Source organism: Hemibagrus wyckioides, linkage group LG13 (assembly GCF_019097595.1).
Source record: "Hemibagrus wyckioides isolate EC202008001 linkage group LG13, SWU_Hwy_1.0, whole genome shotgun sequence".
Classification (NCBI taxonomy): domain Eukaryota; kingdom Metazoa; phylum Chordata; class Actinopteri; order Siluriformes; family Bagridae; genus Hemibagrus; species Hemibagrus wyckioides.
The window spans coordinates 7,118,169-7,190,257 of NC_080722.1; the positions used below are offsets into that span (position 1 = coordinate 7,118,169).

Genomic DNA, 72,089 nt, shown 5'->3' on the forward strand with positions numbered 1-72,089 from the left:
CCTATTTGGACTCATGTTATTTGATGAAATAGATTTTTTTTTTATTGTACTAAACATTACACACTTTGCTACAAACCGGTCAGTTTTATATGTATATTTTTTATGCTTCATATTTGAGGCAGACTGAACTATAAACTATTTAAACTGAAGCATAAATCTTTTTACTACCCCAGTGTTTTCAAACTGTCTTGAAATAATCATTGCACATTGGTGTTGCTAATGTAGTGAAGCTCAGCGCGGTGTCCTTGAAGGCCAAATAAGAAATGTGTCATCGTTAGCACCCAATAACAGAGACGTGTTTATGATTAGCCGCACGGACCCATCATAAGCACAGAGGAGTCTGTAAAACTATCACAAGCTTCAGTGAAATGGACAGATTTACCCTCCAACCTTGAACGAAAAGCCGCTCAGAGCGGCTAAATATAGTTATTTCACCTCTTTAAAATCTGTGTCCCACCGACGTGAAGTTCACATCCTAACGTAATGCTTCACATTCTCATTAGGCTGAGGGTGACAGGTTGAGTGATACGCACGCCCGTGTTGGAATAGTGAAAGGGAGAATAATAACAGAAACACATAGCACACATACAGGTGCAAGTCTGAAAACACACCTCACCGTACCTCACCTCGCCGTTACATCTGAATGGCAAACACCTGACAGGGATGCATCAGTGCCCCTCTAGTGTAACATCATTAAGTAATTAAATAAATAAAGGACGCAGTGCATGTGACACTGTAAATGCCACGACTTCAATTTAAATGTACAGCTGCTCCAAAGGAGAGAGTGCCATACACGAGAACATGTTTAATAACCTATTAAGTTAAAGCTTCAATTTCACTGTTTTATGAATATTTTCCTTTGGGAGCAGAGCCATCAGCAGAGAAAGATGGAAATTTAAAAAAGATAAATAGTGCCATTAATTCTAAACGTTTCTCTTCCATTATCCTTGAAAATGAGGAGTTATTATTATTTTTTCTCCGAGAACCACTGGTAATTAGCTCCTTGCACATGATCCACTAGCTAGAAAATGACCATGTATAGAAAATTAAAAAATTTGTCATTAAGTTGGATTTAACATAATATCATTTGTCTTCATATATTCCTCAGCTGTCACGCTGTAGTCTTAAACAGTGATGGGCTTTTGTGTTGAATGACATAGCAAAGGAAAAAATAATTACAATACTTCTTACGCTTTACAAGTGCCTCTTTATGTCTTTTTCCCCCATTTTGTTTTCTCTCAGGATGAGTGAAATTTATCTTTTTGTTTCTTTATAATTTGGCGAAAAAACCCATGAAAGCGGCTAATCTTTATTTTTATTTCAAAGCTTAAATTCCCTTCATTGTACTTAAAGGTATAAACATTTTTGTCTGTTATATACCGCGGCACAAAATACCCTCAACACAATACCGAGCTTGTCATTACAAAATGTACACGCATACAAATTTCCATCAAATTTTCAGATAGATAGAATCAGTATAGAGCATCAGTTCAGTTCCTTAATGCCCGGACCAGAGATTTCTGCCTTCGTTGCAAAAAATGGAGAGAGGTGTAGCCTTCATACGGCACCCAAAGATGTGCTGTGATTTAAAATCTAATGCCTGCATTAAGCCTCAGAGCAGAGAGTCATTAATCAACGAATGCCTCCAATCAGATAATATTTTTTAGTGCGGTTTTAAAAGCAGTGGCATAAATTTGTCTTTCGATATAATTAGTCAGTATCAGTGAAAGGCAGAGAGGGGAAATGGAGTGTGAAGCAAAGCTCAATGTTAGCGCTCACTGTCACTTATCGAGCTGACACAGTATTTGCAATCATATTTTGCTGAATCAGGCGAAAAACTTTCTGTTCCTCTCGCTTAAAGTAAAAAGGTAGCACAAACTGTGCCAGGATGTAGTGTATAACAAGCTAGAGCACTTTTTCAACTGAGCACAGTTTTCACTGGGAGAGCTGTGTAAGGCTGTATTCTGTTGTAAAATAATTGTGATGAAATCCAAATGGTGTACGAGCCAAAATGACATATCTGGCTTAATAACAGTGTTGAGAATTAAAATGAAAGAGTTCATCTGTGAGCGCATTGTCACTAAATTTAATTTATTAAAACTTCTTTCTTCAAATCATTAATAGTATAGATGTCGATCTGTAATGTCTTGTCTGTATGTAATTGCTTTACTGCAATCAGTGCTCTATAACAGACGTTATTTTACTCTGTCCTTAGTTTTTAATTATACAAATAATAAACCTTTTCCATCTATTTTTTTAACACATATTGATTTCTTACTATAATTCTAAAGGAGTGTTTGCATTTAAGTCACACTACATGTACACCTGTTCATTTCTATGGCTTACTATCGTGGACAGATATGTGACCCGAATCTGTTATAATTGCATTATTATAATACAAACATGTTATTCATTTCTATACCTCCATTTGCCCCCATTGCAAATCGATATTCCGACTGATCACCTTTATCCTCGGATGAAAAATATTCCAGTCCTGATGGCCAGAATTTGAGGAGGACAAAAAGGATGCTTCGGCCTTCGCACTTAACAGATCTCAACTCGGTTAAACACTTACTGCAGATTTTGTAGTAATGTGTTAGACAGCTCTCCTGAGCACCATCACAAAAACAACACCTGAGAGAAAATCTTTTGGGAGAACAGAACGATGTTTATCACCCCAGAACCGTTCCAAAGACTTGTAGAATCTGTCTCGATAAGCATTCAGGCTGTTTGTAGTAGTGTAACACCTAAGACACTTAACCTGCTGAAAAGTGTTGGTTCTTCCTTTATTGTGTCACTCACCCATAGTAGAAAATGCTTCCTCGAAGGAATTTCCATGCTGTTTTGGATTGAAAATTGATGCCATGAATTTAAAATCTAACCACAATCCGTAACCAAGACCATTATATATCTCAACATTATTCTTATTATTGTTATAATCAATAGAATCAGTTACACGTATCAAATGCATGATGTGTGTCGGATTTTTTTGCCTGCATGTTACAGAAATACAGGTGTACCCTGTCCTCAGACAAAACACAGCAGGTTGTCCATTACATTTTAATTGATCATCAGAAAGAATGGCGAGAGAAATGGAGTTTAAAATGACTGTGGAGCCATTCCCTACGACTCTCATTACTGAGTAACTGCATCCATATTCATTATTGCTCTCCTGTGAGTCAGAAAACAAAAAGACAAAGCGATGCAGACATCATTGGCCCGCTCACTTTTCAGTGACATCATGAGACAGACACTGACATGCACAATCCAACCTTCAGCACCAACAAAACCCCACACTGATCCTGAAATAATAATCAACCAACTGACACTACAAACCCATATTCATTTCGTTTCAAGAACACATTGAGAGCACAGGCTAATTTACCATATCAAAGACCATATCAAACTGCCCACCTAGTGGATAGATACAGTAGTGTTTTAGATGCTTTGATTATATTTCCCATATTGGAATGAACTTGCAGCTACATAGAGCACAAACTAATACATTAATCTGGTTTAATGGACATCAGCTCACCTCACCAAAAGCTCACCTGTCACAAGCAAGCTAGCAACTCTTAAGCAGGCAATAAAAACCAGTAGATTTCATCAAAATTTCATATCATTATGAAGAATTAGATTAAAGCACAAAGGCAAACTTCAGCCTTAACTTTAACCTTCATAACTTTTCATACTATTGCATGCAAACAATGATCTCCTGTCCAAACAACAGACTTTGTAAATTTAATGAACCTGGGCTACCCTAAATAAAATAACAATGATTTAATTTACGAATAAGCACAAAATAGAACTAACTCAAAGCATTCAGCGCAGAGATTTATTCATTCATGGCACATAGCAAATGTCTTATTGACTTATTGACTTATTGACTCTTTTCTAGACTCACTGTACTCCTAAAATTTGTTTTCATTTCAAATGATTTATTACAGCGCACATGTCTGACACCATTGGCCTTTATCCTAAACCTAAAATACATGAATCCAGTTCTCTTTGAACAGAATTATAACAGCCTACAGTGCTTATGAACTGCATGGTATGCTCAGCTGTACCCTTAAGGACAACATGTTTTCTATTAATAGTTGGTATTTATTAGAAAGTCTAAGCTATAACCATGAAAAAATAAATCCCATACCATTGTAGTTAAGAGGAAGAATTGATATGGGGTACATAAATGACAAGATTTACTTTTTTAGTCAAAATACAATACAATATGTCATTTATTCTGAATAGAGCCTCCACATGCTGAACAATACTGACCAATCAATCAAGCTGCATCTCTCTCTGTCTGTCTGTCTGTCTGTCTGTCTGTCTCTCTCTCTCACACACTCACTCACTCACTCACTCACACACACACACACACTGCTCCTTTGTCGCACACTAAAATATAGATAAATGTGTGTACTGTGCATCCAGAGATTGAAAGATCCATGTCAAATAGTGATCTGCATTTGACCTTGGCTCACAATAGGTTTTTCCGCCTCTATCTAAATTACTCTCTATGCAACAGTTACATAAACACCGAAGATCGCTCAGCATTTCCGTGCGATCTTTCACGTTCATATTTCATGAATGCAAATTAATCAGAAATTGACATGACTAGGAAAAGAAGGCATGTAATGTGGTTGGCTTTCACCATGACTTATATAAAGGTACGAGAACTAGTCTGTACCCTGCAGTGTGCCATATATACTTCCTTGCAACTTTGCCATTTACAGCTCTGAAAGTTTTTCTCAGTACATCTATTTAAAATTCATTTAAGAAGTAAACACTTCAGAGACTTTTGTTATAACCAGTGTTTTATTTCTTCAGCATTTACTTATTAATTCAATCTTGTTAATGACACATGAAAACCATTTACATTTCATATTAAATGTTAATGAATGAATCTTTCTAGCAAAACGTTTTTTTTTCTTCTCCATTCTTTTTCTATTTTTAAAAATTAAAAATAAAACAAAGTTAGAAATAGGACTGAAGTTAATGCTCTGTTAAGTTAGAGTTAATACAATGCACAGTATTAAGAAATATATTTTTCAGTAAAGTCAGTAAAATAATAACACGATTACATTCCTCTTTAATTACTGACCAAATGAAACAAGAGATTTAACATATAAACCCAGAAATACAGGACATAATAGCGCAATAGCAACCATTTCACCTACCAAGCAGTAATCATCATAATGTAGCGCTCTTACAGAAAACAACATACAACAAACAAACACACAAACATTCACATACATGACCTAGCATTAGACTTTCAATTCACTGCAATATCCTTACAAATAAAGGGACAACATCCACATCACACTTATATTAGCAATAGAAATATCCATGGTCCACTACAAATAGTGCCAATCCCAGCTCAGTTTAATAATTATCTTACAATCTGTGAACACTGCAAATGTATAGCAATTGATTTCATCCTTTCTAAGGAAAAAATTACAGCGTTAAAGATTAAAGTTAGTAGTGGTAAGGACTGACCGTTGCTTCAGAGATATTAAAAGGAAGGAAATCCAAAAATATCCAAATACAATCTCACTACTGTGCATTGGACACATACATTTATACATTTATATTTTCAGCAGAACTGATTCTCTGTAAAGGTTCAGTATATTTCAAGGTAATTAGCCTTAACTCACTAACTGATATTTCAATATTATCAGATAACATCACACTAATGGACTATACATTGTAGCATCTACATAATGAATAATTTTAATTCTTTTTTTTGCATCTTCTTCTCTTCCTATCTCACATAGCCTTGTATAGTGGATCCAGGCTTTGTGAAATGGAAAAATACAATGAAAAGTTTCACAATTGATAGTTTATAAACGTCATTATTATTTCCACCTATCAACATGTGACACAGTTCATCAATGTGTGTTCTTCTCTGGCTAATTTGCCCTTGATAAAACCCAAAATAAGTTTAAAATCACATAGATGTGTACAATGTCTATCTCCCCAGTTCCTGACAAGAGTTGTGGCATTTGATTTTAGGGGCTCCAGGCTGAATACTAAAGCTGATCCTGGCATCTTTCTGGTCTGAGAGAGAGAGAGAGACATCGATCTCACTTTAGAGGCACAGACACAACGCTGGATGTGAGGGATGTGGGTGCTGCTCGAGAGAGATGATGCCTATTCTTCAAATCCTGCTCACTTCACACACTCGAGCAGTTGTGAGTGCACACTGCTACTCTCTGTAGGCCTGGACAGAGTCCTGAGGAACTCTACATGCCGAAACTTTAAGCATATGCTGTTGGGGTTTTGTGTGCAAATGACTGCAAATAATTGTAATGGTTAGGGACAGGATTTAGTCTGAAATTATTATTGTTTAAAATTAAAATAGGAACCTGAATTTTTTCTGGTTTTTTCTTTGTACATTTCTGATAGCTCTATTTGGTTCTCTTAAACACACACACACACAATATTATATATCATAATGTACGAAATTGCAGAGAGTTTCTCTTTAAAATACCAAACACCCTCAAACTTCATCTTTAAACAGCCTAAGGAAAACAGTACTGCGGACAAGGTTGCCAGGTCATAACAAATTCAAACCAAAAGCCCTGCAGAGAGGTCAGAGGTAGGGCATCAGAAAAGGAAGATGCATTTTTCTACTTTGTCTTTGAAAGGGAAAGGTGTTCATTGTGTGTACATTTCAGTATCAACTCTCTTTAAAAAAAAAAATTATTTACTATTATGGACATGATCCAATCTTCACAATATATAAATATATATCTTGCACTTGAAATGGTTCTGTATCTTGTACATATGCTGTCTCTACTTCACTTTGCCTTTGTTTTTCCATGGCCTACGTGTGCAGAAATATATTCAAATTGATTTCGGTTACTTGCTTTAAAATAAGATTTTGCTAGCTGCAGAATATTTGTAAACCGATAGCGCAAAATACCCAATTCCTTTTTCTACCATCAAATGTTTTCCAGGAAAAGCCAAATTTGGTTTAAAAAACATAAACCAATGCATTGCTGTGTTTTTTGCAAAAGAAAATTAAAAAGTCAGACCACAGAGGATAGAGCAGGAATTAGAAAATCATTAGAACCATAAAAAGAAAGAAGTAGTTTGGAAAGAGAGCTTGGAATTGAATCAATAATAAAGAGATTGACAAAACTTATACTTAAAATTCAAAGTATTCATCCATCCATTGTCTATACCTGCTTTATTCCTAATTCGGGTCACAGGGATCTGCTGGAGCCTATCCCAGCACACATTGGGTGAAAGGCAGGGGTACACCCGGGGCAGGTCACCAGTCCATTACATATAGACAGACAACCACACACACTCCCTCCTATGGGCAATTTAGAATTACCAATCAACCTAATGTACATGTTTTTGGACTGTGGGAGGAAACTGGAGTACCTAGAGTAGACCCACACAGGTATAGGGAGAACATACAAACTCCACACAGAAAGGCCTCTGCCTGTTCAAACCCAGGATTCAAACCCAGGACGTTCTTGCTGTGAGGCAACAGTGCTAACCACTAAGCCACTGCGCTGCCCCTGAAGTATACACAGAAGATTAAATTCTACAACTAATGAGAAGAGTAGACAGATGTTAACACTATAAGGAAATTAACCAATAACAACACACCAGTGAAGACCAAAACAGATAAAACCATTAAAACTCATGGTGATGTTGATCCAGAATAGAGAGGTTTGCGAACATGCCAGTGTCTTTGGCTAAATCTTGCAAGAGCTAATATTTGGCATTAATCAGAAATGACAGGTTATAGTTTTGATATTTACACAAAAACAGAACAAAGTCATATGTAAAACATTTCAATTCCCTAAATAGAGGTTTTATGAAAATTAGGCCAAAACTGAAGCATCCAGGATTGCCAAGGAAAAGTTCCAGATAACAAATAAAAACATTTCTGGCTAGTTTCTAATACATGTTTAATCAATGCGGACTTTAACTTTGTAGGTAGTGCTATGTGTAATGTAGCTAGCTGCTGTAAATGTAAATGAATTTATAGAAAACAATTTTCAATTATGTTTTTAATGGCATCTTTCACTATCAAGTTTTAAAAAAAATAAAACACAAATAAAAAATGTATTAAAAATACCCCGAGATATCAATACACCAAAAGCTTTTGTCGGCTCTTTATTTTCTGCAGCCCAACAAATATATGCCTATTTTACCCAATGTTGCCTTTAGCTGGAGTCCTAATACCTTATTCCCATGAATACCCAGTTCAGCAGTGTCTTCATTACTGTAAAAAGAGTACAAGTGCAATGACTAAACAGCTCTGTTAAAGGTGCAGTGTGTAATTTTTAACAATGTTTTTACACTCATAATAATATTATGGATAATTTTAAATCTGGATAGTCATGCAGTGGCTTGAGCTAGTTCCTTTGTTTCAGGCTCCTGATTATATTTTTATGGGCTGAAAATTAGTTTTGGGAGAATGAGAAGGCTTGTTGATGTGTTTGTGGCAATTGCAATTCGCTTTATTAATCTGTGTTAATGTATTTGCTTGTTTCTATTGTGCTGTCATTACAAATATGCATCTAATAGAGTCTATATATATTGTATATTGGAAAAAAAATAAGAGACCACTGCAAAATAGTGAGTTTCTTATGTTTTTTTTCTTACAGGTTCATGTATTGGTGAGGTGAACAGTTTTGTTTCATTTTTTTGTGAACTGCTGACAATATTTTTCCTAAATTTAAAATATAACTATTGTTATTCAGAGTGTATATTTAAAGGAAATGACAACACATCAAAATAACCCAAGATCATGCAGTATTTGCAGAGCTTTAATAACTCAAATAAAACAAAATGCAAATCATTTGTAAACAAATTGTGTTAATGCTTTGGCTAAATAACATTAAGAAATCAGTATTTGGTGGAATAACCCCGATTTGCATGCGTTTTGGCTCCATGCTCTCCACCAGTTTCTCACATTGCTGTTGGGGAACTTCATACCACTCTTTTTGCAAAAAAGCAAACAGCTCAGCTTTGCCTGATGGTTTGTGATCATCCATCTTCCTCTTGATGACATTCCAGAGGTTTTCAATAGGGTTCAAATCTGGAGATTGGGCAGTGGTCTCTTATTTTTTCCAGAGCTGTATATATATATATATATATATATATATATATATATATATATATATATATATATATATATATATATATATATATATATATATATACAGAGAGAGAGAGAGAGAGACTTTGTTCACTGAGGCAATGTTTATTGATGTCATCTTCAAGCTTTTGGCCTAGTCTGTCTGCATCATTACTAATGCTTATAGTTTACTAATCAAGTGATTCACCTGTGATCACATGAAGCTGTGGCAACTGAGTACCAGGCACCAATACAGCAGATGTTTAGCACCAGGTCTAGACATGAAGCAGACTACATCATGATCTCTCAGAAAGTCCAGAGCAAAGTAAATGGCAGTGAAAGAACTTTTGTCCATGGCTACAGCAGACTAGCATCAGACAGCATCAGCAACACAGAACAATTCACACAACTAAATCTGTATGGACAGATGCATTAAGAATTAGGATTGTGGCTAAGGTATGAGTTTGTGAGGTTGTACCCTTTCTTAGAACTTTATTTTTTTTAAAAATCCTTATAAATTTGGATTAAAACCAAGAACCTTTTTTTAAAAAAATAAACAAATAAATAAATAAATAAATAAATAAATAAGACCTGTTTCATGTTAGTTGAATCCAGCCTTTGTGTGTGGCCACTTTGACTGGCAACATGTACACAACTTAGACAAAAATGTGTTGACTATACACAATTATTCTGATCACTGAGACAGAGAGCCACTTGTGAATTATGTATATGTTTGTCCAGTGAAAAGAAAAAAAAAAACTTGCCCGGTTTTGTCATCTGTGTCACTACATGGATGAAATCATTAAACGTTAAAGCAAATAGAAGAAACTCCTATTTTAAAAACACAATCCAATTAAAACTGTAGTAATGCAAAACCTTAGAATTAGGTGTATACCGCAGAAGATGACTGGTGTAATGACAACAATATGGTGGCCATTATATATATATATATATATATATATATATATATATATATATATATATATATATATATATATATATATATATATATATATATATATATATATGGGAGGGATTTATAGGGTTATTTAAGTGTCACAGATTCATTACAAGGTGAAGTTTGGGATTAGGGAGAACTTTCAAGGTCATATCTTTTCTAAATTCTAACTTTCAGCATTCAGTATATTTCAAAAGACATTAAGTAAGCCACTTCTGTTCATAATTACTGTTGAACACAAACTCGTTTATATTGTTATATAAATGTTCATACATTGTACTATTCCTATGTAATACTGTAATGTCTTAAAAAATTACAATTGTTAATTGCCTACAAATGCATAAAATTTGTAAAAAAAAAATTCTACAATTTCTAATTTTGACTATCTCTCCATCTGCAGCCTCTCTTTTATTTCTGTTAGATGATGATAGCACCATATGACACCATAATCTTTTGGTAATTAAACCATTGCTAATTTAAACATCAAAACCTGGCACCCACATACAAACTGGATATCATGTGAGTATCCTGGAGATTCTCAGCACCAATTTATATTTTCTATTTATAGATTTTTCTTCAAAGGAAAGAAAAATGTATATATAAATGTCAAGAAAACAAACTGTCCATGTAACAAAAGTACAATTACGTTGCTCAGAATAATAATAATAATAATAATAATAATAATAATAATAATAATAATAATAATAATAATAATAATAATAATATTAACCCAAGAAAACACTGTGATTCAGGATTGAGAGGTTTTGACACTTAAATCATCACATTTTTGATGTCTTCTGAGAGAGAGAGAGAGAGAGAGAGAGAGAGAGAGAGAGAGAGAGAGAGAGAGAGAGAGAAATAGCTCAGGCTTACAATGGTTTCCAAGAGATGAAGGTTACAGTTTCAGTGATCATTACAGCACTGAAAGTGACAGCAAACATTATCTAAGAAGGATCACAAGCTAGTAAAAGAAAACTACTTTATGGCTGTATGATGTTTCAACAATTTTCCTCTCTTACATTTCTTTGGGTCTCTGATACAGTATACACATAAACACAAAAAGATCCACCAATCAAACTCCGACATACATCAACAGAACCATCCCAATCATGAAAGACAGACCCTTTCACATTATCATCCCAGTTCACTCATATCAGTGCAGAGCTCTTTAAATGCTTACCCATACTCGCTATAGACAGCCCGTAGCCAGGAGGGATCTCATGAACAAGAGATCGAGACTCAAAAGGCTGATTTATGATCAGTCTATTAGCATAACTATAGGCAAACTAAGGTGGTCTGATATGCCAGAGGGCAAAACACAGCGAGAAAGCTGTACATCCAAATCAGAGGGAACAGGAGGCCCGATTCCCATATTGAGGCAATATGAAGGAAAGCTGTTTCCTGTCCAGGCACAGGTTTATTTCAGGGCACATGCTGACACAGACACACACATACATACTCACACAATATTGAACTTCATGTAGAACCTGTGAATGATGCCCTGGCTCACAACACTGGAACAGGACACAATTTAAAAGATTCAGAAAAAGAAAGTTTTGAAATATGAAGTATTAGGATGATCCTTTGAGGGTTTAACTCAAAACTCTTTCTGAAGGGAAACCCTTTGCTTATAATAATAATAATAATAATAATAATAATAATAATAATAATAATAATAATAATAATAATAATTATTATTATTATTATTATTGTTATTGTTATTATTATTATTATTATGGCAACTCTTTATCACCATCTTCATCATCATCTCTCTCTCTCTCTCTCTCTCTCTCTCTCTCTGTGTGTGTGTGTGTGTGTGTGTGTTTAAGGTGCTACCACATCGGCCCTAATTCAGTTCCAGCTGTCAGCTCTACTGTGAAACATGCTCGTTTAGATACTTATCCTAATTTACGTTTTTAGGATGTTCTGTTTTACGACTCTACTCAAAGAAGCAGATTTCTGCAGTATTAATTTTACTATCTGAAATATGAGCGCTGGAGTTATAACACTTAAACAATGAATATCATGTACGATGACATTTGATTTCCCCTAGAAAAAATACAGTAATTCTAAAGCTGCAGTAAGACAGGTTTTCCTTTATTTAGGGTCTTTAAAATGCACATATTAAACGATTAATAACCGCATAGTTAATGCTAGCAATTAGAGCAATTATGGTATTCTATGTTCAAACTCAGCACCAATGTTAAGTGAACACTGCCGGCTTTCTAGCCATTTTTTATTTTTTTATTTTTGTGCTAATTATTACACATCTAAATAAAAAAGCAAACCGATTCACCTTTTAAATTGGGCTCTTAATGGTAAGATCAATGGGAAGCAGTTGTAATGATCTAATTAATGATGTCGAAATGAAAAGCTCGCACAGGGCGGAAGGGAAACTCTCCATCTGTTCAGCCCTCCAACCATTTCGCACTCTTCCCATCCACACGCTTTCCCCCTACATACACAAACGCTCTTCAAAGACAGACTATTTATTCTGTATAAACAAGCTATAGCTATATCTTTATTAGGCGCACAAAATACTTTAAACTGGTGATGAAGAAAATCTATAACGTTGATTACTACCTTGAGTATTGTAGGCTAATTACCAAAAGTTGCTTAATCAATTTCGAATATAAACTGGTACTTATGGTCAGTAATAATAATAATAATAATAAGAAGAAGAAGAAGAAGAAGAATGGTTATTATTATTATTTATTATCATTATTACTATTATTATTATTGTTGTTGTTGTTGTTGTTGTTTTTGGTGGTGGTAGTTGGAAATACTAATTATTATATCATTAATGTAATATATTTCTTTTCACTCTCCGTGATACATATTTCTCACAAGTCTCTCCCTTACGAACAGCTGATCCTGATAGGCCTGTTATTCAGTTAGACATGGTCACTCACAAGCAATTAAACTTGAACAAACCCGATTTGGTGTAACGCTGTAGTGCTAATTTTACACTCTGTCATATGCTAAATACAACACAAAATACAATTAATGAGTGCAAAGAATAACATTGTGCTCAATAATATTATTATCATTTATTTATTTATTTAATTCGTACAGAAGTAAATCTAACTGTGGTATACTGTCTACTTAACATATGCGTAAATAGATAAGCACCATCAAAATTCCTTATGTCTAAAAGACGCATGCTGCAATAGTAGGCCTGTGTCCAAAAAGTGCGTCAAGAGGGGTTACTATAGTTACTAAAGTACAGCTCACTATTTTCTCACATCTATTTAGTACAGTAGTACGTGTGTTTTTGTCCATGTAGCTGATAACAGGGAAGCAGTGCGTGGAAACTGAAGAACATCCTTCCTCTTGAAATAAAACTTTTCTTCATGTGCATCATGAGGATGACAAGAAACCACCTCATCTGGTGGGATGTGGAACATGCTGTATAGTCAGATGCTGTACCCATGTGGTGCTCAGAGAGCTCTTGTTTTTTTTCTCTGCTCTTTCTTTCAATCCCTCCGAGGAAAGCGGCTGAGAGGAAAAGAGGCAGCGTGCGACTGAAGATGGATCACTTGCTGTCAGTCTGCGAGGCCCTTATGAAATTAGTTCTCACGTTTTACATCACGCACATTACATTTTGATTTTTTTTGCCCTGCCTTATTCATCTCCTTCCCGTTCAGTCATATTTGTTCGGTTGAAATGCTGGAAAAATCTGTCTGTTTCTTTATTTCCTTTCTCTTATTTTGCCAAATCAGAAACGAAAAACAAAACAAACACGCGTCCATTTAATCACATATTATCTTTAAGTTCTTGCTGCATAAAAATCACACAATGTAAATAAACAACTTGCATCTACTTATGAAATTCTCTGAGCGTATGCTAATATAAACAGTGCTTTAAGAGGACACGGGCCGGTGTAATTGCCTAATAACGGGGTTAAACGGCACAGCGCGAGGTTCACGCGCCGCCCCGTGCAGGCTGACCGGAGTAAACAAAGCGTTGATTCACTATATCTGTTTACAATCCGTTCGAGATTTTCTTCGCACAAAAACACCGACACTTCATTTTAGTACGGAAAGAGGAAAAAACGAGTAGAGCACAAGGGCAAGTGGGGAAAGACAGGAGAGGAGGAGGGGGGTCTCGGAGAAAAAAATGTAGCTGTGGGGTAAGTGTGCAGCGGAGGGTGAAATTGCAGCCCGTAGTGCTACATATTGTAGCAGAAAACGCCTCCAAAAGCGGTGCGAGCAAGAAAAATCATCCCCTAACCTAACTAGGAGGCCTGCACCTCCACCCCTTTAGCCCTGAGAGAGCTCTCTAAAAACACCCGAGTCTTGCGTCTGCTCCATACTAGTTCTCCCGACACTCCTTTTCGAGCTACATGAAATTACTTTATATTGTTTTACATATAAATAACAGTATAAGAATATCTTGCTGATGCCCTAGCCTTTTGGCCGACATGCTTTTAATGAATTAAATTTAACAAAATTACGGAGTGTTGTTAAAAATAGAACAGGTTTCTCTGCTCATTTTTTTTTTTTTTGAAAAACGTAATAATACATAAATGAATGAATGAATAAATAAATAAATAAATAACTTCACTTCCCCAAAAATGATATTAGACCAATTTAATCTGAGATACCTCTATAATATACCCTATGGTTATTCAACAATATATCTATATATTTGAAAACAATAACACTAACAACAGTTTTTGTCAACAAAATGGAAGAATTGCATCTAAAATGGTTCTCCATTATCTCGGATATTCATTTAAAGTCTTATTCGTTTAAGTTCGCTTAAGTGCGCATCAGTAACGTCAATGCCCTATCAATATTTAGTAGACCTCAGTGGAAGTTTTTTTATCCTTTTTTTTCCCTCAGCAGCATGAAAACGACAGAGCGCCATCTACAGCGGAAGTGGTGCGGCATCCTGCGTCCCATGCCGCAAAGCTGCGCAAATGAAAAATACACTGAGATAAATAGAAATAATAAACGAATGAAAGATAAATATTGAGAGTAATGCATTATATGCACAATTTGTTTTAATCCTTGGCATTAAAGAAGAAGGAGAAGAAGAAGAAAAAAAAGGAAGAAGAAAAAATTGAAACGTGGCCAAATTCAATTACGCAAAAATGACTAATTTCACGCGCATTATCATGTGGCGTGTACACCGGCATCGCGTCCTAGAGTTAATGCTGGATTTTATAATTAACATTTCATAGAAATCGTGTTCTGTGTTATAGCTACTAAACTGAATTCATTCAAAGAAATACCAAGGGAGAAAACGTAAATCACGTTCGATATAACAGAATTAGAATATTAGCTGCAGAAAATGTAAAGTGCGTCTAAATTCCCACTAAACTCTATTGCTATAGCAGAGCAGAGAGTTCAGGGCGCATCTCCCTCCCCCTTTTTGGAGTGACAGGCGGATGGCCCTCCTTATTTTAGCCGCTCGCTTTTTACGTTGGCGAATCACAAAGTGTTGGAATCTGCTGCCTTTGTCTGAGAAGTCATCCATATAAGCAAAGAGGGGATCTGCAGCTTTTAGACACCGACACTACCGGCCCGGGGCTTCAGTCCCGGCCCACGCATCTCTAGCCCACGCGCATCCCGTTAGTCCGTGGTGTAAAGGTGACCGAAGGAAACCCTTGTATAGCTTCCCGCATCTTGTACTCTTTATCCGAACTAGCCGAGGCCACCCCCGGGATTTAGGACACGACCAGGCTCGATGGGACCATCCATGCTGCTCGCGGTTTTCGTGCACGCGCGCTGAAAATACGCCTGCGTTCTGTAAACATCCGCTTCGGTTTTGGTTCTCGGTGTCAGTTTACCAAACAAGCTTGGGTCATGCTTGACACCTGACATATCCTTCGTCCTTTTTTCTTTAACGCTGAGCGGACAGTTTCTCAACAGGGAACTTTTTCCCCCTGAAGTTTTCCGGTCGGAACCCAAGGGGAATCGCAATCTTCTTCACAAACACACCTGCTTCTTTTTTGCTTCTCTCTTTTTTATATATTTTGATCTACAGAAGGAAAGCGAGACGGCGACTTCAGTTGATTACCTGTCTTTTCTTTGCTATCCAATGGATATTCACTGCAAAGCAGACCCATTCTCCGCCATGCACCGTAAGTTTCACACGTTTGAAACGCAAGGAAGTAATTATGACAATTTATTTATGAATATATTAAAAAAAACAGCTTAGCTTAATTCTACATAGGATATCCTGGAAATGTCGCTATCTCACACTGATTATTCACTATTAAAATAAGGTGAAAACAGTTTATTTGTTAACCACACCAATAATAATAATAATAATAATAATAATAATAATAATAATAATAATAATAATAATAATAATAATGTATAACGATATATCTCTGTAGTTAAATATTTTTATTAACACGTTTGCAGAATTAAAAACATTTTTTATTTAAATGTTCACTTTTCCTAAATGAGTCTTTTCTTACCCAACGATGATGTCATTCTACTATTTTCCAATTTAATTTCATTCAAAATCAGCACAGAATCTATTGCCATAAAAACAAAATACCTTAATAAATAAAAGTAAAAAAAAAAAGGTTACTATATCTCCATCCAAACAAAAACAACCAGCTTTTTCAACAACGTGACCTGCGGCCGCCGCCTTTCATTCAACATTATTAATTTAAGATAATGAAGACATTCTTTTTAGAGATGTGTAACAGGAGGAACTCTTAATTATTTATAAAAACGGAGTAAGGAATATGAATTAGCACGTAATGTAATAGCCCAGCAAAGAAGAACAAGCGCCACTGCTGGGTCCAGGAAGAAGAAAACAACATGGAACTGGATCAAATGAAATCACAAAGAAATACCATGTAATAATAAGACCAATAACAGGTACCTCTCAGTTTTTAAAAGAAAAATGCGCAACAGTATTATCTGCCATAAGTAATTGCAGCACTACAATAATAATAATAATAATAATAATAATAATAATAATAATAATAATAATAATACAAACAACAACAATAATAATAATAATAATAATCAAATAATGAATTTTAATCTCTCAATTATTTTTAAAACGTGCAACTTACACGTTATATTGTTACAAAGAGTTTATTATACGCATACAAATATAGTATGCCTGGTCCAATCTGATATTTTGGACGCATGAACGCAATATAAAAAATGAATTAATCAATAAAAGAATTACTTAAAGTTAAAGCTTTCTACGTACACATTATACAGCAGTTCAAGACACCGTGCAGTTCACAATTTCAGCTTCTACATACGACAACGCTGAAATGTTTGAATCAATACTCTACTTCTGTAATTCTGCTCTCTAATTAAAGCCTTAACTTGAAATAAATAAAAATAAAAACAAATAATAAATAATAAATGTGGCTCACTTTCTTAATTAAGATGCTTTAAAATTTATTAGAATGGAAGAAAAAAACTCTGGGAGAAATAGAACTATGTGTATTCTTCATGGTGTGTGTGTGTGTGTGTGTGTGTCTGTCCGTCTGTCTGTCTGTCTGTACAGGGCATGGCGGAGTTAACCAGCTGGGTGGTGTGTTCGTGAACGGCAGGCCGCTACCGGACGTCGTGCGCCAGAGAATCGTGGAGCTCGCGCACCAGGGAGTGAGACCGTGCGACATATCACGCCAACTGAGGGTCAGTCACGGATGCGTCAGCAAGATCCTGGGCAGGTGAGAGAGAGAGAGAGCGAGAGAGAGAGAGAGAGAGAGAGAGAGAGAGAGAGAGAGAGAGAGAGAGATAGAAATAATGTTCTCTATACGCTCATAATTAAATGCTAAATATTTGTTCTCAAAGTCATCTTTGTGCTTTCTGCATGGATGTGAGCAGAGGCCAGTTGGAAAGATCACAATTGACCTCGAGTCCAGAAAATTACTTCTGCAGAATTACTTCCACTTTCTCCTCCACTTTATTGTTTACTTTTAAAGGATCTTAAATACATCCATTTAATATCCAATAAATCATTAGCTATAAATAATATATCTAACAAAATAAAAACAGACAGCGTTAATCCACTTTCAGCTCCAATTAAAGATAGATTTGATTCTAGGCAAATTATTATTACATTTTAAAATATTGAGAATTTAGATTATGCTAAACACAACTGAGCTCTTTTGTCTAGTCGGTGAAGAGTCACAAATGATCTTAAGAAAATTGACAAATTTCGTAATTTTAAGATATCTGGCTAATTTTTAAAAAAAAAAATTTAAGTCTATTTTTTTTTTTGCTTTAAAAATGATAGTAAACATGTCCTAAACGTATACATTTCTTAATGTAACTGTTAACTTATTGAAGAATAAAAAAAATGTTATTTAGTGTTTGTGTTAATGAAATTAGACACAGTGTAAATTCGAAATGGTTTCTTCGTTATATGCTGTATTTTAAAGGCTGTATAAATTTGCACATGTGAGAAATTATTGTTGTGTATTATACTACTCTGTACTGAATTGCTGTAGGCCTGCGTGTACCATTGTTCCTTCTGGGTGCTCCAGGTACTATGAAACTGGCAGTATAAAGCCCGGGGTGATCGGTGGTTCCAAGCCGAAGGTGGCCACTCCGAAAGTTGTGGACAAAATAGCGGACTATAAGAGACACAACCCCACCATGTTCGCATGGGAGATCCGGGACCGGCTGCTGGCGGAGGGCATCTGCGACAACGACACCGTGCCCAGCGTCTCCTCCATCAACAGGTAAGCAGCACGGATATTCATTATTAAAGCACAGTCCATGAGTGCAGAGAGGGGGGTTGGCTTTAAATGTGACTTAGATGCCGCAGAAACTTTTTGAAAGTACTCCCGACATTAAATATATAGACGTCTGAAGGGCAAAATGTATATATCTAATATCTGATTTTACACAAAAATATATTCTTTTAAAATCCCAAATATTCCTACTCTGTTTATTGACAATTTCCAGTATATTTTTGATGGTGAAACTACTGCTTCTGAACAAGATTCGGTTCGGTTTGCGCATCCATGTTTATCTCCAGAGAGAAAATTGAGTCCCTTTAGTTCCACCATGGTTTGCAGTGCGTGCTGAATCTCGGACTGTAACCCAAACAGCACGCTATCATATTAAATAGCATGTCAGACTGATATGGCACCGGATTTAACGTGTTATTCAGGATGGCTTCCACAGCGCCACCATCACTCCGCGTGTAACACGATCACAGGCTAAATTCGTAGGAACCCTGACGCCGAAGTGAGATTGAGATGGATTTCCTACAACAGAAGCACAACTGCCAGATAACGCATTGCTAACTTTTAGATATGTGGCTGAACAAAATTTATGGAAAAGTTGTTAACAAATAAATAATGCAAAGCTGTATTAGGCTACAACATATACTTTGCTATATACATACTGTGGAATGGATGGATGGATGGATGGATGGATGAAAAGCAAAGCAAAGCAAAGCAAAAGGAAAAAAAAAAAAACTCCACACAGATTTGGTAGGAATTCTAAAGAGGGACAGAGGATTCCATATGTAGCCCTACACAATATGTTCAACCAAGCAATAAATAATCAAATCTGGAATTAGGCTCCATTGCAGAAGTCTGAAGTGAAAACGAGACGGTGGTTATTGATAAAGAGCAAAAGTGCACTGGAGTAAAAGCGGCAGGAGAGGAAAAGAAAGGCCTGTGAGCTTTGGTTAAGAGTCACTCTTCCATAAAACCAGCCTCGGCATTATATTTTAATGAGCCTGAATGCCAAAGAATAGACACGCCTCAGACAAGAAAAGGGGGAAAAATCATTTCATGCCTTGTGATTGCTTAAAAAACAGCTTTTGACACAAATGGATGAGAAATTCAAAATGTGGCCTGCGTAAATACAATTAATGGCATCTCTTTAAGCTTTTATGAATTTAAAATCAATTCCTGCTGGCTATTTAGAAAGGGAAAACTGAGTCTTTAGGACTAAAATTAAAATATAAATGTGAGGTTTCCATTAAAAAAAAAAGAAAGAAAGAATGAAATCAAGTATAGACCGTATTCCATAATCTTTTAGATATTTTTTTTTTAGATATAGTTAAAAGTTTTAGCTGTGACTACTTTTTTTAAAGAAATCTTTATAGAACTCTATATCAGTGTTTCCCTATCAGAGAGGGTCCAGAGTTGAACTCCCACTCATCCCATGAAAGAATCCTTGAAGAACCCCAAGAGTGTATAATCACACTCAGAATGATATAAAGAAATCTAAATCTGAGGATCACTTGAAAAAATATTGATGTGATGCAGGTTTATTTTACAACACATTTATTCAACATAAATTCGTTATGCAATAACAATCACAATAAATTATTTGTTTTTCTGTGTGTGTGTGTGTGTGTGTGTGTGTGTGTGTAAATGGATGTGAAATGCTGAGCTTGGGGCTGTTGACAATGAGAGGATGGTTCAGCTTTAAACACCTTTCTTTGGCATGCATTATTAACTCTTACAGAGTTCCTGTTGCATCGAGGTTTCTGCTCTTCTAGTCACTCACAACACTGACCACAAGATATCAAAACAGCCCTCAATGGCACTCAATATTATTGATTCCCGTGTAGGGCAATTTTAATATTTCTTCAGGGAATGTTCAGCTATGGGAATGGCATTAATTCATTCTCTCAAATTACTTGTTCAATAAGAACCCAAATAAAGTGTTCGGATTTATGGAGACCGCACAAGTGATGGGGTCAAATTACTGTTAGAGAGAGAGAGAGAGAGAGAGAGAGAGAAAGAGAGAGAGAGAGAGAACAAGAAGCAATAAATAATTATTGATATTTGATCACTGCTAAAGCTAAATCAGTTTCTTTAAAGCTGTGGCCTGAGGTCAGGAGTGTCTGAGGTGACATCAATGCATAATATCATGATATCAATGGCAGCACTGTCATTTTAATGGGTACATTTCTGACTTTTAAACAGGACCACCACAAGACAAATGTCACAACAGCCAAACTCATTTGTGATATAACAATTATTTTCTGTATTAATATTGCCTATAGATCATAGAATGAAACATAAAAGCTCATAAATGTTTAGTATTGCTATATGTGAAGTAAATTTATGTGACCAATACGGAAACAGTAAGAAAGTCTGTAAAATAATTAGAGCAAAAAAAAAACCCAACTTGTTTAGCCAGCAAACGTGCAATAAAATTTCCATACCAAGTTTTCTAAGCCAGATTTGACATATTTGAGCTAAAACATACACAGTGGCACTTATGATAAATGAAACTCAAGTTGTCCAAATGAGTGTGACAGCCTCCTCGATTCCTAAAGTGCCTCTCAGATTAAAGAAATCAGATGCTGGCGTAAGCTGGTGCAAAGGCACTAAGCAACTATTGCCTTCCTGTCACATGTAATTTATAGCCTTCTATTTGCATCTGTTTGCCCATGTGGCTAATCCCGAACTTTTTATTTCTGTGTTTGGATCAATAAAACCTCATCCACACCAGCGCTGGGGTTTTCCTCAGGAAGACATAGAGAACGAATGGGAGAGAGAAGGAAGAAATGAGCGCATGTGTTTGAGCAAAGAAAAGAAATGATTAGTGCAGGACAGGCAAGTCGATCATGGAGGTGAATTGATGTGATTTCATGGTTAGTTTGCAAGATCACTCAAAGCAAAAATGCAGCTAGAGCTTCTGTACTTTGTAACTTGGTTAAAAAATGGAGCGATCTTTATCTTTAGTCCCATCCTAGGGAACGTCAAGCTCATGCTTTCTCTCTCTTTATTAACTATAATCAACTTTTTATTTACGGTATAATAATCTGAGAAGCTCAGTGTAGCTTGATTACCATACATAAGCACTGTTTTCAAGTATCTGTACTTCACTAGAGTTCGTCTAGAAGTTTTAACAGACAGCTTTAACAGTTTAAATGAAGCCAATCAAGAAGATTAATAACCTTAACAAATCTATGATTGAAGGATATGGTCCATTATGGATTTATTTGTAAATGTATTGCTGTCATTGAATATAGCTGTAGAAAGTGCCAACATTTCTTGTTTCTTTCAAAGTTGCACTAATTACGAAAAATATAATATTGATACATTATATAATGATTGATTTGGGTACCAAAATTTTTAAGATGCCCGTTTCTTCTTTTTCCTTTATTTCTATTTCATTTTTTTTAGAGTTTTTATTCTTTCAAAAAAAAAAAAAAAAAAAAAAACCTTCTGATGCAATCTGATAGCAAGTCCTCAGTGTAATACTCTACAGGCGCTGAAGCTTTATGACCTGTATCATTTTCATTTCACAGGATTATTCGCACTAAAGTTCAGCAACAGTACCACCCCTCTCCCGATGGAACATCTCTCTCAACACCAGGACACACTATAGGTGAGATCCTCCTACCGCTTCATGTTTACTGTTGTTTGGATTTTTTTAAATCCGCTTAGGATTTAACATCCGATATTTCTACACCGATAAACATGTAAACGCTTAGTTTCACAGACTTAACACTGTGTCTGTGCCTCGACATAATTAAGTATAAAAATACTGGTAAATTGTTTATGAATTTTTGTAAATTGCCTATGGAGAGTTCATCTCCTCAAGAGACGTGTTTCTTAGCTTATCACTTTTCTCCTGTATCCCATTATAGTCCCCAGCACAGCGTCCCCTCCAGTATCAAGTGGATCCAGTGATCCTGTGGGTTCATACTCTATCAATGGCATCCTTGGGATCCCTCGCTCCAATGGAGAGAAGAGGAAAAGAGATGATGGTAAGCACATGGGCTTTCTATATGTTTTAACCTTTCCTGCTGGATGAAGTAGCGATAACTGTAAAGATCTGATTTTTATTTGTTTTTTCCCCCTTGGGATTAAAAATCAGATCGAAAGTCTTTTCAATTTAAAAAGAAATATTATTTATTAATTTTTTAATTTTATTTATATTTTTTAAACTAGCTTAACAGTCCTATTTTGCAGGTATTGTTTTTAAGAAATAAGTAGTTAAAAAAATGGATATACTATATTATTTACTGCTATTAGAAACATTTTTTTCCCCACATTTTTTTTTAATCCAAATACTTGACTTATTTTGCAAGACAAGTTGCATTGTTAACCACAGAGCTAATGTTTTTTGTCTTTTAAAGACTGCAGTAGCATTGCAAAAGTATTATGCTTTTTTGTTGTTTACACACTAGCATGCTAATGTCATGTTTTACTCTTGATCGCAGTTGTAGCCTGACCTTAAAGACTTACATTATTTCAGTTCTTTAGAGATTTGTTCATTTTTTAAACAATAAAGAACATGACCTTTGTCTGTCTGTCTGTCTGTACTCTGGCTGTGCTCTTGTTGGTCTAGAAGTATGACGAAGAGTGATTATGATATGAGTTTTGGTTGTGAGGCCGTGATCTCAGTTGATCTGCTGTGCTGTGATTAAAAGCTCTTCAGTAATTGCATGTCAGACCAACTCAATAAGAACAAGAGTGGTTAGTCTCAAGAATCCACTCAACACAAGGACCCCAAATAATATTCTCTGCATTTTTATGAGTCAATGCTCTTTACAGGCTATCTATAGATATCTCTGTAGATAGCTGTGAAGGATCTGGTGTGCATTGACACCCCGTCTATCCTGCACATCCAGTCCAAACAACCACAACAGATAACATAATAAATTGAATGACTAATTTGAATTTTGCAAAAAAGCAAATATGAGCACACTCAAGTGCTGTTATTTTCCTCCATGAGGTCACCATTTATGCAAGGTTTCAGTGCTGTTAGTGCAATCTGATGTTCCTATGTACAGGGGGTAAATGGCTTGCTGTATGTAGCCCGTAGCTGCTAAATCACCTCAAAGAAGAGTACAGCGCTCAGTGTGAAGCAGATACATACAACAGATGCATTTAGCGGGCGTATGGTACAGAGATCTGGGAAAGAGGTCATTCGCCTGCTTAGAGTATCAGTCACTATGGGATGCTTCCATTTGTTCTGTTTCGGTTGGGCACGGCAAGCGGCAAGGGCACAGCGCCACATTATAGCTGAACCACAGAAATGATGGGAGTTAGGAGACTGGATATGTGTGTGTGTGTGTGTGTGTCCCATGTGCTAGAAGATGACTGACTGTTTCAGGGGTTTTCCTCCTTCTGAAATGACCCTCCTGATGGGAGCCTATTTTCTTGATTTAAGTATCGGCAGTGAGGAAATGGGGAGAAAGAGTAATGGGAGGATAGAGAAGAGAAAGTGCGAGGTCTGTGGGGGTGGGGCTTTATATTCTTATGTTTTATGTACGTCTGCATGGATGGATGTGAACTACAAATAGATTAACACATACACACAACCGTATGAGCAAGTGTAGGAATATTTATTTTTTAATTAAAAACACAATATTCAAATACATTATAACAGAGGGATGAGTTTAAGGGGGGTGTTCGATTACATGCAGTAAGGAAAAGCATCCAGCCAATGTGCGACAGTTTTAGTCAATCACAATCCATTCGTGTATTTGTATGTCTAATCATTTCTACTGGTTATTAGATCAACACGATGGATTTAATACGCTTGCACACACATACACACTTAGGATTTCTAAACTACAAACTCAATGTTGAATCAGAGGTTTCCCAGCCTATTTCATAACAAGAGAACATCAGCATTTCCAAATAGAGGGAGAGGAGAAAAAAATAAAAAACCCACTGAGCTGTGCTCAGAGAAAACCCTGCTGAGGGTTAAGAGTCACCATGTCAGCTACAAGATAATAGATGGTGTTAGCGGTGGCGTCAGTTTGTTTTTAGCCTGCACCGTGGCACAGTGCCAGGCCAAGGCATCAGCTGTTGCTGTCCTTACAGTAGGGCTGAATTCAGCAGCAGACTCTAAGTCTAGCTCCTCTTACCCACGCAGTGATGAGATAATGCGCCATGACACGCGTTTATGTACACCACCGCTCTGCCAGGGATGGCCACAGGGACACAGGTGTCAGCTCGGCTATTAATCTGCCACTGCCACTGGATTACTGCAAATTAAAAGCAGTGAGATGGAGTGAGAGAGCGAGAGAGAGAGAGAGAGAGAGAGAGAGTGATCTGCTGTGCCTTCGCTCCTGTGGCTGTCCGAGCAGCGAGATGGAAGTGACATTTAAGGGAATTTGCAATTCCGCTGAGAAAAGTAATTACCTCACAAATTAACATCTACCATCCATACTGCTCCCCCAACCCCTCCACTAGTACCTCATATCACAGAAATTACTGTACTGCTGCCTCGTACACTCCGGCTATTAAGGAGATGAAAGATCACACCGGTCACTCTTACACACTGCTCAGCATGGGTTCACACACTCTGCTAAGGCAACCTTGCAACTCTGCTTCTGCCTGGATGTACTAGAGGTTGGTTTCATCTCCAGCATGAAAGTGTAAAAGTGCGCTGGTGTTTCCATCACACTACTTTATTAGAAGCTCGGTTTCAACTCCAGTACGAAGAGGTTTAATGTTACATGCAGGAAATCAGAACAGGATTCAGTGCGCTGCTGTGCGATTATGTTTTAACATGGCTTTAATCTATCACTTTCAATTCCATTATATTCTATAAAGATTTTAACAACGGACTTCGTCATAAGCGGTTTTATGGAAATCGAGATCGCTAATGAGCAAACGGGAGCGACACTGCCAATTAAAACTTCTAGTGATGACACTATGAGACAAACCAGACTCAAAAGATGGGTGGGGTGGGGGGGGGGGGCTTAAAAAGCTGCTTCTTCCTACAGATGAGTACTGAAATCATTACTGATTGAGGCCTGAAATGAACCCAGCACAGTCTTCATAACAAATCTTCTGCGGCTGATTTAATTTACAAATAAAATTCTCACAACGTTTGTGACCAAACTGTATAAAAATCATATACTGAAATGTACAGTTAGGGTTAGGAGTGGAGGAAGTGCTCAAACCGTTTCATACTGCTTCATTTATATAAAAAAAAGAAAATCCAACCACATTTTTCACTCTCACATTAAGATTAGGATCAGGTTTTAGGACTTGTATGTATTTAGGATTTTAGAGCAAGGAGTATAAGGAGAAGTAACTTTTTTTTTTTGAAACCCTGACCTTGAGTGTACAATATGTATGAGACAACAAATTATTCAGATTTATCAAATAAATTATGCATCACTCAATTTCAATACAAATGCTCATTTGTATATTTCAAAAGAAGCATTCGAAGACTCTCATTTTCATCACCAGTGTTAGAATGAATGCTGAGATCAATTTTCAACGTGGAGGACAACTGTAGGATATTGCAAACATGGTTTCATTGCTTGACTCCTATTGCGTCTATACTGTAAAATCATTTACACTATTAATTATGTGTACACATTCCATCCGGTAATAAAATTTAAAGCACTGGTATAATTTGAAAAAATATTTTCTCCCATCTATTCCCTAAAATAGTTCTCATATTCACGACATATTATCTCTCTCTAAAGTTTGCTTCTTTAGTTTTCCACCTGAGCTGTAACCTACAAATTAGATATTTTTTATAGCCACCAGATTATCTTGCCTAAATGACCGCACACTCACCACACACCACACAAGTTCTCAACTCAAACAGAATTGCTTTTGTGGTTTCGAACAGTGTATTAAAACAGAAGAAAGAAAAATGCATAGCTGAAGACATTTAGCAGCCACCTTGAAGCAGAAATTGTATGTGTGAGTTATAGAGACATAGACATGCTTGCTAGCATGTAATAGTGTAGATCACACTTGATTTGCATACTTATTTATTTGATATTGTTACAAGCTAGTTTTATCCAGACATGCTTCATGTATGATGGTAAAATGGTGTCTATAAGCATGCATTACTTTCTTAGCTACATTTGCCATGTTGATTATCTCCTTATAAAACTAAAGCATGAATGCGGCCACCTGATATGTCTTTGTTTTATTGCGGCTGGGAAATTTATGTACGAACGATAAATTTGAACCATCTTTTACGAGAATATATGATGATGTTCCAGGCATGTCCGGTCCCTTTCCGTCTCCTTCTGTCGCATTTTCCTATTACAATCTTTTCACCCCCTCTATTATCATCTCTCTTCCTCTTTTCTGTCCTCTCTCTCTCAGTCTTTCTCTCACTGAGAGGTCATGCCCTGTGGGTGTTGTGCATCCCGCAGCGTTTCAGAGCCGCTCCTGCGCTCTGATAGAGTGGCCTCCCTCGTTACCTCAGCTCTAATACTGCCTCACGTCAAAACGAATCCAGTGCTCACACTCGCAGATCAATACTCCAGCAGCAGGGCAGGAGAGAATGCGACTCGGGGCCGGAGGCTCAAAGCGCACAGCCAATCTGGCTCCAGGTGAAGGCTATTACATAAGCACTGATGGGGGAAAAAAAATGCAGACTCCATCTCTGACAAGCCAAGGTGTTCTGGTGTCTTGATCACTGCTTCATCAGATGCTTGATTACCTTCCAAATCCAGAATAAAGATGTTTAGTGTACAGAATACACAGCGGTTTATTGTTAACACTATGATACAGTCTCCACATTCACCCTATTTTCTGTATTTATTCATTTTAAAGCATGTTATTCAGCAGCTACAGTCCAACTAACAGAACAGGAAGTACAGATGGGTCCTTTTTCATCTTCGAGCACAGCTTTTGTGTTGGGTTTGCAGAGAGACGCTCTGCTGACGATGACATTTGATAACTGCAGTCAAAATGCCAAAGCCACATTAGCCCCAGCAGTAATTGGCTTGTGTGTGTTTGCATGTGTATATGTGGGTTTGTGTGTGGGAAGTTTGTGTCACTGGTGTGCATGACAAATGCACTTGTATTGATCAGGTTTGTGGTCCTGGCCCTGTAATGGAGGGTAATTAATGACTCCATTTGCCCCAGTGCACACTAGAGGAAACGATCCCCCTGCCATTAGGATCCACCAGAGCTGCATCAGAGATAGCCATGGAGAAAGGAAAGCATACAGACAGGAAAGAATTCACATGATAAAAGCTAATATCATGTCTCTCCAGAGTTACAGAATCAATTGAAATTCCTTTAAGTCAGTTTGAGGTCTAAGTCTTCTCAGTGCAATATGACATCCAGTCATCGAATTTGTCATGATTTCATGACCACGCCCACACACACATGCACACCAGGTGAATGATGGGCGAGGGGCTCGCGCCCGGGGTTATGTGGTGGGAAGAAGGTCACAGAGAGGAGCACAGAGGCAATAACCTGCTGAAATGGAACCAGCAGACAGACATGATTGATCAATTGAATTCAGCAGTGGAGAAAAGCGCTAGATTACGCTCAGCATTATAGGTGCGATGAGTCAGGCCATGATGTTCATCTCAGCTTCATTTCAAGCTTTGACTCCCCCCCCATTCCACACTCTCACCCTCCAATCACTCTCCCACCTCGCTCACACTTAAGCTCTCTCTCTCTCTCTCTCTCTCTCTCTCTCGCTCTCTCTCTCGCTCTGTCTCTCTTTTTTCTTTCATAGCTGGGAAATCGATAGTGCTTGTGCATATCATACATTATCAGGCTCATGAGCCAAGGAGACAACATAATCTGTGGCAAATTTAGACTGGCAGCTCCATAGGAGAGCAAAATACCATACCAATATATGTGTGTGTGTGTTTTTGTGTGTGGTGTGGGGGGTGTTTATGTGAGGCAAGGCAGATAAAAACACAATTGTAGTGAGAAAGGCAACAAAAGCAGACACCCCTCTTTACTCTAAGAGAATGGCTAATCAGGTCAGCAGGTTATGTAGAGGAATTGCTGCATTTGCAAATTGTTGTTTAACCAGTGTGGGGACTGAATAATCACTTTATACCTGGACAATAGCTTTATTTGACCTGTGTCAGCCTTATGACTAAAGCAAATTAATAAACCCTGGGAATACAAATCAGCGAGTAAGTGAAAGGAATGAATTTTTGATTGCATAGTATTTTAAAAGCACAACCATCCCAAATTCTACAATACTATATGGTCCCTTTTGGATGAAGTTAAATTTGCATGGAGCTTGTCAAATATACAACTTTAAAATTTAACTTCCACTCAGTTCACCAGAATGAGTAGTCCCCCCCCCTCACTCTCTCTCTCTCTCTCTCTCTCTCTCTCTCTCTCACACTCACTCTCTTTCCACTTTCCACTCTGAGGAAATTCCAGCCCAAATATCTACCATTTTTTAACAAATTCACACATGTTCTACAAAATCTCTAATTTTACAGGCAGATGTTGCTTTTCCACTTTAGGAAATGTTTTCTGCCCACTGCTTTACACCATATTTATTTTTTTTGTCTTTGCTTACCCATCCAGAGAATGTTTAATTACTTCAAGCAATCATGAAATGACAGACACTTTTGAAAAATCGTGCAAAACCGTGTAGTTTCAATGGATCATATCTCTTCATCAAAATATTCTTCACTGATAGCTCGTTAGAAAGAAAAAAGAAAATGAAGTCAATTAAAAAACAGGGCAAACCCACAGACTAATTAAATAATGTCAGCTACAGTTGTTTATAAAGTCTACCTTTTTTTCCTCAGTATGCCACAGTATGTTGATTCTAGCTTTCTATAATTAAAGGCATTATCAAATAATAATCAGAAGCCTCAGTTAGGCTCTGGTACAGTACATATGCTGGGAAAGTTCATACAGATGTTGATTTTAATCAAGTTAATATTTTTTTCCTTTTATTTTATTTCTCTGTAGATGGCTCAGAGGGTTCAGGGCAGAATAGTGACTCCCAGGGCAGTGTGGAGAGCCTGAGGAAACACCTACGTGCTGATGCCTTTACCCAACAACAGCTGGAGGCCTTGGACCGAGTGTTTGAGCGCCCAGCCTACCCTGACGTCTTCACCAGCACAGAACACATCAAACCCGAGCAGGTGAGCATCTTTGTCCCCTGTGTTTCTCTCTTCCTTTGTTGAAGACCAAAACAAAACAGTGGAGCTGGTTTGTTAAGCAGAACATAAGCAAGTTGAACGTGTATAAATTCTCCAGTTCTACTTAAATGTTATTTAAGTTATAGCATTCGCGTACCATGGTATAGCATGCATCTTCCATCTGATGACACTCATATATTTTCAGACCTGTTTTTTCCCCCCACACATTATGAAGCTTGTGATCATGTCTACACTGCTTCTGTTTTACATTCATTCAATTACATTAGAAGGCAAAATAAATAGGGCCTGAGGATCAGCTGTGTTGTTAAACAGCAATTTATCATCCTTCTAAAGGAACATGATAAAATCTTACACTTTATTGATCTTGTGAGGGAGAAAATATTTGTAAAAAATCTGCTCTATTCTTCAGCTTTGTAATGTTGCTCATGCATTTTTGTACGAATAAAAATCGTTTCAAACGAACACATGAATGCATTTCAAGTCCATCTGATTTGCAGTTAGATCCATTTAATAATTAAGAATAAAAAAACCATCCAAAATAGTCTAGCTGGTCTAGCTACCTGCCTATTTATTTGTAGAGTCTCAAATCAGGGACTCGTGCTGCTATTAAAGCAACGAGACTTAATGTAGAATTTCTACCTTAGTGCTCACTGTACATTGTCAGGTTTATTGAAATGGATAACCTTTATTTACTTTCAGTAGACTATTAAAAATAAGTGACTATTAATTTTCCCTTGAAAGCAGAAGTCTGAGCCATAAGGGGAACGACCTAATTGAGTTCATTTTAATTTGGGGGTGATCGCGTGGCATTACTTCAGCGATTAATCAGGCCGACAGCACTCACCTCCAGAAGAAGGCCTAATTTGCAGCTAATTACAAAACTGATTTTCACTGCAAGATCAATACCAAAACGAATTGGAAATGACTCGCTATCACAAAGACAGTCAGAGAGGGTGTTAAATGTGTGGGGGAGGTACAGAAGGAAAGCAGCGAGGGGAGTGAAAATGGAAAATATGGCCAGATAATGTTCCAGAAAAATCAGCTTTAATTTGTGGCAGTATTAATCAGAGTATTTTCTTATTTGTAGCTCCCCCATAGCCCAGGACTCATTATGCTTAGTCTCTCTCTCTCTCTCTCTCTCTCTCTCTCTCTCTCTCTCTCTCTCTCTGGTGTATGTAAATGTAGGGTTATTAGTTAGGTGTCTGAGTGCTGTTGAGGGCATTAAAAAGCCATTTTGGAGTTTCTAAGCCCGATGGCCTCTTCCCTCCCACGCTTCTGCCGGCCATGTGCTCATCCTTTTCATATCTTTCTCTTCCCCAAGACCACGGCATCTGCATGAGAATACCGCTGTTCCACACAGAGGCCTCTTAGGAAAAGAGAGGAACATCGGCTGGGGCCACGCCGAACAGTTGTAGCAGACAATTAGAGTTTATCTGTGATAGAGACAGACATGGCTGGGGTCAGGGGCCTCCCCTGTGACACACACACACACACACACTCAACACACAAAGATCTGGGCAAACATTATCAATGTGTAGACGCCGGAAGTCTCATTTTATTAAATAACAAAAAAAAGAGGGGGCTTTTTTTCTCAACACATCTGTTGATACGGTCTGAAGAGTTTGTATGGTAAAAAGGAAGCCACTCATATTGAGAGCATCCATAAAATGATAAGCAAAGAAGAAGATAAGCAAATAGATGCAGTTTTATGACCCCAAAGACCAAGGACAGGTTTTTACATGGGTACTTGAACATAACTCATCAGTGGTGTGTGTTGCCCAGATTATTCCATCTGCAAATATGATCTTAAACAGTAAATTAAAAAAAAAAAAGGAAAGAAAACAGGAAGTGTAGACAAATGTTTTCTCATCAGCGCCTCATCCTTTAAGCCACATACAAACAGCGACCTATTATATTGTTCCATTTTCTGTTTATTTATTTGGCAGAAGGGTTTTTTTTTTATCTAAAGCTGCTTATAGAGACAGGATATAATTCAAGCGGGGATAAAGGATTGCTTAAGTGACTTTCTGACAGTGCCGGGATTTTAACCATCAACCTTTCAGGCTCTGACTCTTAAACACATGAAAGAAAAAAAAAATCCACAGCACGCTTATTAACCGTTATTATTTCTATGTGCTTGCAGGCTAGCGAGTATGCCCTTCCTGCACTGAACCCAGGACTGGATGAGGTTAAACCCAGTCTGTCCTCCAGCAGCTCCTCAGACCTGGGTGCCAGCGTGTCCCAAAGCTACCCTGTAGGTAAGATCAACTGGACTCTAACTAACATCCTACACAAGCCACATGTTTGGCACGATGTCACATACAAACCACATTTATAAATTTCACACAATTGACATATTTTTTTTATTAGTAACCGATTACACTAAAAACAAAAAGTAGCAAAACTTTCTAAGTATGTTCGATAAGCAAGCAAAAGTGCCTGGCTTTGTCAGGCAACAGAGACTAGATTGTGAAGATTTGGAAGCATGCAATGTATAATATACAGCAAAACAGATAATAAATAATATAAATAAATAAATAATATAAATATTATAAATAAATAATATTTAGTTGAGGAAATGACATAAAAGCTGATCTTCACACCGAAGAGATAATTTTGCCTTTTTAGAAGTACAGCTCACACTAGGCTGCGTTTGAGCCTTTTTTAATTTATTGCTGTCCATTCTCAAAGGTAAAGAGGAAATGAGAATGCATAGTTGACTTGTGTTTTAGCATGTGTGTCTTTATATCCCCCACGGTAACTACTAATACTAATAGGATGCGTGTAGAATGTAATAATCAGGTGTACGGTTTGTGCCCAAGTTAATGGCAGAGCTACGGTTTACACTCGAGTGATAAACAGCTGAGGGAAACTCAAGCCTCCATTTAGAGGTGGCTGAATGATCTCTCGCATTTAGGCCCAAATCCAATTTACAAATGAATAGTTCCTTTACAAGGGGAAAGGAGCACAGATTATACTCATCCTCAAAATGTTTTCCAGCACCAATTAAAATGTCCACAGTTATTGATCATGTTGATTTTAGGCAGGGGGGGGAAATTTGCATAATCTATTAAAAATGAATTATTCATGAAGTAACGGGTGCCAAAAGAGACAGGGATTGTTGGCGAAGTGTGAATACTTTTCAGATACAGATCTTTTGTGTCCTTCGCTCATGGCATAAAGATTTTGCATTACCTGCTGCATTACCAGATGAGGGAGATTTACATTTCATTTTGCTTGCAATTAAAATTCAGAGACATTTTATTTGAGACATATTATTTATTATTCTGCAGTAAATAAAGAGCCTGATATGAGATGGTTATATACACATTATGTAAATCATTCCTTCATTAGAGCCTGGATCAGCTGTTCCTTACTAGAAATGTTAAATGCTGCAAAATAATTTGGCTCTGATTTAGCGTGGAAAAAAAAGTTAACGAGGAAATTATAACAGGTCCGATGCTACTAACCTGTGAGGAGAGTGTGAGAAAAGTTCCTGTAGCTTCCAACCCTTACTTTTTTTTCCTTAACAAAGCACCTGTCATTGTCCTGACCAGAGGCCCTCACGCTCTCAGGCTCAAAAATTAATGCTTAGTTCCTTTCCACAAAAGCAAACTAACCTTTGAGCACACATTTGATAATGGACGACTTTCACTGTGCAACTAGGGAATTAAAGCAATTTGACTTTCCAAACATCCTTTGCTTAGTCGTAATTAATTAGGGTGCAGGGGCTTTTGCCCGGTGATAAATTGCTCCATCCCGAATATAGAAAATGGAGGTCAGAAGATCCCTGTGCCATGTTGTTGCAAACACGAAGGTGTCCCCTTCATAGGAAAATGCTACAGATTGACCCACTGCCCTAAAATAATCCTTTTCTCCTCCTCCTCCTCCTCCTCCTCCTCATCTTTCTTCTTCTTCTTCTTCTTCTTCTTCTCACTCTTGTTGCAGACACAAAGGTATCCTTTTCATAGAAAAATGCTCCAGCTTGACCTACTGCTACTACTATTACCAGTACAACTACTACTAATAATAAATTGCAGTTTTTAGGATCAATATATAAAAAAGTAATTCTCAGTAAATGAGGATAACTGGATTTAAGGTATAGATGTAGGTCTTGTGTGTCTATTATCTTAACAACAGGATAAAATGCCTGAGTGGTAATGTTGAGCTGATGATTAAGAAAAGCTTTCTCCAAGATTTTGCAGCTTTATGAAACAGGATTAAAGCTCATGAAGAAACAGGATTATGTCTGTTGATTGTTCTCACCCTGACATAGACTCAGACCTTCCTATGTGTGGATTTAATATGAGAATGTTCATTAGACTCTCGCTCATGGCTTGAACCTGAAGTTTGTTTTATTTTACTTGACAGAAACTCTGAAATACTGTAGTAGCCTAGCATTTTTCATTGGCATATTTAAATGGAGCCATATCTGGACTGGAAAACAAAACTTTTGTGATACTGCTTGGTGAAAAGCTGTCACGTCAAATATAAATTGTCGTCAAAATTCAGTGTAATGTGTTGACATGGCTAAACAATGTTAAATTTGCAGTGCTAAAGCTTAGGTTTCAGCGGATGTAAATGGAGGTAATATATTCAAACTAATAAAGCTTTAATTGCTGACTCATTTGGTACTCAAGAAAGTCCCATAAACATAAACTGCCTAAATTTACAATAAAGAGACTCTTTTTTTGCGGCTCTTTTACCTTGGATATTTCAGTGACGCTCATTGTTTCCTACAGCAGCCTAAACTAGTAAGCAGTAAACTGGGATAAAATATTTTGAAATAATTAGACAGAAGCAGAGCCAGAAGCAGAATGATTCACTGATCACTTTTTATTAAAAGAGAGTCTGTTTGCATATAAAGGATTTTTGGAAGTTGGATAAACTTTATATTAAACTATATTTGAGAAAGGAAGTACTGCAGCAATGGCAAAAGCTGTTTCTTCCTGGTACTCTCTGTGGAACAGACTCGATGGTCTGTGATTGCCGTAATGGTTGCTGGCCTGCTCATTAAAGTTGCACTGGTGACCGACTTTCCCCTCGTCCCCTGCCACCTCTCCCTCTTCCTCCCTCTCCCAATTTTTCACTCTCTCCAACAATGTCGTTAAGGGGCCCCTGACTGGCTGCTTCGGCTGGCTCGGGGCTACACGTGGCTGCCTAGGACAGCTAAGCGTCAGCCCCAATTACTGCTCTGAATGCAGAGCTTTTCTGTGGGTCTATAGAAGGAATGACTGTCCGGAAGGGTCAGTATTGGTTATTATGACTCATGCTTGCAGTTGTGTTCATCTCTGAGTCATGTATGGGGTGAGGTCCAGTATTTAGAAGTGTCTGGTTCTAAGCAACATTAGGAAGTTGCACTAATGGGTCAAAGTTGATTTGTAGACTATTCCTTGGGTCATTTTTGTATTTATCCTTGTACCATTGCAGCAAGGGCAATCATTTACAGTGAGATTTATTTTCTCCATACAATGAGCTACAATGCAAATAATTGAAAATACAGTTATGACCCTTAGAGAGAAGTCATATAGCTGACACATATTGCTTATAGCTGACACTAATGAAATGTGTTGTATGTTGTCTGGGTGTAGGCAGAGATATGGCCAACACAACCTTACCTGGCTATCCACCTCACGTCCCCCCTACAGGACAAGGCAGCTACCCAACATCCACACTGGCGGGAATGGTTCCTGGTGAGTAATATCCTTGAATGTTTTACACACATCTTAATTAATAAACGTCCAACTGTCTAGCCAAGAAAGCTTCAAAAATTTGATTGATTCCATAATATTCCTCTCTTTGTGAAACACTAAATTTTCCTATATGGTCACTCCGTCTTCTTTTGAATCACATAGACAAGGTTCTAAAATGTAGTCAGTTCCATGGCTAGGTCTTTCCCTTTCTCCCGGTCCTTCCAGAAAGAGATTTAGTGATGGGTCCCAAAACACTGTTAAAGTCAAGAAGGCCATTCTTCACCTTCTTCATTTAAAGCCTGCTCTTTATAGTGTCATAAAAATGAGAGGGTGTTATACCAACAAAACAGCTCAGTGCCACTGTCTGAATTCCTACACAATGAAATTCCATAGCACAAGAAGAAAGAAACTTGGGGAAGTAAAAGAGAGAGAGAAAAAAAGAGAAAAGTGCACAAGAGCAAGTTGTCACCAGGGAACCTACAGTCAGGGAGGGAAAGAAAGAGAATGAGATGGGAAGAGAGAGCAGAGCGAAACACCAACATGAACAAGAGAGGAGCACCACATTGATTTTAACATGAGATTACTGTTCACAAGAGACCAGCAAAATGAGGGCAAATTTTCAGGCAGCAGAATAAAAAAGGCTATTGGTCCTCTCTGTGACTCCCTTGCTGATTCTGAATGTACTGCATTTCTCTGATAAAGTACAAGCACTTTTTTAATGGCCTTATATGTCTTGCTGCAGGGAGCGAATTTTCAGGGAATCCCTACAGTCACCCACAGTATACAGCATACAACGAGGCATGGCGTTTCAGCAACCCAGCCTTACTGAGTGAGTATTACCGCAATTGGAGAAAAGACATTCTAATGTTTTAACATTTGCATCTACTACTGTCATAACATAACATTAACATGTTTGAACCTTTATCAATTTTTTTTACTGCACCCAATTACTCAGTTTGTATGAAAAGGTTGTTTTGATTTAGGTTTAGGAATAATAAAATCACATCTCTCTTCAATTCAGATTTGACTTCCAGTGTGAATTCTCGTTTGTATTTCATCTGGGAAATAGTCCAGAACCAGAAACTACAATTAAATCCAAAATCCAAAATAAATAGGGATAGAGATCAATTTTAAACTTTGTATAATTGTTTACAGATTTTCTATGTTCCTGTGAATCTGCTTTGTGAGGATGGAAAAAAAAAAATCATAGAAATGAAATGAAATTGAATTGAAAATAAATAAAATGTATAATATATACAATTTAGTGTAATTGTAAAAAAAAAAAAACATGTAGAAGCAATAATGATGTAAATTAATCAGGTAAAAATTAATTCAATAAATTACAAAAAAATAGGTGGATAAATCTAGTTGAAACCCTTTTAATTATAAATAAAACAAAAACACTTTAGCAAGCTAAAACATTTCACTTACAGTTCACAAGCAGCCATTTTACTTCTAAGATGGAAAAGAATCTTGCTGCTAGTTTTAACCTTTTCGCATAAATTATGTGAACTCTTCTAAATTTCATTTGATTGATTTATTTTTTTTATTATATAAATGTTCAGTTTATATACTGCCTTTCTAACACCTTTATTTACAAAGTATGTAACAACAAATAACACAAATCCAACCTTTAATGAGGAGAAAAAATTGTAGGGTACATTAAAGGATCTGTTGAGGAAAGAAGCTCTGAAGTACTAATATAAAAATGGTTGATAGTGATTAAAGGAAGAGACAAATAACCAGTGTAAATGATAGAAGAGCTACTGAGTGTGTGTTTTTACAGAGTTTTAAATATTTGTAAATACAAATACAAAGTAATTTATTATTATGCTCATATGATTCTGACTGTATATTTTAGGTCTGGAGTTTGTCAGTGCCTTATTGAAATGGTGCGTCCCTCTTTTGTTAACTTCCAGGTTCCCCTTATTATTATAGTGCATCCCGAGCCTCTGCACCACCAGCTGCTGCCGCTGCATACGACCGCCACTAGACACCATGCACACCAAACCCAACACCGCCTCGGACTTCCTGTCATGCCAGTGTGAACGCTGGAACAGATTGGACAAGGGTCGCTTTGAACATGTCACATGATGACGAACAAGCCAATCAGGACACCAGATCAGGCTCACCCACATTCAGCCATCCAAATCCAAGCGGCCAACACTTATAGTGGGTATCCACATCTCAAAGACTAATGAGAAACCTTGGGAGAAATGATAGAAATGTGGAAATTGACACAATGAGGCAATTTGAATCAACAGATTTTGCTTTTCTTTTACATTCAGATTTTTTTATTGTTGTGAATGAAAACGTTCTTTTCTATGACTGACACATGGCAGCACATCATTTCTCTGCTCATATCATGCTGCTCTCTCTCTCTCTCTCTCTCTCTCAGCTTTGCAATGCAGTATTATTTATCTGGACTCATCTGGTGCTTCTTTACATATTCATACACACACACACATACATACAGCAGAACATACCTAAACTCAGCATGTCAGCTCCTTCGTCTTCAGTTCAAAGCCGTGAATCGAGGATTAACACGTCGCCTCCTTGAAAAACAATGTGACGAGAGAGGAGAAACAAACAGTTCTATCTACAAGAAAAGGACAAGCCTACTGTATACCCTCATTTCCATCCACCCAGACTGGGAAATTAGTAAATATATATTCCTAACTTAATTTCTTTTTTGCATTTTCCTTTCTTTCTTTTTTTTTTTTTTAATATAAACTTGCAGGCTTAATCCTAAATGACAATGCAGTATGCATGATTTATTTTTGTTAATTGTGTACATTTTTCCGGATATGGCAATACCAGGTGTTATCATTTTCTCTTAATTTTGCACTACACATCGTTCTTACTTCAAATGTACACCGGAATCTGATATTCAATATCTAACCAATTTGTGATTACGCTTAAAAAAAAGGGATGTAGTGAAGGACTCTAGTGTAAACCACACTGTAAATTATTATGTAAAACCCTGGCAGCTTGTGTTACATGATTTATTCCTTGTCCGATCCTCAAAACTCAGACAGCTTATACTATATTTATTGTAGCTTTGACTGAAGGTTCGAAAGGCACATTATGAAGAAATATATGACACATACTACTGATCCAACGTGGCATCTAATGCTCTGAAGGTGTTTACAAAACATTTCTCCTGCTTCATGCGTTCGAAATGTCTTCAAATTAATCGTTATAGCTGACACCACAGCCGGATAACTATTTCTTAGTTACTCAAAATTGACTCAAAGTTAAACTTCTAAATAAAAAAGAATCCTGTGCTTTAGGATGATCCAACTTTCTTTAAAAAAAAGGGGGGGGCAAGTTATTTCATCCAACACTTTAAGTGCAATTGCTTGTCATTCAGACCTTTGTCTACACAATCCCTTCCACATCAAATCACCCTGCGCTCAAAGGATGAGAATTTCACGGAGCACAAATTAACGACAGTGAATAAATGATAATATATCAGAACTAACATTACACTTGCCAAAGACTTTTGTTTAATGTTTTTATTTGCAGTCTAATGTATTGTGATAACAGTATTATGGTAAAAACCATTTTAAAATATGTACCTATGCAGAGGAGAAAAAAAAAATGCTGTCATATGCATATAAAACTACTGAAATGATTTTTAGTCTGTTTATTTTCCATTATTTATATGAATTATTTTGTTCATTTGTTAATTATGCTTTATGATTTACTATGTACCATTTTACCCTCTGTAAATAGTCATTTAAAAAAATATTGCATATTGCTCTGAAGCAGTATCATGCATATTGGTCTTAACTGTCAACTTTAATAATATGATATGAAGCAGAAAGATCAATATAGGACAACTGCCCTGTTGAACAGAGTTCTTAAAAAAATAATGGCCTCAGTTTGCTGTTGGGTGCAAATAAATAATATTCATTCATTTTCACTGATAAATTCCTTTGACCTGGAAATTGCTATGCATATGTAAAAGGAATATTTCTTTAAAACATAAGAATTATTCACTGAAATTAAGATCGTACCATATAATATTTTTTAGCGAAATATTCTTTCCATGCCACAAAAATGATGAGCACTCGAAGGACCAGCTGCACACCGACTCCTTCATTTGAACAGAGCGTTGTCTGAAACCCTAAACGTTTCATACCGATACCAATCAGATGAAAATCTTTCAACGAATATATTATTTTCTGCACACAGTGATGCAACCTGTATTCAAGTCACTCAGAACACCTAACATATATTGAGCACGGAAGAACTGAAGGATTTTTTGAAGGACGTTCTTCCTTGTGTCATCTTTGAATTTCTCTGGAAATCTGACCACAAACTTTCAGTGTTCCTGAATGAACCCATGACACTTAAAGTCACATGAGACGATCACACGTTACCGAAAGCTGTCTTGACTGTGACGCGATGTGGATGATTAATGACAAAGCCGTATTACTTCAATCATTGTTTAAATATAAGTCTGAATTTTTGTGCATATGAAAAATAAATTTTATATGTCAAATCAACGACCTCAGTATGTGATGTTTGTTTCTGAAAGCTATAAGCCATTTATACAAGCACATTTGGAACATTTCTATCTATCTATCTATCTATCTATCTATCTATCTATCTATCTATCTATCTATCTATCTATCTATCTATCTATCTAAAATAATTCATACATATGCATTAGTATACTATGGAATAACACATGACAGGTCACATGACAAGGAAAATAATAATCAGGGACAGTTGATTTGATGTCCACAGGGGTTTCGAATGATTCTTTATTTTATACGAAACATTAAACATGTTAATTTTTATCGACACTGTATTTAAACCCGCTTTAACAGTTTTGTCTGTCCTGAAGACAAAAGAAAACTGTTGCAAAGAGCTGACAGTGGAGACTCCTTTAAATAACCTAAAAACCTTGTTGTTGATCCTTCGGCTGCTCCCTGTGTGTGAGGGGTCGCCACAGCAGACCAACAGGTCCGCACAACAACTGGGCACAGGTCTTACTTCCTGACACAACCCTCCCATTTTATCCAGGCTTGGGACCAGCACTGCATCCAGTGTCTGGGGTTTGGGAATTGGCTGGGAATCAAACCCGGGCCTTCCACATGGTAGGCAAGAAACCGACCACTGAGCCACCAACACCTTAAAATATCCTAAAAATATTCTTTCAAAAACTTTTTTGATTGATTAACCTAATTAATTATTTTAATTCAAATCACATCCATTATACTAGTCCCTGTGAAGGGGGTGTTACTATAGTAAAGATAAAGTACTAGAACAACCATGTTAATACGAACCAAATAGCTGTCAGGACTGTCAAGCTGATCTTATAGAAAATTAACACGTTTTGACTAATAAGATTCAAGAATTGTGGTTTTATGTAACATAATCTATTCATATTAGCGTAGTCAAACATTCAGACTAAGTTTTTACTCAGAGAAACCATTTCAAGCACTGGACTGAAGCCTTCACCTGGAGCTTTATAAACAGCTTAGTGCTTTTTGAAAAGGGAAATTCTTCTCACCCAATCCAAAATGTAATTAGGAAATTTAAAGCTACGTGAATGAACTTCTTTACGGTAGGAAGAGAGTGAGAGGCATTTATAAAGAGGGCAGAAGTAATGTTTTCTTCATGTTTTGGATCACTGAGCACATAAAGTGTTTAACCTCTCTATGCATTGGAAAGCAGAAATATTATTTCGAAAATGGAGCAGAATTCAATTAGCGTAACTGAACAAAAAAGAGAGAGAGGTATTAATGCAGGAAATCTCACACAAGAAGCCATTTCTGCCCTTTTGAAATGTCTCTTAATCCTTCCAGCTTCTTGGAGAATTCTTTTCTATGTGGTTATCGATCATGAATAGGTGGAGGATGGGTAGATTAACATTGTAAGATTGCTCATGGATTTCCTTTGTACAGAGGGAGTGATGCAAGACATCCTCCTGGCCTCCCTGACTAAACGAGTTCACTTAACCTGCTGGAGACTATTTCAGTGAGTGTAAACTGACCGTCATGTAATTTCCAGAAGTAAAACTAAAGAACAGAATGGCACTTCACTTATCATGAAAGTAGCACTGAAGATCCTACTGAAGATCATTAAGAATAAATTATTGCAATAGTAAGAAAACCCAAATCATTGTTTTAAATAATTGGCACTAGAATCTGGGGATAAAATAAATAATAATTTTTTTAATAAACAGGTAACAAATTCACTGACATTTGAATCAGAGTAAATGAACACCAAGTCCTTCTGACTGGTCTGCAATGAGAAAACATTTCTATTCTAATAGGCGTGGTTTCTTCCTGAATAACTCCACCCACCGTTCACACTGCACAAGGGCTCAACAAACAGTTTTTATTAAAATGATGCAAAAATGATGTAAATCATATCATATGGCCTTCACATGCACCATATCTTAACCCAGCTGAACACCTAAGGGAGTTTTTAGACTATTATTATTAGACTAATAGTGTTTATGTCTAGGACCAATGCCAAAACACATTTTAAAGAAAATTTGTCTCTTAAACAGATTAAATAAATAATTTATTAATGTTTATTTATTATAAAAAATTATAGTGTGCAGTTTAAACATATTATATATATTTAAATACTAAATGTAGTATAATTAAAGGACATTCCAGTAAGTTAATTTAATAAAGCCTAGTAAAATATTTTCTGTTAAACAGCAGACTGAACAGCGAATGGAGGTTTTAAGCTTTCAGTAATTTAATATTCTGCCAAATTGAAGTGAAATGAGTTGCTGTAACATACACAAAAAATGCATTTTTCCTGCAAGGTTTGCTATTTATTTGATGAAACTAAAAATAAACTTGAGCCTGTTTGGACTTTATGGACATTTGGTAATGTTGGTAACTGATGGACATTTGGTAATGTTGCATGTAACTTTACCAAATGGCCTACACTTGCATCATTTAAACTCACACTTGCATCATTTGACACTTATGTAGTGTACATTATTAATGTCATTTCAAAGTGGTGGTGTTTAATGAAGCATGATGTGAACGCAAGTGCCTGTAAGGTTTTTTTTTATTATTTATTTTTTATTTTATGCATCAGATACACTAGTGCTTTCTGTGTAATCTCACGATGTTCGCAGTGTTCAGTGTAGAAAATCTCTAGTAGAATAATAATAATAATAATAATAATAATAATAATAATAATAATAATAATAATAATAATAATAAAAAGAATAAATCAGACTAGCTTTCATCTCTGTGTGTTTATGGACATATTAATGTTTTGCACACAAAGGGATTGAAATGAGAAATTTGAGGTTTGAGATTAATATTTGGTAGATAAATGCCAAGAAAAAAGACATTTTTTATACCATTTTTATCAATAAAAATGTACTTTGTATTTATTGAAATTTGAGCATTTTTGCATGTATATAAAATGTTATTTTATTTATATTTTTTTGTTAATTCATGAGAAATTTGTGTCATCATACTATGAAAAATATTCCTTTTAAAATTTAGACCATGCCTGAGCCAAATATGGTCTAAATCATTTCATTTATTAAAATGTCTTTGATTGTGTACTATTAAATAATTTAATAAATATATCTTCTTTGTGAGTGTCTCTCCTGAAGCTGATGTCTGAAATCTGTTGTGTCTTTAGGCTCTATAAAGTTAACAGATATATTGAAAACAAATCCTCATCTCTGCTTCATGTGACTCGGCAAACCTTAAACAAAATAACCAAATTATTTTTTTTGGAATGCGGGATATAAACAAGCAAAGCAAAAACAAACAAAAAACAAACAAACAAATAAATAAATAAAATAAAATAAAATAAAATTGAGGTGCTTTTTGATGCTGATGACGTCAATACATTTTCTCACAGACAGTAGAAAACCGTTTCATGCCTGGGGCAAATAAAAAACCACTCTGGTTTCTGTCTATTGTGAATAAAAACTAAGAAATAATATCAAGTATAAAAAATGTGTCCTGTTGTTAATGATGAAGGTCATATTCCTGAGGCAAATGAGTTTAGATACCAAAAAGATCATAGAAATTCCCATAAAATGCATTTTTATGGTTCTAGGGGTTAATGCGAAAGTTTTTTGTAATAAAATTATAAGAAAGTACATGTCCAAATACATAACTTTATTTAATTATTTTTCTAATCATTATTTTATAGTTATTTTAAAAATGAGAAAGATCCTCACAGCATAATATACACCAATCTAGTGACATGTAGATATGTTATGCATTAGATTCGTATGTTGAAACCTTTTCTTTTCCTGATGGTGTCATGAGCAGTTTCATCCATTCTCACTTTCTCTCTCTCTCTCTGCCTGTTTGTTTCACTGCTCCCCTGTGAAGCTTCACGGCCGGATGTTCCGTCAGCTCCGAACTGTCGTCTGTGTTTGTCATTCAGGCCTTGTTAGTGAGAGGGGGAGAAAACCCACCTGATTTCTTCCATCCCTCTGCTGAGAATTCCCTGTGGTAAAATTATTCCATTTAGAGGCAAAGTTTTTTTTTTCGTCACTCCACTGTCTAAATTGGCATATCTGGCTCTTTCACAGAAACCAGTAAACTGTGAACCTGGATGCAGCTGCCAATCAAGCGCAGTGTCTCTTCAGCATGCCAGATGACATCCGGAGCAGAGAAGAAAAAAAGAAAAAAGACAGACGCAGATTGAGATGGGATAAACGGAATGGCTTTCATCAGAGGCATATTACAGAAAAGGCACCTGTCACTGTCAGGGCTCCTCAATATTATAAATATACACATACATTAAAAAACGAAGACATACAGTACACCGAGTGTGTGCATTCACAACATGTTAAGTCTGGAAAACTGTGGATTATGAAAACTTACTCAAACACGTCTTTACTAAAACATGGTAATGTTTTAATTTTTGAACTTGAACCGATGGGAAATTATATGTTATATGTTCAAAAAACATCCATCAGAAACTAAAATCCAGCATGCACACACACACACACACACACACACACGCAAGAAAGAGACAAAAATATCCATTGTGCCTAAATTGATATCATTATGCAGTATTCACGGAAGACTAAGTCTGTATAGTATTACATCGGCTTTATTTTAGAAGTTATTTTTAGTTTAGCTGAACCATCTCAACATTTGCATTCCATCTTATAGCATGATGATTTGAAATTGCTCTTCATTTTTCAGTAACTAACCAAGAACTAACAAGAAAGCCATGCAATTATGAAGAATTGTCTGACAAAGTTAGCCGCTCCAGTTGCTCACTTTAATTTTATTTCACTTTGTAATGCTGGGAATTACTATTCTATCTCTGATTAACAAACATAAGCACAATATGTGGTTTTATTTCCATTTCACCCTTTAATTTATGAGAATGACTGAGAACTTACCCTTGTACCGAACTGAAAGTGCAGTCATGCAACTTGGGTCATGTAAATTTCCAAGGATGTGAATCTGTAAGCATGAGGCCGTGTTGAATCTGACTCACTGTTAAATCTGACTCCAGTCTCCAACAATGTCTAATGTTTTTAATAACAAAATCTTTAAAGTTGAAGGCTTTAAGGTCCAAATTCCTGTTTATGTGAGTAACTGTTTCTTTATTTCCACTGCAATCTGTAAATATCTGATTAATTGTGACAGAATTATTACTTCATTTCCATCACTTTCAGGTTGCATTGTACTGTAGGGATGTGTTCAATGGATGTGTACAGACCTGGATTCAGTGGGCTGGTATGTGCTACAAAATTTCAGAGAAAGAGAAAAAAATAAGAGAAAGAGGAAGTACTCATTCTTCCAGTATTAATGTTAATATCCATATGAGGGGCACTGGTGGCTCAGTGATAGGTTTCTCGCCTGCCATGCAGAAGACCCAGGTTCAAACCCCAGCCACTGGATGCAGTGCCGGTTCCAAGCCCAGATCAAAAAAATGGGAGGGTTGCATCAGGAAGGGCATCCTGTGCTAAGTTGTTGTGTGGACCAGTTGGTCTGCTGTGGTGACCCCTCACACAGGCCGGAAGCAGCTGAAAGATCATCAACACGCAATATTTATATGATAAGTGTGCTATCTGAAGTACACTAAACACGCAAAAAAATCGAAGCTATATTTATACCCTGACAGAAAACATAAATCTGTTTATCTGTGTGAATTTATTTATTTTTGCCATGTTGCTATCTTGAACTCATCACTAGATTCCTCATTAGTAAGCTCAACTCTTTCAGTCTACATAAAATTCCTTGACTGTGACTTAAAATACATAGTCCTTGTGTCCAGAGACACAAAGTTGTGGTAGTTTCCGGAATGCTGTAGCAAAAATCCTGCTATGATAGGTGTCAGCACATTTATTGCATTGTATCACCTCTCACTACACGTGAGAGAAAAAGTAGTAAAGAGTTGGGGTTCTTGGGGGTCATAAATGCTTCTATTTAAAACACATTTTGATGAGGTAAATGCTCCAGCAGGAAAACAGAACACCCAAAGGTTCATGATTTAACCTTAACATCTTTCCTTTTCTAAGTGAATTAATGCGATTTAATTAAATCACTTTATTAAATTGCGAAAACAAGTGAAAGGAAATAATAGTCTGCAGTCTGTATACAATTTGTTAAATGAATGAAATAGATTTGCCTGCTTGTTTTGCAAACCTTAAATGAAAGTGGCAGAGCAGTGGAGCAACAGGCCTGGTGCAACACAACTGTCGTTCCTTCAACACTAAAAACCCCATCATACTACAAACCCATCTGATTTTCACAGCCCGATGCACAAACGAATAAATGTTTAACAGCCTCCTATCTGTGACTTGTTTAAAACAAGGCCGTGTTACGCCACGGCTTCAGTTTGTCTTATCAGTTCATCTTCGCCACTAATCCCCGGGACGATCTCATTTGCCATGGCATCGTGCTGGAAATGGAGAAATCAGATGCGCATTTCACGTCTTCATATCAGGAAGAGCCCTGTGACATTACCCAACAGCAAATCTATCTGCTGCTTTATGTTCTGCATCTAATTGGATTTGGCAATAAATTATGGCAGTCCCGGGGATCCATCATGTCCTACCTCAGCCCTGCGAGGCAGCCGAGCAGCCCAGCTTGTTATGTTTCCTGAGCAGCAATTATGGGTGATTTTTGACCAGAGCCAACAGGGCTGTGCAAGAGACTCTGTGTGCACAATCCTAATATCCCAACACTGATGCACGGAACATAAATACACTCCTAGAGTGGAGGAGAGTGTGCAAGAAAAGAGATTTATTACTCAACTGAAATGTGATGTGAACCTTTTACGTTAAAACTGTGACCATTTTTTTATCTTAAGGGTCACTTATTGGAATATATTTAAATGCATATTTAGCCATTTGTTAATAAGATTTCCAGAATCAACAGAACCAAAAGGAGATCATGACCTTAGTGACCACAGTGGAGCTGGTCACTAAGGAACTCCTAGCTATCCTTATCATCATCAAGCGGTCAGTTGCAGTTCGTCTTTGTGCAGAAGTACAGCAAGTATCACTGTGAAGCATATTTAGAAAAAGAGTTCCTTAAGGATTTTCTGGATGGCTAAAATGTATTGCTTTCTGTGAAACTATTAAAAATCTTCTGCCATGGCATTGTGCTGGAAATAGATTAATCCAGCTCTATCGCAAAGTGCAAAATGCTAAAACCGATTCATTTTCTAACAGATATGCAATACAATATATTAGTAATGGTTTAGTCAGTGGTCAGTGACAGAGCGGGTCCTCTTTCTAATGGGCTTTTTTCTGTTTTGGAATACAAAAAACAGAATATATGGTGTTAAATTTAAACTTTTTTTTTTAGAAATATTGTACAATATTGTGCAATTCACGCAAAATAAAATAAGCTAGATAATAAAGGACATAGAGAGAGAGAGAGAGAGAGAGAGAGAGAGAGAGAGAGTGAGAGAGAGAGAGAAAAATTGAACAGGCTGTGCCAATGTTCTGGCCAGTCATGTCAGAGCCAAACCTCATTCTCCATCACTGTTAGCTAATCACCTCTAATGGCTATTGTGTGATACATGATGCAATTAAAGGCTAATGCTTAGTGCAAATGTGATTATATTGGGCAATCTGATTGGCATTTGGGGATTCGCGTTTCAGCACCACGTTGCTTTAACAGTCCAATCAAATGCCTGTCCACTCTCTATCAGAGGAGCTTGGGCTGCTTCCAAAAAGTGTCAGGACAAAATCCTGTGTGCATTACACTGATCATGGTAAAATATGAAAAGATAGAGAGAGAGAAAGAGAGAGAGAGAGAGAGAGAGAGAGAAAGTAGTCTTCTATACCCCTCTTTACTTGGCCTGTCTCTCCTCTCAACCCTCCCCCCCTCCTGCCCCGTCACTGTCAGGCTAAACTCATGATGAATTGCCCTGTCAACAGAATTCATTCAGGGACCAATTAATCCAGCAGAAATGAACTAGAGCCATCAGATGCTGGAAAACTCTGAAAGAGGAGAAACAGTGCTTTATATTCAACAGAGGAAAAGAAGCACGGTGGAAGCAAGAATAGAATTAAGAAAAAGATGGAAATGGGAGGGGAAAAGTATCAAAAAGGTAGTTTTTTTGTGTGGAGTTAAAATGATATGAACACTGAAAAAGTTATGTCCAGCAGTTTCTGCTAGCTAGCTATGGCTTCGATGGCTAGTGTGTGAGAAGACTTTTTTTTATTTGGTTTGGTATTCCGATAAAAACATTAGAATTAGGAGAGCTATCTCTGAATTCATAGCTTATATCAAATAGAGGAAAAAATAGGAGGAAAAAGTGAAGGTCAGTGTTTTATCTTTAGATTTGAACTTTTTATTTATTTATATACAGTACTGTGCCAACACATATTTATGCAGGAATATATTTTTTAAGCCCGTTAAACACTGTGCTCAGATGAATGCCGCATGTTTTCCACTTCACTATGTACAATCACGGCATTGGGTATTACAAAATGTCATTGTTGAATCTACAAACTCAGGTAAACCCCTGAATAAAGTACAAACTGAGATTCAGAAACTGAAAATAAGTGTAGTAGGAGCAACAAAAGACAACACTGCCTTGCAAAAAATTGGCATATTCCAATTATTGTTTGGCAATACTGTACATGCATACAGTCAGGTCAATAAAGCTTGTTGAATTGAATTATTCAAAACTATTTCAATGATTATTTCAAAGTACACTGCGAAGTACAGTTTATTCAAAAATGTTGGAAATGGGCAAGAGTTCAAAAAGCAAGCACACAAAATAAGGAGGCATAAATAGCTCCTTATAGGAGACAGGGGAGTGGGTAGTATAAAGTAAGTAGTGTGTGTGTGTGTGTGTATGTGAAGAAGTGGTGAGAGAGCTAGAAATTGTGAAAACAAAAGTGCTTTGGAGAAGTGCCTGTGTCTAGGGACTGCAGTGAAAGTTAGCCTGACAGGACTTGGTCATTTAATGCTTTAGTGCTCTGAAGACAGGTCCTGTCATAGCGGCCAGTGCTACAGAAATCCCATGGTAGTCCGTTTATTAATTATACTGAAGAGTGAGGGGGCATCCCACTGTCTCGTTCCAGTCCCTGTCAACCCCATCAGCTGTCATTCGGCCCTCTATAAACACTTCCTTTAGCATCACTCAGCAGTTAACACAATAGAACCGAGACGTCCAATGCAAATAAATGCACAGCTTTTTTTTCCCCCCTGAAAGCTGCCATGCCTTTTCATCTAAAGAGCTTCATGAGCCTCAAGAGACTAGAGTGTTATATCTGACCTCATACATACTGTAGTGTGACAGGTGATAGATGATGCAGCAAGATTTGAATGAAATGAAAGACTGAATTTCTCTTAAAGCTGCAGTTCAGCTAGAAATGAGCTTTTTGTATTTCTTTGTCAGATAGGTGTGGCTAGGTTACAACCAAAAGATGACCAAAGAAAATTAACTCCCAGTAAATTTATTCTGATTTCTCAGTAGAAATTAGCAGAAAACATATTGAGAGTTTCTTGGCGATATATGCTTGCCAGCATGTCCGTTCTTTTACCGAACAAGCCAACAAACAGAAAAAACCCCATAAAGTTAAATAAGTTATGCGGTCTAATCCAGTCAAGTAATGCATTCACAGAGCTTAAATTAGTGCTACCATATGACGAACTACCCCTGAGATGGCATAGTTGATTTAAAGAGAAAACATCACTTAGGCGCTATACATATTTTTAACAATTTCTTTATTCTCACAGCTGACAAGAAAGTGACAAGAACCCAAAAATGTAATTTTACTCAGAATAATCTAGTGTGATGTGGCCTTTAGGGTCTTAAGTCAGTCTTATATCCTGCAGTAAAAAAAAATCTTGTCATCTTAAAACTGTCCCAGTGTTTCAGGCTGTAAAGTAAGGCATTTGGATATAATCAGTGATTATATTCATTACAAATCAACCAACAGCAGACAGGAATTGTGCTGAAACCTGCTGAGTAAAAAGCTCTGTAGAACTTTTTCAATACAGTTCAATAGCAACAATTAAATTCAAGTAGGCAATCTTGACAACACAAAAGCGGTTCACTATTGCAGAGAGAGAGAGAGAGAGAGAGAGAGAGAGAGAGAGAGAGAGAGAGAGAGAGTGTGTGTGTGTGTGTGTGTGTGGAGTCACATGTCTAAATACTAAAGCTAATTAGGAACAGGCAAATTAGTTATCTAAGCTAGTGGGTTAACAGGCCAGAGAGATAAGAAGGCTGGCCAGCCTGAGACCTGAGATGCAAAATCAAGTATCCCTTACCGTGGGGCTGATATAAAACTTTTCAATCTTATCCACCAGTGTCCAGTGTGGCTGCAGGCTTTGTGCCAACCGAGCAGGAGCAACAACTGATTCTACTAGTTTAATCAGTTTGTCTTAGTCTTCAATCATCTATCAAGTGTGTCTATATATTGGAAAAACAATTAAAACCTGCATCTATGCTGGTCCTTTGTGGTAAAGACCAAAGATATCTGTTATAAAACAAGCTTCTTAGATTTGATAGTTTTTTTCTAAATGTTGTTTAAGAGGGTTCGTCATTCTGTGACGTTTGTGTTTCACTAATCAGCATGGTAAACATCACTATTCTACTGTCAGTATGACTATTATTGACTTCTCCTCATAACTAAGAAGTCAGTACTGCCTCCATAACACAAGTGACTGCCTGCTGAACAAATGGGGCAATCACAAGCAGTTGCATTTACCCTCAGTAGTGAGCACAAAAAGCATCAAGCAATTTCCTTAGTGTTGTGCATACATTCTATAAAATCATATGTAGCAACAGCATAGCAAAATACACCAATCAGCCATAACATTAAAAGCATTAAAATGTATAATGATCCAAATGTAAGGATCTGGGCAGCTTTGACAAAATTGTGATGGCTAAATGACTGGGTCAGAGCATCTTCAAATCAGCATGTCTTGTACAGTGTTCCTGGTATGCAGTGGTTGACTAGTCCAACAAAGGGCACTTGGTGTCAGGGTCATGGGCACCCAAGGCTCATTGTTGCACATGGGGAGTGAAGGCTAGCCTTTCTGATCCAATCCAACAAAAGAGCTTCTGTAGCACAAATGCCTGAAAATGTTTATGTTGGATATGATAGAACTGTGTCCTGGAGTACACTTGTGAGGAACTTTGTCTGATGCTTCTCAATGATTTCTATGGCAAGTTAAGTCTGTTTGTGTTGACTTGATCCCTCCTCCATCCAAGGGGTCATCTAGAAAAACTTCTCTTATGATGATTAGCACTGAGGACTCCCCAAGGGGAAAATGGCACATTGACGTTTTAAAAAAAACGAGGCAGTACAACATGTATTAAAATTCTTTTCGTTTTATTAAAGTTCTTGGAATTATGGCTCTGGAGCTGGTTCTGTTGGCCGAAGATGTTGCCAGAGATCCTGACTCACTTGAAACAGTGTTAAGTTCCTGAACTGTTTCCTATAGTGAACAAATGCACTTGGAATGTACTGGCAAAGAGTACATCTCACAAAAAGGGGGAAATTAAACTCCTCTGCTTTGCATCATGTATTCCGATTATTCCTCAATTAGTTTAAATCATATTTGGCCTTGAGCAGGATCATGGCCTCAGAGCACTAACCAGGTCACAGTGGTGTGTGTGTACACATTCCATATGGCCCGTGTCAACATGTAGGACACACAATACAGCTGCACGGCACAATGCTGCCAAAAGTTACTCTAGATCGAGCCCATTGTGCCACAGTTGATCAGAAGGTGAATATTTCATAGGCTCTTTTCTCTGCATGTGAATTGACACTGCAGGTAGAGCAGAGGCCCGGCAGCTGCGAGGCAAAGGATACAGGCAGGTATTCCCTTACCTGGAGTAGAGGATGTGGCCACACACACCTACACACACACACACATGCACACACACACACCTTATTCAGTTTATAAAGCATAGAGAGCATGTTAATGTGCACATATATTACAATTTGCTCAACAGATCATTTTCAGATCAAAATTATTTTTCTCATTCTCTTCACTCAGCCCTTAAACAACATCCGTGTTACCCTTACACGTTATCATAATATAGCTTTCTTTTTCAGTTTATGTAGTCATTTTGAGCAAATGAAATGGGTTTGCAAAGAAACCAAAATTACCCAGACTTGCTGCAAATTCTACTTGGTGTATATCCACAGCACAGTGCTGGCCTTTAATTTTATGAAACAGAGAATTATGTGGTACAAAGTAAGACAGATCCTCTCAGGATAAGAAGAAAGAAGAGCCCAAATACTCTAAGGATGTTGTGCTGGTGAATATAATTAATTAAACAAGTCTAATTAGGAATGAGAGAGCAGGTGCAGCCTGTGGTGTGACGATGCTGACAGGGAGACAGTGATGAGAGAGAGAGAGAGAGAGAGAGAGAGAGAGAGAGAAACCATCCGACTAAAGACCTACTGCATGACATGAGGAGGAACGAAAAGACAAACCATCTTTCTGCATTTTGTGATGTGAACCCTCAGAGGAATACAGAGGGAGACGAAGGAGACCAAAGCACAGTAGGGGTCACTCCTCTCCTCCTCAGAACACACACACACATACACACACACACACATTCCTGTTAAATCAAATGCAGAGTTTATATCAGTGAAGCGAGAAGCCCCTGTTCTCCCCAATCCTCATTTTGTTCTCATTTATGATCAATGCTAAGACAAAACAACAAAAAAAGAAACATAAGAGCTCTAATTTGATTTCCTTTTGCTGTGCTATCCAAAATTCTTTGACGAAACGTGTAATAATAATCTCAATCATTTTTCTAGAGTTTCAAATCTGATGAAAAATTAAAATAATTAAAGTTTTAATGTATTTGGATGCAAAGGCTATGCTTTTTATCTGTACTACTAACTTTGTTACTACTTTAACAAGCAAAGAAACAAACTAATTAATTGGTTGGTTATTTCATTAATTAATTAACTAATTAATTAATCAATATAGGAACCTTCATCCTTTTACAGTATTGTGAAATACTACCACTACTACTACTAATAATAATAATAAAGATTCAAGATCCATTCATAATATAAACCTAAGGGCAACTGTAGAACTGTTTAAACATTAACTTAAAACAATACCCTTAAACAATACTCTTAAATTTTAACTTTCAATTTTACATTTCATTTGTTTTTACCATGGGAAAGATACTGGAAAAGTTTTTAGAAAAGAAAAGTTTAAATGATGCCTTTCTTATATGGAGCAATAGAGTAAAAAGTAAATCAGATTACTGGAATATTTTCAGGTATCCTAGCACTTCAGTCATTTGAGCTACGCTGAACACATACATAATGTAAAACCACAAAGTCGTCTCTTGATTTCCCTTGAACCTCGTACTGACAAATTCATCAAGTGTTTACATATCAGTTTTAATAATTATATATGTGTATTAGCAGCAGAAGTTTAGCTGCAATGGGGACCTTCCTTACATAAAAAGAACTGTGATGTTCGTAGAACATGTAGAAAATCCTTTATATTGCGTTTTTTTTCTCAACGTGTGTCTATACCAGAGTCGAACATGACCTTTCGGTATATGGAACAAATCACAGAGTGATGGAATCAGCCATTGCCCAAGAATCATAGCAGAGTCAAGACTTGCGGCAGCAAACAGTTTCTCACCATGCACAATACACTGAACACATGCTAACCTTGATGTCAAGGAGGAAATGGGTTATGCATTATGTGTAAGGAGCCAGAAACACTAAAAAAAAGAGGTGATCATCTTAAATAGGAACACTTGGCACGTGCGACTGTGTGTAGCAGAGTCCACATTGTTTAAGTGCACTCAGAAGAGGGACGATCGGCCCATTTTATCACAATTTGCTCCTTAACAGGTTACAAATGTGGCATGTGATGACAATAACGAGGCTTGATGTCACTTAGTCTGCAAGAGGTGTGTGTGTGGAATAGTAAATCAGTGTGTGGAGAGAGTGAGAGAGGGGGGAAGGCGATTCTGTTGCTGTCCTCAAGCTTTCCACCTGCAAGGTGACAGGCTCCTTGGTCTCAGAAAGCTCTGAGCACCCAAAATCATAATAAATTACAGTACATCCAATTTGTGTCAAAAGGAAATGCGAAGCAAGAGCGAGGAAAATCCAGCAGGGACTTTATTATCCCTTTTATTCATTCACTTAAGTGAGAGCCTGGGAGAAGTGTTGAGGTGTAGAGAAATACTCTGAAATGTACCGAAAGGTAACCAATTTTTATTGACTCAGGCACTTAATTTTTGAGAAAACAATGAAAAGCTGCAAACAGCAATACATTTCCAAACTGAAATAACTAGGATATTGATCTCATTCAGAATATACTGCAAGTCCATATTTATTTTGACTAAAACTAGGATGCCATTGGATTTGAAATTTAAGCTCCTAAATAACCCTAATTTTTGGTGTCATACTTCACCAAGCCGTTTTATTTGCTGTCTGAGAAACCGGCCGTGTTTCTGCAGAAAGATGAAATGAATGAAGTTAAAAAAAAATACATCAGAAAAGTATTCCATTTGACTGAAGAAGCGAGTGAAGAAGCGAGTGTGAACATAAAGTTTTGTTAGCATTCAAGTGAAGGTGCCCAAATTATCATTTGTTCATAGTTCAAAAACCTAATATAAACTACATGCTGCCAGTCAGAGATATGATGGCCTTGAGTCATTGTCAGAAGGTGGAACATATTAAGGCCAAGTTCCTGAGAATGAAAGGTACACCAGATATTGTCAACATTTATAAAAGCTCAGCAGTGATATATAGTTAATGCAACTTGAACAACTATTTGTGGTCAGATGTATTCATTTTGGTTGAATTAAGATCAGCCCAAATACAACCTAGTGGCAGGACTTGCAAATTGGAATAGTAACAGGCTGTACGATATCCCCTATGCATCTTCATCATGGATTGAGAAGATGTTTGACCAGCAAACTGCAGATTCAGGGAGGTAAGCAGAGGAGAATCAAATCAAATGCTTTGCAAAGCATGCCCTAACAGACCAAAGCAACATCAGGAGTTTCAGGAAAATGTAAGACAAGGCTCCAAAAGCATGGTATACAGCCAAAACTAATGTTGCAGTTGACGTGCTATGAGTTTATGGAAAGATTGGAGAGGAGAATTAACAAGAACCTTTGAAAATGGCTGGGAATTTAAGCAAGCTTCTCTTCAGTGGGACCATACATGAGATCTAGCCAGCTACAGCTCTTGCTTTAAGTGCAGTCAGTGGGGTTTCACAAACAGTTGGGCAATCTTTACAGTCAGTGGGATAAGGTGGCAAACTGTAGACTCAGAATTATCTATAGAGAATCTATGGATGATCAAGTTACAGAAGCAAGCATTTTATCAAGTTGTCTAAACTGAAAACATACTGAAGCTGTGTGACATCATCAGAAATCCATTCACACTGTGACAAGTCCTTGGATCTACCCTTTTCCAACAACCCTAATAAAGGGAAGAATCATGATCCACCTTGGACTGTAATCTGGTGGAAAAAGGATGAACAGATCAAGGGCAGTGGAGTTTGGATCTCATGGAGGCTGGAGGAAATAGGACCTGCCAAAAAGGACAAAGAGGAAAATCACTTAAGCAGAATTATAGAAACTAGACCCCTTTCACATCTAATTTCTGTTGCAATCAGTTTACACACTCAAATCTCCAACAACTACGCAGGGCATAAGTTGGTTTGATGTTCTCCCAGGTTAGCCAGATGTGGGAAGGTAGTCTACATAAAAAGTCATCCTCATTGAACTGGCAGACCCCTTGGAGAAAGTTTGAAAGAAAGCTTTGGAAAAGAAAACAAAAAAGTACCAAGACCCACTGCAAGAATATAGAGGGAAATGATATCAGGCATTGATTTTCCTAGTTGTGGTTATTTACAGGGGATTCCCTGCACAGTAGTTGTGGAGAATGCTAAAAGGCATTTGAATTAAAGACATAAAGAAAGGCAATGGCCTGATGGGGAGGCAGCAAAAAGAGACTTTTTCTGGCTGTGGAATAGAAGGAGGGAGCGGAACTGGACGCCATGAGGAGACGAGCAGTAACTTGGCTACCACTGCTGACCTACCAAGAAGAGACTGTTGTGGTTCAGGGTAGAAACATAGACACCCCTGAAGACATCACTTCCTGGCCAAGGCATTAATGAATGAAACAGATAACTGAAATTGAAGCCTCATTTGATGTACTTATTTTACATGTTGCAGTAAGACAATGTTTCATGTTCACTGACCTTACCCCTTCAACAAATGCATCATCAGGATACATTTCCCTCAAACTGTTGCAACAAAGTTCAAAGCACCCAATTGTCTAGAATGTCTTTGTATGCTGCAGTACTAAACATTTCCATCATTCATCATTCACTGCAACTAAGAGGCCCAAACATGTTCCAGGATGACATTGTGCCTGTATACAAAGCAAGGTCTATAAAGACATGGTTATCCTAGGTTGATGTGGAAGAACTTGAGTGACCTATACAGGGCCCTGAGCTCAACCCCAATGAACCTTTTGGATGAATTGGAACATTAAACGTGTGCCAGCTCTTCTCATCCTGCCTCATGAATGTACTTGTGGATGAATGAGCATGAATCCCTAGAGCTACAGACCAAAATCTAGTGGAAAGCCTTCTCAGAAGAATGAAGGCTGTTACATTAGCCAAGGGGACAAACTCCATAATAATGGACATGATTCTGGCCTCTAATAGGAGGTTCAAAAAGCACATAGGGATATCATGAACAGGGGTGGACATACTTTTGGCATGGCTATTTGTTGCAGAATATCCAAACTCTTGAAGGACATTTTTTTTTAAAGCTGACTTATTCTGAAGGAATGCTTGTCAGCAGGGTATATTGTAATGATTGTGTGCTGTTAAAGTGTTGTTTAGAGATGTTTTATGTATGAAGAGGTTCTGGTTTGGTTGTTATTTAGTAATATAAATGGATATCTGTTACTTTGATTGCAGCATATGTATAAAAACAGTTCCACATTGACTTAACAGTAATGCTACTATAGCTGTACATTGGTCCATGTTTGTTTGTTGGGTTTTTTGTTGTTGTTGTTGTTGTTTGCTTGCTTGTGTATTAAATGGGAATTAATTAAAGGTAATGCCACAGGATGCCTACATGGGCTATGTCAGTCTATAAGAGTAATTTAACACCATGTAGTATTTTGCACCTTTAAGTAAAAATACCCTCAACTGCATATTTCTAATATTAAACATGCAAAATAAACAGACACATTAGTTTCGCTCACTTGAAACACACTATCCTCCAACTTCTCTACAGGTTTCTTAATGGTCAGCTGTTTTGTAGGCTAAACACAATTTACCTCCTGAGAGATTTAAAGAGACACCTTTAAAGACTAAAATCCAGAACAGGACCAGAACAATGTACAATGTCAAAAAAACATTATTGAGTAAACACTGAACTAAACTAATTTCCCAGCCATGCTCTGCCAGAAAAGTCTTGAAGACAGACAGCTCGATATTTTCTAAGCGTGGGAATCTGTCACCTGCAGCCAGCATGAATGTGGTGGCAACAGCTGAGAGTTTTTTAATTATCGAGGGGACGGTTGAGATTGTGCATCATCATTAGCCAGACTAAACAGAGGCAGCTGAGTGGCTGTGCTTGATGTAAATGGCACAATTAGCAGGTGAGAGGTTTGAACACCTTCTTTCTTAATTTATCCAGTTTGATGATGGGAAATGCTGACCAGACCATCAACATTTTAATCAGGAATTTGCAAACTCTGGCAAAAAAAAATAAAATTCTTCAATTTTGACACCACACCACTTCCCTCCTTTTGTTAATCAGCAAACAAAAATAGGATTAATTATAAAACTTTTTAAACTTTTTTTTTTATCCCAAAGCAAAATAATAATAAGAACTATACTGATGTTCTACCAAAGAGAATAAACATACAAATAAAAAAAATATATTGGTTGTCAAATTCTCAATTTTTGTCATCACTAAAGGTTCAATTTAACCTAAAAAAAAAAACTGTTCATCTGTAAATTTTCACTGACCAGTTAAAAATAATGTCTTACTATTTCAAATGCGATGGATATCTGAGAAACTGAGGCAGTGTCACTGGGAAAATATTATGATCTAGTGAAATAAAATGTTTTCAAAAGAAATAAAACACCTAAATGTGGGACTATGTAGGGGATAAAGGTGAAAAGTGAATTAGCCTCAATTTTCCTAAACATGCTATATTATCCATCCATTGTCTATACCCGCTTTATTCCTAATTAGGGTCACAGGGATCTGCTGGAGCCTATCCCTGCACACATTGGGCGAAAGGCAGGGGTACACCCTGGACAGATCACCAGTCCATCACAGGGCTACACATATAGACAGACAACCACACACACTCACACTAACTCCTATGGGCAATTTAGACTGTGGGAGGAAACCCACGCAGGCAAGGGGAAAACATGCAAACTCCACACAGAAAGGCCCTGTCTGTTCGAACCTGGGATATGAACCCAGGACCTTCTTGCTAACCACTAAGCCACCATGCTGCCCCCAAGCTATATTATTATTATTATTATTATTATTATTATTATTATTATTATTATTATTATTATTATTACTACTACTACTACTACTACTACTGGTAAACACTTAAGATCCAAAATCAGATCAACAAATCAGTAGTCATTTGTTATCATAGTATTTTGTATATTAGCTAACTGTACCATAACTCGCAGTTGGTTACCTAACTAGTTACAGAATTGCGAATGCTGACAGTCAATGTTTAGTCTGAGAACGCGATGTGGACAGGAAGTGAGGTCAAGGAGTATGTAAATCGATGATTTGTAACTGCTATTATCCAAATGATATCCAATGCACACATCTAAAATAATATTCAGCGAATATTGCACATGCAAAAAAGAATACATCTATCTTCTTTTAGATAGTTCCGTAGTGCAATCAACTAGAACAGATATTCAGAAATAATAATAGTCCTTATATAGTCCTTAAGACCTTAAACTACCCACTGTACAGTACCGACTGTTTTTCATCATAGTCCATTTTCATATGAGCATTTAAATAGACCCATCAGATTGCAGAGGGTCTATTAACTAATGATCTGTTATCATTTCAGAGACACTGTGAGAAAGGAGTGGGGTGGAGAACATGTGAAAGCTACTATAAAAGAGCAGTCTGACTAGGATGGGAATGTTTTTTTTTTAAAAAAAAAAAAAAGGTAACAAAAGGGAGTTCATTAAACCAGAGTTAATTGTCTCTTGGGCTTCAACTGGCCCTTTCTGTGGGTAAAGCATCACAGCGCTTTAATTGTCTTATCACTTGCCCCTAAGGTGTTCAAGAAGTGGGATTACTTTATTTAATTTAAGTGCCACAAGATGAGGCACTTGACATCTTCACAGATCCCCATATGTATGCCAACACACACACACACACACGCACGCACATGCACAGGTACACATAAAGACATTCCAATGGCCTTGAAGCAGAGACAAAGGATAAATGTTTAAAGAAACACACTTTAAACTACACTTTAAATTAATAAGTCAACAACACTTTACCTCTGATTGAGAACTTAATTCGACCCTGAGGTGTTTTTCCTTCTTTTTTTTTAAGCTGTACCTTTTCTATGCCACATTGTTCTGCTTCTGACCTCAATACTTAATAGAGCCCAGGGATTTCCAGGCAATCACTGTGTTTGTGATCAATCAACAATTTCTATAATGAGAGGGCAAAGGGCACATGCATTTTTAAATGCATAATCAGGATTATGAGATATTTATTAATTAGAGGCGTGTTATTTCATTACGGGAAAAGAAACAGCTTTTGTGGTGCTGAGGTTTGTTTAACACGGTGTATTCTGCAGGGAAATGCTGCAGTGTTGACTATAATTAACTTTACTTGGAGCAGAAGCATGTGTTAACAAAATACTTTGCATCTGTGTCTTTCAAAATATCCTGGATTGAAGGCAGACCAACTGTCTCATACACAATTTAAAGAACTGTAAACGTATGAGAGAAATTAATTAACTTAGGAAAAAATAGCACTTGAAATGATATGATTTTATCATTGGGATCTTGTTTATTTTTATTTAGACATGACAAGTTGATGAGGAAAATACAGTTAAAGTTTTCTTAAGTGCATTTTTTTCATCCCTGTGATTTTGGACTCTTTTCATGCCTTAAAATATTACTAGAATAGTACTAATCCTGCCCATCCTTTTACTCTTTGTACCACTTATTCTATATAGGGTCACCGGTCAGGTACAGGACACGCTGGGTGGGCTGCCAACCCATCGAAGGACACAATCGCACACGCACTGCAGAGAATTTAGTGATGCCAATCAGCCTACTACTGACTGTGGGAGGAAACTGAAGTACCCTGGAGGACAGCCCCAGAGCATGGGGAGAACATCCAACCTCAATGGCAGAAGTCTCTGGACAATAAGTTGTCTGAAAAACACCTTAATTAATTAGTTTAAGAACTGAATTTGTCTGTAATTTACAGAATGAATCCACAAATGTTCCTCTAGCTGAGGAATGCATTTTAAACAATGAATTAACTAACCAAGTGAGCTACGCAGTTATCAACAGTGCAAAAAGAAAGGTAACATTAACTGGCTAGCTAACGTATCCAAATCTTGTAGCGGTTCTATAACTTGGTAGTTAGCTAGCTCTAGTTAATTTAATAAATGTTTCTAGCTACATATTTGTCTATCTGGAAATTATTCTCTATAGGCTGTAACAGCACTTAGAGAGCGTAGTGAATATTGTAGTGGCACCTTAAGTTTAATACAAAAGATTTGGCTAGGTAGTTTAATGTCTTAAGTGTACATGTCACAGCAAGTTAGATGTTGAGCTGCTGATGTCTACAGGTTTTGGCTCATATAATTTGCACATGATTATCATATTTTAAGCATTTCAACAAGAAGATACCTGATATATGCTGGTAAGCATTTGGTACCTGAAACTGCTTTATTTATTATGTTATTTGGTCAAATTGCAGATCCTGTCTATGAGTATAGTGATACCTATACAGTGAACCATGTACTCAAGTAATGTAATAAAAAAGTACCTATAATTAATTTTTTTCTACCCCTGCACACCACTGTATTGAGCATACGCCTTTACAAATTTGTATAATTAATAATAATAATAATATTTTATTATTATGTTGACTCTCTGTCTTGACATCAAATAAAAAGACCACAACCTAACTCTCGCCTCTTCATTGCGTGTATATAGTCTTGCTCTCTGGGTTAAGAGGGTTTAATTTAAATCCAAATGTCCTGACAGCACATTTTCTGCGGCTTTGGCCAGGCTGTTCTGCATAAGTGTTTGGATCAAAGACTGGTTATCGCCTGTATTGAGCAGTTATAACCTCTGTCCTGTCTCATTATGGAAAGAGGGAAAGTGAATCTGCTGCTAAATGAGAGGCAGCTCAAGGGGGGAAGGGAATGCAAACTATGCAGAAATAACTAGTAGAGAAAGAGGAAGCATGAACATAGTTATTTTACGTTGGTCAGATGACTGAACTTCTCAAGTGACATGGGAAAAAAAACATGTATTCTTTATTTTTTATATTTCTGTTAGCTGCTAATGTTGCTGGCATGTGATATTCAATTTATTTTGTGTTTGACAAGGAAAAAAAATACCCAAAACTCAAGCTTAAACACTCAAACTCTAAATGTGCCCATGCTGATTGTGGGACCGCTCTGGTTAATTATGCTTTGGGTAGTGTGAAGGGTGAAAGGGTTATTTTGCAGGTGCAGTGCAGAGGTTAGAGGCTGTGTAGGGGGCAAATTAGCTTAAAGACCGGCCAGCTGTGTTTATCACTCCGTTCTACACACAATAAGATTAGGATAATGCAATTCAATTAGCACTAAACGGGGCTACAAAGTGCAATGCACCATAGATGCAGTTATATAAGTTTATATATCTGTTTAAAATGTCCAAGTAGTACATTACTACTGGTTTTTGTTTGAGATTTCCTTAGTGTATAAAATTCACAACAGCTGTGTTCAACAGCTACCTTCTTTGTAAATTACTTAAATGCACTATACTGTTTTGAGCACTGACCCATAAAATTTCTCTTTTTTCCTATTTTTCTAAATCACTAGCTTCCGAGTAATTTCCTTTGTGACTATATGTGACATGAACCTAATCCTGAAAGAAATTCAAGTGTTTGAAAGAACTGTGGTGATCTACAGAAAAAAAAGTTGTAAAAGGTGCAAACTTTAAACTTATTTATATGACTGTGACTTACTACGAATGTGGAAGGGTCAAGGTAAACATTTTAGCTTAAGGATGGATGATTATGCTTAAGAATTGTGTCATGTAGAGAATAAGGTTCAGCGATGACTATTTAGACCTTGGTGCACATTTACTGAAACATTTCATATACACACAATATGGCTTCAGAAAGTTCCACTTGTTGTATACAGACAACATTTGCCCTAAAAGCTTGATACTCCACAAGTTTTAACTGCATTTATGTTCATTTTCAGCTAGCCATGTGTTTGTGTTAATTTCCGGGATGATTTAACTTTAAACTCTACTACTGCTCCCAGTGTTCTCTATTCACAGCATCAATGTTCTCTATTCACAGCTTATTCAGTGGCATCTCCTAATTTTCCTTCTAAGCGCACCATGAATACATTTTAATCACAACAGATACAAAGCTTCATGCAGGCAACTTGCTTTTGATGATAAAGGGCAAAATAAGTAAGCTTTATATTGAGCAAGGTTTGGTGTAATCAAGTCTATCTGTGTTCAATCAGCTGACTCTAATTATGTCTTAAATTAGGCCTAAATTTAACTAGGAAACAATTAACTTCTCCACATAGGGATAATTGTTGTTGGATAACCATATTCATTAAATAACTCAGTAAAAAAAATCTATTTGCTTTATCTAAAAATATATTTTTGTTCAATCTATAGAACAATTTCATCCTTTGCTAGTCACTAAACTAAAGGTTTGATGAGCTTTAAGTATTTTAAAATATATAAAAGTATATAAAAATAAGTAAAAATTCTAGAAATATGCTTAATAATCATAGAAATAACTATTAGTAAAAGAATAGCTTTAAACAGTAAATCCGCTGACAAATTCAGCATACTCTGGTTTAGTTACAATACTTTTTTTTTGCTCAAATGCACTGTTGCAATATGTTCAATGTAGAAATCATGCTAGATGCCATATTGCACAGTTAGAAGTGCAATGGTTTACATACCCTTAAGACATAATGAACAATACAAAAAATTTTATTAAAAGAATAAAAATAAATAAATATATTTTGTGTGATAGCTTGTTGTTTCTTCATTATCACATGCAAAACAATAGTCAAAAAGTGTATGTTAGAGAACAAAGTAAAAACTGAATGCAATTTCAATGTTCTGTAAGAACTGTGTACTAATTCTGTACACGCTGCTAAGTCAGACATTTCTTCAGTAGTGGAAATATGTTTAGTCCAAATTACACTTCACAGTTGAGAGACAGTGTAATTTGGTTATATGGATTATAAATATATGCCACTAAATAAGCTGAAAGTAAAGAGAAGCTATTTATATTATTATCTAACAAACTTGTAAATATACACACATTTGTTGTCCAGAGTCATTAACTCAGCATAAGTAGGGTTAGCTAGCATCAAATCAGTTTCACACCTGAAACACTGACATATGTGGCTAATTTTAGTCAGTCTGTTAGCAGGAAATTAATATGTGAAGCTGTTGCTTTGTAAAAGAAATCATCTCAGCAAATACATGTGGAACACATGCACATATGGAATATACATGTATGATCACAGCCCTGCAAGTTGAAATGCACCAACATTATCCATTCCAGTGTGCCTCGGCTATGCACGCTGAGGCAGCCATTACTAGTGATAGACATCCTCCCTGTGCTGGAAATGAGCAATTGACCCTGCCTGATTCTCCAAAACTGGCGTCGCATCATAACCTGAGGGAACGTGTTGTCATGCGAATGAGATAAGTTTATTTTCCACAATCCAGCATTTGTTCTGACAGGCAGGGAGTCTGCATGGTAGCAAAAAGGACCAGCGGGGATTCTGTCCTCGACGCACGGCGAGGAACGAGTGACGGGTGCACAGCATTTGGCCATCACCCAAATCTCTGCCTCTACCTTCTGTGCAGGCCTCCAGCATGGGAGAGAAGCAGGAGGCGGCAATATTGTGGAACAAATTTCCCCTAATGTGGACCTGCTGGGCTGGGACGTGGGAAGGTAAGGTAGGCTCTTCTGAACACACACCCACACACACACACACACACAAATACGGTTGCCTTTCCTTGTTGCAACCTTCATGGCCACCTGACAGAGGGGACATGGAAGATTTTATGCAGACCTGGGTCAGAGCTTCTGTGCTGCATCGTTTCAGAAAGGTTGCCAAACCCTCACTCATGACAGATCTCGAATTAAATCCCTACACTAGCTACAGCTGTAGTCGCTCCCCTACTGTGTAAACAACATGTTAGGTCTTACCTGTCCAACAGAATGTCGTAGTGACCTTCTGTATCCTTGAAATCAGGAACAATTTTAACTCTGAATAACAGTCAAACTCACATGATCCTCCATGGAGTTTGTTATTTGTTGGGCTTTGCAGCAGAAAAACAGTATATACAGTCCCCTCTGGAGCTTTTGGAACGGCAAGGCCAATTCATTTTTTGTGCTATTTGCCAAAAAGATTTGAGTTCGAGCTCAAAGGACGGATATGAGACAAGAGTTTAGGATTTCTGGTATTTACACCTAAATATGTTAACATAAACTATACAACCTTTTACAAGACCAACCAATTTTTGGATGAGCAAAAGTATAGGAACATATAAGTCTTGAAAGTACTTCTTATCTTATCTTTGGTTGCATATTCCTTGCTTGCAGTAACTGCATCGAGTTTGCGGCTCACTGACATCACCAAACTGTTGGTTTCTCCTGTTGTTTTTGTGGTATATTTTTGCTCGCCTAAATACTGGGTGCTGTGATACAACATTTTCTCTGTTGTTTAACATACATACATATAAATGCTAGGAATTAAAAGCTGGAATTCTAAACAGTAAAATAGATTTGGTGAGGAAATGAAATGAAACTCTCACCATTTTATTACAGCATGTGAGGGTGTGCTCTACTATGATTTAAGAATGCCTTAGCCCATCATAAAGGCACTGTAATGCATGCCCTCATGTGGCTTATTGCTTTATTTGACCTAATCACTTTACCCTACTACATTACAATATACACCATCAGCCATAATATTAACACCACCTCTTGCCGCCAAAACAGCTCCATCGAGACATTGGCTCCACAAGACCTCTGAAGGTGTGCTGTGGGTTCTAGCACCAAGACATTACCATGAAGAGGTGTACTCGGTCTGCAATGATCTTTAGCTAGGTGGTACAGGCCACCTTCTTCCATTGCTCCATGGTCCAGTTTGATGCTCATGTGGTTGACAGAGCTCAGCACGGGCACTCTGACCAGACTGCAGCTATGAACTGTGATGCTCTGTGTGATCTGACATCTTTCAATCATAGCTAGTATTAACATTTTCAGCAGCTTCTGCTAAAAAAGGCATGGACCAGATGGGCTAGCCTCATCAGAGAACCTTGGATGACCATGACCTTGTTGCTGATTCTCCAGTTTTCCTTCCTTAAACCACTTTTGGTAGATACTAACCACTGCATTCCAGGAACACTCCACAACACCTGCTGTTGTGGAGTCTGCTGTTTAGCCATTACAATTTGGCCTTTGTCAAAGTCACTCACATCCTTACACTCACATTTTTCATACTTCCAACGCATCAACTTTGAGAAATGATCTGCCTAAGGTGCCCCAGTAACGAGATTATCAATGTTATTCACGTCACCTGTCACCTGCGGTTTTAGTGTCCACTGCTTAACTTCACAGATTTAAGGTACTTCATTCAATTTCATAGCTTTTGGATGCACTGGGATTATGAAACTAGCTAGTGTTTTGGAATATAAATCTAATAAGCTACATTTTACATTGACAATCTGTTGTTCATTTACAGTCCATTTTTAGCCTGTTCACATGCACCCAAAACAAGGATAGTGTCACTATATATTCTGATCAGCTCATAAAGGTTTCCACTTAAACATTCCTGTCTAAAAAACTAACAAAAACACCGTACATACAATACTTAATGAAAGACAAGGGATAGGAGTTTAGTATTCCACATCCACAAATGAGCAGTCTGTGTTATTTTCACACTGTAGGCTGAGGGGCTGAATAGGGTGGTGGTGGTGGAGGTGGAGATGATTTCCATAGCAGCAGCAGGGTCCCCAGCTGTCCCATTTGAGCACAGATAGGTGGCGTGAGCTCAGGGACCACTTAACCTCAGCAGCATTTCAACTCAGGAAGTTCAGCGGCTGTTGAAATTCTGTATCGCTGCCCCATTTAAAATGCAAACTGTACACCCAGGGGGGAGGACCAGTCATGCTCCCGAATTAACAGAGGAGTGCAGGCTCCGCACAGTGGCTCTTTAGACGTAATTAAGCATCAATATCAGGCATGTCAGAGAATGAAGAGTGGGTAAAAAAAAAGACTGTGTAAATCAACATCCTCTGATTAAATATTATCCCACTTGAGAATTTAATTTCTGTTGGGGTTTTTTTCCAGAAATTGAAAGTTATCATGAAATGTAACTGTTGAACGCTGTTGCTTTTATTATCTGGTATTATAAATTCTTATAGAGAAAAGAAAACCAACAGAAATAACTATTCTGTGACTATTATTAGACAATATAGTATTATATGTTCTTTAAGAGTATCAGAAAATTCCACGTTAATCATTTGAAACTCTGCAAAGCAGGGCAGTTTCACAAGAGCTAGAAAGGCGACAACCCTCTTTTGAAAACACAGGCTTCACTGTGACACACATTATTTCTGACAGCTCGGACAAAAAGCCGCTGTTTTTGAAAGGGAGAACAGCGCATTGTCCTCCCTGGAACCCTTCTGGACGGGAAGGGCCGTCTAATCAAACGGCCGTCTTTCACTGCGAGCAGAGGGAGGGAACTGAGCCCAGCCCCTACCCCAGGGACCCTTCAGTCGGCTTTAGGGGCCAAATGAGGTGTAAGTCTATTAAAAGGGAGTTTGTGTCCCAATCACAGACCCGCTGGGAGCCTCTGCCTTGTCATTCAGGTGCGGCTAATTTTCCTTATGGTCCATGCAGCCTGATGTGAGGCCTCAACAGAGAGGGCTGAAAGGAGATCAGACATTTACAGATGATTATAGAGATCAGACAATGGCAGAGATTAGGCCTTTTCAGACAATGCATACAAGTTAAAAACAACTTGACGACAACATTTACTACAAACGGTACACTTGGCTGTGTTTTTTTTCTGAAGAGTAAACATAGCCATACTTTAGCAACAAGCTTTGCCTCAGGGCAGCTACAGTGCTTTCTTGAAAATCTGTAATGTATGATAAATTAAATAGAATTATTAACTCCCTTTGCTTTTATTCATTTTTTGCTTGTTGTATAGAGTTTAAATAAATGTAAATTTGTATTATGCATTATATATTAAGCGTGGCTAAATAGAGGATTCCTGTAGGTTTATCTAAGCTTCAATTACATGGGAAAAAAACAAAAAGACATGGGAATACTTAAACAGTGGTTTGGAGAATATACAAAACAAAACAAACAAAACAATTCGAACTGATGCTTTTAACTATTCTGTGCTGGTGACAATAAAGGAACAAAACACCTTAAATGATTTGGTATTATAAATGAAATTTCTGTCATTCATTCCATCTTAAAGGTCCATCTTAACAGTTCATTAGTTACAGTGTTGAATTTTGTATACAGTTATAAAGACTTTTTAATTATAGCAAATAGATATTTGTCCTTTAAAATGTCCTTCCATCAAAATTGTCAGATTCCTTTCCTGTTTTTAATGAACCAACTTTCCTCAAAGCTGTGGTTATTCTGGGTTATATGACACAGACCTACATGTTTTGTTTTGTTTTGTTTTGTTATTCATTTTATTTAGATATGTTTGTTCTTCAATTGTTATTTCGTATTATTTAATACATTGATTTAACTTAACTTAGCTGCTAAAGCTTGATGCATCTTAAATCCTTCTAGAAACGGTTTTCTGTTAAGTGAATCTGTCTAACTTAAATAGTCATTGCATCAAGTGAACACTAAATAGCTGGTGTTGTTTTTTTTTTTAGTTTAGAGCAATTAGAATAAAAAACTGCACCGCACATTTCAGGGCTTTCTTATCTGTGGTTCAGGCTTTACTGCAATGTTTATCCATGATATTTGACAGGAGCTATGTCTGAGTATGAAAATGAAGCAATACATCTACATACATGGTCTGAAAGCTCTTTTTAGTGTGATTGAACACTGTATGCCATCCTTAAATACCATGCGGTTATTTTTAGCAATAATTAAATAATTAAATAAAGTAATTAAATAAATGACAAACAAAAGAATAAAACAATTAAATGCAAGACAAACGTACTAAAAGACAGATTTTTTTTAAAGATCAGACAAACCAGAAGACTCTAAGAATGCAATTTATAAGTACATCCACCAAACCTAAACCTTAATCTAACTTTTGTAAGTTTTCATCTTAAGGTTTTGCATGGGTGAGGCGCCAGCCTGAGACAACCCCAGGAAGCATGGACCTCTTTTGGTCTATTGATGAATATAATATATTTTGTGATTGACTATTTCGAAGTTTTTTCACTCTCCAGTGAATGAGGAAGGCATTAACACATTTAACTCAATGAGAGAAAATTATATCATAAAAACTCACACACAAAAAAATAGATCATGAATGGAAGGAAAAGAGGGAGGCAAAGAATCAGAATCATTCCATCATTATGAAAGGGGAGAAAAAAATAAATAAAAAATGGCCCCAGACCTCATTCAATCATGACACTGAAATGGGATCGGTACTTTATCAAAATGAAAAAAGCTGGAAAGTAACAATTGCATTCAGAAACTGCCATACTAAAAGAGCTAATTAAAAGGAAAGCAATTTCACTATTGCACATTCAAACTCTCTAATTGAAAAGAAAATAAATACCAGCAGGAGAAAAGGGCCTGAAAGATTGAGGAAGGGAGCCGACATTCGGTCACTGAGGCAGATGGCAACAAATAGCTGAAAATTGTAAAGTCAATGGCAGCTCCCAGAACGGCACTCACATTGTGTTCATTGATGACTTAAGGACCAATTCCATATGGTATCAAAAAGCTAATTGAAGCTGTTTTTTAACTGAAGTTCCAATCTGGTACGGGTTCAATTTAAAAGTTTTCAATTTTTAGAGTAATTCTGAATTTAATTTGCATATATAGCCTCTCACAGAAAGATTCAGGGAAAGTTGTAATGTGCTGTGCATTTAGAAATTCCATGCTGTTGTGGCTTCTTTTTTTTCCGGCCTCATTCTTGACTTTGTAATTGTTTGATCGTTCAACTCGGAGGTCTAATTTACCCCCTGCTAGGCGGGCTGTGTGTTACGCCATTTTGTGAAACATTTAGCTGAATCTGAAATGAGCCACTAGCAGCAAAAAGGACTGGGTTCCATGTGCACTCACCTATTTATAGTCAAGTCTGTGTGCATTTCATCAGCATTAACCCTTTGGGCAGTAGCCACCCATATGCTTCAATCCCTGAGGTCAAATTGGGAGAATGACAGACCTGCTGTACTTTATCACCTTTATATAATATTCTATTCTGTTTGAATTATCTAAACATCTAAAATGTAGAACTAATGTGACCTTAAAATTACTTTCAATTATGTTTCATATTCCATTTCTAATATGCTAATATAAACTGCTAATATTATCTGATTTCAACATATTTATGCTCAACTTTTGACTTTTACCACCCTAAACTGTCCATGTCCATGTATACGACCCTTGTGTCTCGTTTCTCTCAGACAGGAGTATCCTGCTGTTGCTATTCTGCTGTTCTGTCACTCAAAATATGAGAATTATGAACCATAGTTTCCTTTGCCTTCATACAGAGCCATAGGAGGCCTGTTAAATTGGAGAAGTTACCTCTCCAGTGGATATCACTGCTCCCAACAGCATGAGCTCTTTTGTTACACTCCAAATCACTGCCAGGATTACATAAATGTACCAGTAAATATATTCTCGGTGTACAACACTGACAGATGAATTCATTCATACATCTTTAATAGCCGCTTTATCCTGGTCAGATTCGTGGATTCAGAGCCTACTCCAGGAACACTAGACACAGGGTAAGAATAAGCCCTAAATGAGATGCCAGTCAAAGGCAGGGCATAATACACACACACACACACACATTCAGACCTAGGGGCAATTCAGTCAGTCCACCGACAAACATGTTTTTAGGAGGCTGGAGGAAACCAGAGAACCCTGAGGACAGGCAGTAAGCTGAGCTGAAAGTGACAACCCTACTAAAAGATACATATAAGATGCTAAAAAGTCAAACATAGTGGGCAGCCTAACTCCAAATGAATAAAAAATTACAACAGAATGGATGGAAATACGTATTCGTCCAATTCAACCCAAGTTATGAATGGCTTCTGAGGTCTGAGAAAATGCACGTTTAAACAGGGCTATACATTATATTTGAGCAGGTGGCACTGGTGTTAGAAAAAAGAACATGCAGGTATAAATCAGCCAGAAACTTCTAAATAAGTAAATAAGACATAATAGTAAAGATTTCTTTTTCGGAGTGTAAGCAAACTATTATTTGTGGTATTGGAACCAAGAACAGCAGCATCACCAACAGTCTGTATCCCCCCCCCCAAATAAATAAATAAATAAATAAAAACAACAGAATAATAAAGAAGCAAGGCTAGGGCTGATTTCCTTTGAGACCATTCTGTAGATTCATGCAGACAATCAGTGGCAGTCATGTGTGGTGTTTCAACTTTTTTTTTTTGCACACTCAAAAATCTGCACATCTGCATTGATTGAAAAAGTGCATGTGAAATAGGCGAAAGCTCTTCAGAGCTTTACTTGTTTGTTCAAGTAAACAGATTTCTGTTTAAGTAAACAGATGAGCAAACAGTCGTTTAAGTAAACATACGTTTGGTTTGATTAAATGGGGTTTTGTTTAAGTAAACAGATAAAGTGATTCAAGTAACCGGTCTGTACAAATAATAATTTTTTTAGCAAAACAATTGGTTTGTTTGAATAAACAGCTTGTTTTGTGTTAAGGTTCCTTTAACAGTGAACAGTAAGGCAAACAGTTGTTTTTGTTTGAGTTGTTTATGTAAACATGGTCTGTGTGTGTAAATCTTTTGTCTAAACAAACAGGTTTGCTGTTACATAAGCAGTTGTTCGGGTAAACAGTTGAAAAAAACAACTATTTAAATAAATAGGTGACTGAGATAAATATTAAAATCATATTTTCTATTTTAAACAAAAGTATAGAATAGAACAGAATTCTATTCTATTCAGAGCCATGTGTTTGAATTATTGCCTTGAATGGCATTTTAACTTTTAATTTCAAGCAGATATGTTATTATACTCTCAGATATGATGTGGAAGAGAGAATGTAGGGGTAAAAATGAGCGCTGTGTGCACTTGCAGCTGAAAACAGACACAAGGTCTTTCACATGAATTTTTATTTTAGCTTGTGCAATGCAATTGTTGCTCTGTCAAAGTTGTGCATGTGTGTGTGGGTAGTGTTAGCGGTGACAATATCATCAGTGAAGAGTGGGCAAATAAATGCCTTTAGTTGTGTATCTGAAGCCAGATGGGTAAGTGTACTCAACCACAGTAGCAGCTGTCACATTCTGGGTAGTGCTAAGTGCTTCACTAGTCAAGATTTCAGCTCTCCAAGTCTGTGAGCAGCTCACCAACCAAAACACACACACACACACGCACAAATGCATACAGTAACTGCACCACACACCCAACCTATCCAAATACATGCTCTAAGGACACACAGAAAAGTGCTTTTTGTGAGGCTTGCCGACATTTAATCCTGGAACGAGAAGGGTGATGTGTTTTCGAGAGAAGGCTGTGCTCTGGAGCCATTACAAGACCTGAAATAAAACACACTCCCAAGTGCCTCCTCCAAAACTGCTCTTTCTTTCTCATTCAATTTGAACCGGAATGAATTCCCAATAAGCCTGAGAGAGCC

The 72,089-nt window shown here is 37.1% G+C and overlaps 1 protein-coding gene across 1 annotated transcript; it reads left to right on the forward strand.

Annotated features, from left to right (window-relative positions):
- Positions 1-15,587: 15,587 nt before the first annotated feature.
- Positions 15,588-39,972, forward strand: pax2b (paired box 2b). The gene is made up of 10 exons (XM_058405762.1): positions 15,588-16,152; positions 17,556-17,721; positions 18,541-18,738; positions 22,284-22,363; positions 22,626-22,745; positions 29,656-29,831; positions 31,993-32,107; positions 35,441-35,542; positions 36,285-36,371; positions 37,462-39,972. Exons 1-10 carry the CDS (start codon positions 16,110-16,112, stop codon positions 37,533-37,535), a joined length of 1,161 nt encoding a protein of 386 aa, XP_058261745.1. The 5' UTR covers positions 15,588-16,109; the 3' UTR covers positions 37,536-39,972.
- Positions 39,973-72,089: the final 32,117 nt, after the last annotated feature.

Bases quoted from the DNA above. Each gene is read 5' to 3' on its own strand.
- pax2b (XM_058405762.1), top strand. From the start codon at position 16,110: ATGGATATTCACTGCAAAGCAGACCCATTCTCCGCCATGCACC. The intron at 22,746-29,655 runs GTAAGCACATGG...ATTTCTCTGTAG, and splicing joins GAAGAGGAAAAGAGATGATG to ATGGCTCAGAGGGTTCAGGG. The intron at 36,372-37,461 runs GTGAGTATTACC...GTTAACTTCCAG, and splicing joins CAGCAACCCAGCCTTACTGA to GTTCCCCTTATTATTATAGT.